Genomic DNA, 71,540 nt, shown 5'->3' with positions numbered 1-71,540 from the left:
AGTTCACTTGGGTTAACAGGAGATTATGCACTTGGGTAGAAATCCATTTGGTCATGTTGTTCATCCGTTCCATTATGCAAGATGAACCGACTTGGTTAGGAAATACATGGATTAAATAGGAGAGCGAATGAACAAACTCCTGCATCTCAACAGCAGGGGAAAACAAACCTCCATTTTGAGAGCTAATTAGTTGTTTTCCAACACTAAAAAGCTCCAAGGCTTCACCTTTACACAAGGATGTAAAGGGAACTTATATGAGTGGTCACTACCAAGATCAAAAGAAATAAGACCACACATGAAAGTGGTATGCCCTTTTGATCCAACAGAAATGACACATGTTGCTTGATCTCTTCACAAACACATAGAAATTGTTTCAAGGAAAGGTTAATGGAAGATAACACATCAGTGTAATTCCATAATGGATCATGACTAGAGACCTCGATACCGGCATGCGCCAAGCAGCAAAATCCTGGGTGCACATTCACAGGAGGCTCTCAGTTTCGCCGCGGTACCATAAGTCCTTAACCATGACACCATTACAAAACTGGCACCAATAATAAATCTCACGTGGTAAGAACAATTGTTGTGGAGATAACATATTGATATAATCTCATAATGGATTATGGCTACTAACTGTGATACAAGCGTGTACCGAGCAGCACAACCTTGTGTGTATACCCACAGGAGGCCCTCGGTTTTGGCGCAGCATCATCAATTTTAGTCATAACGCCAATACCAGGCATAACCAATAAGGAATCTCACACAACACAAATAGACTGGTCAAGGATGACAAGGTACAAAAGAGACTCCACCTGTAAGAATGGTTACAAGTAGAGAGCCAAATAGATCATGGCCCGATGAAATGAATAAGGCATGGCCATAACCTAAACTGGGTGGTGAGGGAGTACGATGGGAGACTGTAACTTCAGCCCCAAGCATATTTCTATGCCCATCATAGAGATCACAAGGTCAAGGATTAGCATCTGATTAGATACGTAGGGAAAACAAGGTAAAGTTGGTATGCCTTAGATAGGTATGGGGAATTCAAAGTCATGAAATAAAGAAGATGATCAGGCATAACTTTCTTCATGTCTGGGAGCAAGTTGATGGTGGGGTACGCCAATGGGTCCAGTATGCTTGCGCACGGCGGCATTTTTCTAAGGGGGGAAATTTTATTAGCGTAGTTCTTAGTATGATGCATGTGTAATTACAGAATCAACCTTAGTTGATTCACACCTTCTATACATTGCACTCTTCCTATCTGGTCTTTAAGATAAACTCTTCAGAAATACTTAGATAAGGAAGGAAGAAATTTTCTAGATAAGTCTGTTAGAAAATTCTTTTGAAGATGCCTCATAATATCTGCAGAGAAGGGCTTCGCTCCGATACCAGCTGTGATGGAACCTCCCAAGTCATTAGGCCCACCTACAGTTGTCCTTGTCCAATGGACCTCAGACAACCCTGTAGGTGCCCCTGAATCACTTGACAAGTTCAGTATCTGTTTTCTTACCTTTCCCAAGAGCGTTTCACCCATCACGCAGACATTACAGAACATCGAAGATATAGAAATGCGGAAGCGATTACATAAACTTACATTTATTTGAAAGTAAGATAAAGTTGGTTATTACAGACTAGCATATAAACATGAGTGCAGAGTACTTATTATTACAATACCAAGGGAGGTAAAAACTCCTCCCGATAAGTATCAAACAAAAGTTTTTATGGAGGACTAGGTCCTCCCGCAGCTTCATTCTTGCTTTTCTTCATTTGACACCACCTTGGTACAAAAGCAACAAAAGTTCGTTGCTTCCTCACCTAAAAACAACGGGGGAATAAACCCTGAGTATGGAATTACTCTGCAAGTCTTACCCGACTAAAGAAAAGACTCTCAAGGGTATGCTGGTTATAAGGGAGTCAAGGTAAGGTTTCTCAATGATCAAAGACTCTGTTTTGCATAAATGCTTACTAAAAGTGGATCCTTAAAAATCCAGTTTTATTGTCAAGTTAGTAAAATTACCTGCATCTAGAGTTCTTTCTACTCTAGTTCAAACACTTGTCCTGCACTAGCCAATTTCTCATCAACCCCTTCATCTTTACTGGAGTTCTACGTATAGGTCAGTGGCCAAGTCTCCATAACCGCGGAGGTACGGCGATCCGAATCGATTATACTCAGCTGAGGATCTCCAATCACACGACATATGTAGCACTTAACCCTTGCATATGTCAACCCGCCACCGGGGTTCTTAAGACCAGATCAGGTTCACGTGAACCGAGAGCACAGATACACCACCGTCCAGCCTCTTGCCACGGAGGGTACACGCTACTCCCGCCACCGCTCCACGCCCATTCCGTGTTATCTTATTCTGGTCTTAGTCTGCCCGAGGCAAGGCTTACCCATGACGAGGCATGTGACCAGTTAAAGGGTCCTCGGTCATCAAGCCTACATCGACACGGTCCTTAATCGACTCAGACGGAGACACTCACCCGAGACTCCTTTCTCGTGCAAGTCACCCGCCCGGTCTCAGCTGAATCATTTAAAACCCAAAGCTTGGTACCTGGCAGAGGTACATCTTTTCCAGATGTTGAACCCATCACGGCCATGATGGATCCACCATCAAGTTTTATTTTCAAAAACATCCCTCCCACTTTGCCAATCATCTTTTGTAAAACAAAACCTTTTGTTTTGCTAGAGCAATACTAAGCATAGTAAAAACCTTTTGTAAAAACAGGGTTTTAAGGAAGGTAATCAAGTTCAAGGAAGGTAATGCAGGAATTGTTTAAGCATTCAACTCCTATCACCTAATGCATCAATCAAGTGAGAAAGATTTTAAAAACATCAAGGAAGGTGGCAAATGCACCGGGGCTTGCCTTCGTTTATAGGTGAGTCAGGCTCGGACCCGCAGATATCAAAGTAGAAACAATTTCCGGCCTGAGATTCCGAAGGTGTAGGTGTCTTCTCTTCAGTTACTTCGACCTCTTCTTCGTTTTCTAAACAAAACCATATATATACATATATAAGAATGAATGCCATGTAATGCTCATGAAAGTGCAAAGATAATAAAAATTTATTATCTAAAGTCTTGAATATAACTTCCCTTCACGGGACTCCGAGAACTTAGGGTTTCCGGAGTCAGTAAAGGAATTCAAAGGGCAGGGGGTATGGTTTTGGGTTCTAGTTATCAAACAAGGTCCAAATCAAACCAAACTCTACCCAAGGCTTCTAAGTAATGTGTAGAGCTCATATAAAAAGTTTGGGCATTTTTGGACTTACCATGTATTTTCTAAAAATCCAGAACTAATGTTTTAAGCTAGTTTAAATGCCTCAAAATTCCTTATTTAATCTAAAAGTCATGAAACTATTTTTATTAAATACTATGGAAAATAAGAAGTCTAGGAAAATTGGTTTGACATTTTTAGAATTTTTCTACAATTTTCTAGAATTGTTTTAGCTCTGGAATAAAAAGAAAAAGAGAAACTTGTGAATAGTACTGGGCTACATCTGGCCCAGATCGGCCCAACAATAGCAGAAGCGCGTGCGCGCCCTCGCCCGCGGGGCAGGTTTGCGCAGAGGCCCTCGGGTTTTCGGATAACTTGAAGTGGGCTTTGTTACTGTTTTCCTAAGTCGCTGATAGGTTGCAGAAAAGTCCTCGAGGTTCTATTCCTTTACAGACTCATGTCCTCGACGGCGTCGAGCGCGGTCGAGCTCCGGCGAGCTCCTGGACCGGCTGAATGGGGCAACGACTGGGGTCTCCGAGCGGCTAACACTGAATTGGACCCTCCCCGATCCAATCCCCTAACCTAATTTCGCAAATGGGTGCTTGGTTGGCTCTGGCCACGGTGACCGTGAGCGTTGCGGCTAGACAATCGTGTTCCCGGTGACCAGAGGGTGCCTAGCTCAATTGTGTGGGTCAGCAAGCATCGTAGACACATGAGAGTACTTAAACGGGGAAGCAGAAGACATGGACTGACCTGAATCGCGCTGGCCGCGGGGAGCTTGATCTTCGCTGTGGCAGAGACCAGTTTGGGGGAAAAGGGAAATTCATGGGCTCGGGTTAATGATTAAGGGTGGGAGCGGGTGCTATGGCTTTGCAATGACCTAGCGCAGCAGTCCCGGCCTTCAATTTATAGGGAGCTTCGACGGCGGCGCGCAATTTGGTCGAACAACGCAGGCGGCCGGAGATAAGGAAGAATACCGACGCAGTGAATACGTGTTCAACGCCGTGGTAGCTATTCCGGTGATCAACGGGGAGCTAAAGTGAATCATGGCGGTGCGGTGGCGAGGCTTGGACACGCGGCGCAAGGCCGTGCGACGGCGGTTCACCGGCGAGCTTATCTGCTGAAGCCGCAAAGCAGGGGGAAGTACGGCGGTGAGTCATCGGAGTGGTGTCCAGCGCACGGGGTGATGATCTTTTACCCGAAGCGTTATCTCCAAGCCCGGTGCACGAATTAGGACGGCGGCGGCACGAATCTTCGCGCAGGGAGGTCGCCGGCGGTGAAGATACGACGATGGCAGTCTGAACAGTTTCAGTTACTGTACCATGGGCTGCACCATTCAGTCAACGTGACAGCCATAGTTTAGGACCGATTTCTTCTCAGATTTCTATGGCAACACAACCAGTGATCTGCAGCAATATTGTAGTGCAATAAACCAGCTACAAATCGACTATGGGGATTAAACTCAGTTGAGCACTGGATCAAGGTTGAATCCAAGTCCAAAGTTAGCTCTGTCACACTGCAATCCTGAATTTCAGAGTTCCATCAGCTTGACAGTCCAACTTTGGGCTTAATTATCTCCAATATCTTCTTAACAACTATGCTTACACTCTTAAGAAAAGTTCTTCTCCTTTGTTTGGTCTACAAGTTTGGTGTGGTGACCTAGGGCGAAAACCCTAGAATTTGAAAGATACAACGCTCCAAATTTGAGCCCTCAACACTGAATTTTAGACTTAGTATAGAACTCAATTGAGGTCTACTTTGCAAATAAGTCCAAAATCCAAGGTTTATCTTACAAATCCACACATTTGTGAACCAAATGACTTTATATGCTTTAACATTGTAGTTTTTACACTTTAGTCCAAATGTGCACTGTTTTTGCACATAGGCTCCTAGGGTTTGGATTTAGGGTTTTCCAGGGTTTCAATTAAGGTTTCTGGTATCTCAGGGGTGTAAATGTAATGTAGATCCATCTTTGGTAACATTTTATGACTGTTTTACTTAAACCTTAGGGTTTTCTCAATTTGGGTTATGTTTTCCCCTTTAATCCCTATTTAGGACTTAGTATCCTATTCCAGGGTCTTATTTGCAAAAAACCAAAACAATACAACTTGTTTGAAATTTTTACCTAGTGAATGCACTCTAGGTGTATCAAACATATGCAATGCCAATGCTCATAATGTTATGTTCAAGTTTTAGTTACAGTAACACCAGGGGTGTTACAGCCCCCGTCCCGAGTCAAGGATATCCAGAAGCTTACGGGATCATTAGCCGCCCTTAGCCGCTTCATTTCGAGGTTGGCTGAGAGAGCGCTGCCCTTCTTTAAGCTCCTGCAGAAGTCTGGGCCTTTCTCTAGGACCGAAGAGGCGGAACAAGCCTTCCAGGAGTTGAAGCAGCACTTGGTGTCCCTACCAATATTGGTAGCTCCGGAACCAGAGGAACCACTATATTTATACATCGCGGCGGTCGCAGAAGTGGTGAGCATGGTGCTGGTCATCGAGAGACCGGCACCAGAAAGCCAGGAACCTGAGGACTCGGGACCGGCTGCAGGAGTCCGAACCATTCAAAGGCCGGTATACTACGTCAGTGAGGTCCTTCATGAGGCAAAAACCAGGTACCTTGAGACGCACAAACTCCTCTATGTTGTGCTTGTTGCGTCCAGGAAGCTGCGCCATTATTTCCAAGCGCACAGGATTGTGGTGGTGACCTCCTTCCCGTTGAGGGCTATCCTCCACAACTCTAATGCCACAGGCAACATCGCTAAGTGGGCCGCAGAACTCACTGAGTTCCAGCTGGACTTCCTACCTCGCCACGCCATCAAAAGTCAGGTCCTGGCTGACTTCATCGTAGAGTGGATGCCCCCCTCAAGCGTCCCGAAGGGTCCGGGTCCTGATTCGGACCCCACACCTGTGGAGCCCAGAGGTCCGGTCTTCATCGAGCCCCACTAGACGCTCTACTTCGACGGATCTGCCCGCCAACAAGTTGGCGGGGCCGGGGTGATCCTCATTGATCCAAGCGAAGATCAAGTGAAGTACATGGTGCACCTTGAGTTCAAGGCCACCACCAACATGGCAGAGTACGAGGCACTGATCTTCGGCTTATCGGCAGCCCTATCCCTGGGGATCCGCCAGCTCCTAGTGAAGGGAGACTCCCAGCTGATCATCAAGCAAGTTCGCGGAGAGTGTAGCTGCAATGAGCCCAGGCTCGCAGCCTACCTTCTTCATGTGAGGAAACTGGAGAAAGACTTCACGGCTCTAGAACTACAACATGTTCCTCGGGCCGACAACTCAGCGGCAGATGACCTCTCCGTGAAGGCATCAACTTGGGCACCCGTGCCCGAGGGTGTCTTCGAAAGACGGCTACTGAGACCCATTGCCCAGCCTGCCGAACTGGGCGAAGGAGGCGAGACTAGCACCTCGAAGCTAGCAGTCCTGGTGGTATCCCAGAACCCACCAAAGACTGTGTGCGCTACAGGGGGGCCTGGCAGCCCCTTAGCGCCACAGCCAATATCTCAGAGTGGTCCCGATGCATGGATATCCGAGATCCAGGACTACCTGAAGGAAAATATCCTTCCTGAAGACCATGTGTCCACAGAGCGCATAGTGCGGTTGGCTAAGCGTTACACGGTGGTGGAAGGGGATCTCTACCGCCGCGGCGCCAACGGCATTCACATGCGATGCATTACCCAGTAGGAGGGCCGTGAGTTGCTCACGTAGATCCATGGAGGAGAGTGCGGAAGTCATTCATCATCCCGCACATTGGTCGGCAAGGCCTTCCGGTATGGCTTCTACTGGCCAACCGCTCTCCAGGATGCAGCTGAGATGGTGAAGTCCTGTAAGGCGTGTCAGTTCCATGCAAAACAAATACACACACCAGCTCAGGCCCTGCAAATGATTCCACCCTCTTGGCCATTCACAGTATGGGGGGTGGATATCCTGGGACCATTTTCGAGGGCCGTTGGTGGGTACCGGTACCTCTTCGTCGCCATTGACAAGTTCACCAAGTGGCCAGAGGCCACCCCTATGGTCAACATCACCCAAGGTGCTCATGTCGCCTTCCTCAAGTCCATCGTCTGTAGATTTGGGGTCCCAAACCGTATCATTACGGATAATGGAACCCAGTTTACAAGTCGGATCTTCCAGGAATATTGTGAGGGCATTGGCACCCAGCTCTGCTTTGCATCCGTGGCCCACCCCAGAAGCAATGGCCAAGTGGAAAGGGCAAATGCAGAGATCCTCAGGGGACTCAAGACGCGCACCTACGACTACTTGAAGAAGCATGGTGTGAATTGGGTCAGTGAACTCCCTTCCGTGCTATGGGGGAACCGGACAACACCCAGCCGAGCCACCGGGGAGACACCATTCTTCCTGGTCTACGGGGCCGAATCCTGTCTTCCCCCGGAAATCATCATGGCTCCCCTCGGGTCCAGGCCTTTGAGGAATCTATGCAGGGACAGCTGCGGCGTGAAGACATGGACTTCATCGACGAGCGTAGGTGGCAAGCAGCCATCCAAAATGCACGGTACAACCAAGCGCTCAGGCGCTACCACCAACGGTTCGTGCGTAGTAGGGAGCTCAGGGTCGGGGACCTAGTCCTAAGGCGAGTACTTAACCGAGAAGGGCTCCATAAACTCTCCCCCAGCTGGGAAGGGCCCTTCAAGGTGACGGAAGTATGCCGACCCGGGTGTGTCCGCCTCGCCACAACTGAAGGAGAATCTCTGCCCAATCCCTGGAACATAGAGCACCTCCGTAAGTTCTTCCCATAAAAGCAAAACTGGGGGATGCAGTTTTCTTCCTTTGTAACTATGTAGCACACATATGTACGCCAGCCCGGTAAGGTCCGCCCTTATAAACCCGGTCTGTTGGTTTACGCTTAGGAAGTTATGAAGAGAAAATTCACCCCACCCCAGATTTGCTTTATGGAGGTATTATCCTGCTTAATGAGAGCACCTAGAGGGGGGTGAATAGGTGATCCTGTAAAACTTAAACTTATAGCCACAAAAACTTGTTAAGTGTTAGCACAATTATTGCCAAGTGGCTAGAGAGGAGTCTCAACAAAACACAATACCACAAGAGATCAAACACAGAGAGGACACAGTGGTTTATCCCGTGGTTCGGCCAAGACCAACGCTTGCCTACTCCACGTTGTGGCGTCCCAACGGACGAGGGTTGCAATCAACCCCTCTCAAGCGGTCCAAAGACCAACTTGAATACCACGGTATTTTGCTTTGCCTTTCAATATCCCGTTTGCGAGGAATCTCCACAACTTGGAGTCTCTCGCCCTTACACTTAAGATTCACAAAGAAATACGGAGTAAGGGAGGGAATGAGCAACGCACACAAGACTTCAAAAGATCAGAGCAACACGCACACAAGCAGCAACAAGAGCTCGCAACACAACTCAAAGAGTACACAACTCCACAAGAGCTCTATATGCTATCACAATGAATCGAATGCGTGAGATCAATGTCTTGGTGCTTAGAAAGGTTGTAGGAATGCTTGGTATACTCCTCCATGCGCCTAGGGGTCCCTTTTATAGCCCCAAGGCAGCTAGGAGCCGTTGAGAACAAATCTGGAAGGCCATCTTTGCCTTCTGTCGTCGGGCGCACCGGACAGTCCGGTGCACACCGGACACTGTCCGGTGCCCGATTTATTTCCATAAATGGCGCAGTCGACCGTTGCAGACCGTTGGAGATCTGGGAGCCGATGGCGCACCGGACATGTCCGGTGCACACCGGACAGTCCGGTGCCCCCTTCCGACCGTTGGCCCGGCCACGTGTCGCGCGCAGATTCCGCGGCCGACCGTTGGCTCGGCCGACCGTTGGCTCACCGGACAGTCCGGTGCACACCGGATAGTCCGGTGAATTATAGCCGTACGCCGTCGGCAAATTCCCGAGAGCGGCGTCTTCGCCCGAGGCAGCCTGGCGCACCGGACACTGTCCGGTGCACCACCGGACAGTCCGGTGCTCCAGACCGAGCTGAGTCATGGCTGCACACAGCCAAGTCTTTCTCTTTTCTTTTTCTTTCTGTTTCTTACACTTAGACAATTATATTAGTACACAAAACCAATGTACTAAGACTTAGAAACATACCTGTTCTCTTGATTTGCACTTTGTTCATCCAGAAGCATAAATTCACATTTAAGCACTTGTGTTGGCACCCAATCACCAAAATACTTAGAAATGGCCCAAAGGCACATTTCCCTTTCAATCTCCCCCTTTTTGGTGATTTATGCCAACACAATATAAAGCAACAAGAACAAGTGCAATATCACTTCAAATAAAACAAATTTGAGTTTTATTCAACTTTGGCATATATGGATCATCCTTTGCCACCACTTGGTTTGTTTTTGCAAATCAAACTCAAATCTCTATCTCTAAGTCAAACACATATGTTGAAGCATAAAGAGAGTCATTCCAAAAGAGATTGATCAAAGATTTCAAAAACTCCCCCTTTTTCCCATAATCAATACTTCTCCCCACAAGAAGCCAACTTTCGACAAAAGAGACAATAAGAGAGTTTTGACAAAACAAAAAGCTCTATTTCACTATTTTCAAAATTTCTCAAGTTGGTAGCTGATCCATTTATTGCTTTGGCCTTTATTTTCTCCCCCTTTGGCATCAAGCACCAAAACGGGATCAATCTTGGCCCTTTAACCCCATTGCCTCACCAAAATCTCCAATTAAGAGCAAATGGCAATAAGAGTTCATGAGATGGACTTGGGATAAGTTACCCTCTCATCGGAGTGCAGTGGAAGTCTTTCATTGTCCAAGTCCACCTTTTCCCTTTCAATTCTTCTTCGAGACTAAGTCAAACAAACTCAAGCATATGGTTAGTCTCAAAGGGTCAAGTTGTAACACATCTCCCCCTAAAACTGTGCATTACTTTGCAACGGACTTGTGAGGTCCAGGGAGTGTTTGTACAACTTGAGCACCACAATAAGCAACAGAATGCAGAATGAACATGATCAAAGGCATAAACACATGTATGCTACAATTTAATCCAAGTTCCGCGAATCTAAAACATTTAGCTCACTACGCAGCCTGCAAAAGGTCTTCTCATCTAGAGGCTTGGTAAAGATATCGGCTAGCTGGTTCTCGGTGCTAACATGAAACACTTCGATATCTCCCTTTTGCTGGTGGTCTCTCAAAAAGTGATGCCGGATGTCAATGTGCTTTGTGCGGCTGTGCTCAACAGGATTTTCCGCCATGCGGATAGCACTCTCATTGTCACATAGGAGTGGGACTTTGCTCAGATTGTAGCCAAAGTCCCGGAGGGTTTGCCTCATCCAAAGTAGTTGCGCGCAACACTGTCCTGCGGCAACATACTCGGCCTCAGCGGTGGATAGGGCAACGGAGGTTTGTTTCTTAGAATTCCATGACACCAGGGACCTTCCTAAGAATTGGCACGTCCCCGATGTACTCTTCCTATCGACCTTACATCCAGCATAGTTGGAATCTGAGTATCCAACCAAGTCAAAGGTAGACCCCTTTGGATACCAGAGCCCGAAGCAAGGCGTAGCAACTAAATATCTAAGGATTCGCTTCACCGCCACTAAGTGACATTCCTTAGGATCGGATTGAAATCTAGCACACATGCATACGCTAAGCATAATATCCGGTCTACTAGCACATAGATAAAGCAAAGAACCTATCATGGACCGATATGCTTTTTGATCAACGGACTTACCTCCTTTGTTGAGGTCGGTATGTCCGTCGGTTCCCATCGGAGTCTTTGCGGGCTTGGCGTCCTTCATCCCAAACCGCTTTAGTAGGTCCTGCGTGTACTTCGTTTGGGAGATGAAGGTGCCGTCCTTGAGTTGCTTCACTTGGAACCCAAGGAAGTAGTTCAACTCGCCCATCATCGACATCTCAAATTTCTGCGTCATCACCCTGCTAAACTCTTCACAAGATTTTTTATTAGTAGAACCAAATATTATGTCATCGACATAAATTTGGCACACAAATAAATCACCATCGCATGTCTTAGTGAAAAGAGTTGGATCGGCTTTCCCAACCTTGAAAGCATTAGCAATTAAGAAATCTCTAAGGCATTCATACCATGCTCTTGGGGCTTGCTTAAGTCCATAGAGCGCCTTAGAGAGCTTACACACGTGGTCGGGGTACCGTTCATCCTCGAAGCCAGGGGGTTGCTCCACGTACACCTCCTCTTTTATTGGCCCGTTGAGGAAAGCGCTCTTCACATCCATTTGGAACAACCTGAAAGAATGGTGAGCGGCATATGCTAGCAAGATACGAATCGACTCTAGCCTAGCCACACGAGCAAATGTCTCCTCAAAGTCCAAACCTGCGACTTGGGCATAACCTTTTGCCACAAGTCGAGCCTTGTTCCTTGTCACCACCCCGTGCTCGTCCTGTTTGTTGTGGAACACCCACTTGGTTCCCACAATGTTTTGCTTGGGACGAGGCACTAGTGTCCAAACTTCATTGCGCTTGAAGTTGTTTAACTCCTCTTGCATGGCCATCACCCAGTCCGGATCTAGCAAGGCCTCTTCTACCCTGAAAGGCTCAATAGAAGAGACAAAGGAGTAATGCTCACAAAAATTAACTAATCGAGACCGAGTAGTTACTCCCTTGCTAATGTCACCCAGAATTTGGTCGACGGGATGATCCCTTTGAATCATCGCTCGAACTTGGGTTGGAGGTGCCGGTTGCGCTTCTTCCTCCATCACAAGATCATTTTGTGCTCCCCCTTGATCACACGCCTCCTATTGATGAACCTGTTCATCGTCTTGAGTTGGGGGTTGCACCACTGTTAAGGAAGAAGGTTGATCTTGCTCCAAGTGTTCCTGTGGTCGCACATCACCAATCGCCATGGTGCGCATAGTGGCCGTTGGAACATTTTCTTCATCTACATCATCAAGATCAACAACTTGCTCTCTTGGAGAGCCATTAGTCTCATCAAATACAACGTCGCTAGAGACTTCAACCAAACCCGATGATTTGTTGAAGACTCTATACGCCTTTGTATTTGAGTCATAACCTAATAAAAACCCTTCTACTGCTTTGGGAGCAAACTTAGAATTTCTACCTTTCTTCACTAGAATGTAGCACTTGCTCCCAAATACACGAAAGTAAGATACATTGGGTTTGTTACCGGTTAGCAGCTCATACGAAGTCTTCTTGAGGAGGCGGTGAAGATAGACCCTGTTGACGGCATGGCAAGCCGTGTTCACGGCTTCCGTCCAAAAGCACTCGGGGGTCTTGAATTCTCCAAGCATCGTCCTTGCCATATCGATTAGCGTCCTGTTCTTCCTCTCTACCACACCATTTTGCTGTGGTGTGTAGGGAGCGGAGAACTCGTGCTTGATCCCTTCCTCCTCAAGGAACTCTTCCACTTGAAGGTTCTTGAACTCGGACCCGTTGTCGCTCCTTATCTTCTTCACCTTTAGCTCAAACTCATTTTGAGCTCTCCTGAGGAAGCGCTTGAGGGTCCCTTGGGTTTCAGACTTATCCTGCAAAAAGAACACCCAAGTGAAGCGGGAAAAGTCATCAACAATAACTAGACCATACTTACTCCCTCCTATGCTCAGATAGGCGACGGGTCCGAAGAGGTCCATATGCAGCAGCTCCAGGGGTCTTGAAGTGGTCATCACATTCTTGCTGTGATGCGCTCCTCCCACTTGTTTACCTGCTTGACAAGCTGCACAAGGTCTATCTTTTTCGAATTGAACGTTAGTCAGACCTAACACGTGTTCTCCCTTTAGAAGCTTGTGAAGGTTCTTCATCCCCACATGTGCTAAGCGGCGATGCCACAGCCAGCCCATGCTAGTCTTAGCTATTAAGCATGCATCTAGACCGGCCTCTTCTTTTGCAAAATCAACTAAATAAAGTTTGTCGTCTAATACACCCTTAAAAGCTAGTGAACCATCACTTCTTCTAAAGACAGACACATCTACATTTGTAAATAGACAGTTATATCCCATATTGCATAACTGACTAACAGATAGTAAATTATAACCAAGAGACTCTACTAAAAACACATTTGAAATAGAATGCTCATTAGAAATTGCAATTTTACCTAACCCTTTTACCTTGCCTTGATTCCCATCACCGAATATGATTGAATCTTGGGAATCTTTATTCTTGACGTAAGAGGTGAACATTTTCTTCTCCCCCGTCATATGGTTTGTGCATCCGCTGTCGATAATCCAGCTTGAACCCCCGGATGCATAAACCTGCAAGGCAAATTTAGGCTTGGGTCTTAGGTACCCAACTCATGTTGGGTCCTACAAGGTTAGTACAAATATCCTTAGGGACCCAAATGCAAGTTTTATCACCCTTGCATTTTGCCCCTAACTTCCTAGCAATTACCTTTCTATCCTTTCTACAAATTGCAAAGGAAGCATTCAAAGCATGATATATTGTAGAAGGCTCATTAACTTTCCTAGGAATATTAACAACATTTCTCCTAGTCATATTATGAACAACGTCCCTTCTACCAACATTTCTATCATACACATATGAGGAACTAGAAGCAAACATAGCATGAGACAAATCATTGTATGCATTATAACTCCTATCATGGTACAAAAAGGCATGGTTCTTTTTAGCACTAGTAGCCATAGGGGCCTTCCCTTTCTCCTTAGCGGGAATGGGAGCCTTATGGCTTGTTAAGTTCTTGGCTTCCCTCTTGAAGCCAAGTCCATCCTTGATTGAGGGGTGTCTACCGATCGTGTAGGCATCCCTTGCAAATTTTAGTTTATCAAATTCATTCTTGCTAGTCTTAAGTTGGGCATTAAGACTAGCCAACTCCTCAGTTAATTTGGAAATTGAAACTAAATGATCACTACAAGCATCAACATCGAAGTCTTTACACCTAGTGCAAATCTCAACATGTTCTACACAAGAATTTGATTTACTAGCTACTTCTAGTTTAGCATTTAAGTCATCATTAACACTCTTTAAAGTAGCAATGGTTTCATGACAAGAAGATAGTTCACTAGAAAGCACTTCATTTCTTTTAACTTCTAAAGCATAAGATTTTTGTGCCTCTACAAATTTGTCATGCTCTTCATACAAAAGGTCCTCTTGTTTTTCTAAGAGTCTATCTTTTTCATTCAAGGCATCAATCAATTCATTAATTTTATCTACTTTAGTTCTATCCAATCCCTTGAACAAACTAGAGTAATCTATTTCATCATCACTAGACTCATCATCACTGGAAGAATCATAAGTGACATTGTTTTGATTACATACCTTCTTCTCCCTTGCCATAAGGCATGTGTGACGCTCGTTGGGGAAGAGGGATGTCTTGTTGAAGGCAGTGGCGGCGAGTCCTTCATTGTCGGAGTCGGAGGAGGAGCAATCCGAATCCCACTCCTTTCCGATATGTGCCTCGCCCTTGGCCTTCTTGTAATGCTTCTTCTTTTCCCTCTTGCTCCCGTGATCCTGGTCACTATTATTGTCGGGACAGTTAGCAATAAAATGACCAAGCTTACCGCATTTGAAGCATGATCGCTTTCCCTTGGTCTTAGTCTTGCTTGGCTGTCCCTTGCGACCCTTTAGTGTCGTCTTCAATCTTTTGATGATGAGGGCCATCTCTTCATCATTTAGACCGGCCGCCTCAATTTGCGCCACCTTGCTGGGTAGCGCCTCCTTGCTCCTTGTTGCCTTGAGAGCAATGGGTTGAGGCTCATGGATTGGGCCATTCAACGCGTCGTCCACGTACCTCGCCTCCTTAATCATCATTCGCCCGCTTACAAATTTTCCAAGAATTTCTTCGGGCGACATCTTGATGTACCTAGGATTTTCACGAATATTGTTCACCAAGTGAGGATCAAGAACGGTAAATGACCTTAGCATTAGGCGGACGACGTCGTGATCCGTCCATCGCGTGCTTCCGTAGCTCCTTATTTTGTTGATGAGGATCTTGAGCCGGTTATATGTTTGTGTCGGCTCCTCGCCCCTTATCATCGCGAATCGTCCGAGCTCGCCCTCCACCAACTCCATCTTGGTGAGTAAGGTGACATCATTTCCCTCATGAGAGATCTTGAGGGTGTCCCAAATCTGCTTGGCATTGTCCAAGCCGCTCACTTTGTGATACTCGTCCCTGCACAAAGAGGCTAGCAACACAGTAGTAGCTTGTGCATTTTTATGGATTTGTTCATTTATAAACAAAGGGCTATCCGAGCTATCAAATTTCATTCCACTTTCCACAATCTCCCAAATGCTTGGATGGAGAGAAAATAGGTGAGTACGCATTTTGTGACTCCAAAATCCGTAGTCCTCTCCATCAAAGTGAGGAGGCTTGCCAAGTGGAATGGGGAGCAAATGAGCATTTGAGCTATGCGGAATGCGCGAATAATCAAAAGAAAAGTTTGAGTTAACCGTCTTTTGTTTGTAGTCATTGTCCTCATCCTTTTGGGAAGAAGTAGACTCATCGCTGTCGTAGTAGACGATCTCCTTGATGCGTCTTGTCTTCTTCTTCTTCCCATCTTTGCGTCTGTGGCCCGAGCTTGAGTCGTTGGACTTGTCATCCCTTGGCTCGTTGACGAAGGACTCCTTCTCCTTATCGTTGATCACGATTCCCTTCCCCTTAGGATCCATCTCTTCGGGCGGTTAGTCCCTTTCTTGAAGAGAACGACTCTGATACCAATTGAGAGCACCTAGAGGGGGGGTGAATAGGTGATCCTGTAAAACTTAAACTTATAGCCACAAAAACTTGTTAAGTGTTAGCACAATTATTGCCAAGTGGCTAGAGAGGAGTCTCAACAAAACACAATACCACAAGAGATCAAACACAGAGAGGACACAGTGGTTTATCCCGTGGTTCGGCCAAGACCAACGCTTGCCTACTCCACGTTGTGGCGTCCCAACGGACGAGGGTTGCAATCAACCCCTCTCAAGCGGTCCAAAGACCAACTTGAATACCACGGTATTTTGCTTTGCCTTTCAATATCCCGTTTGCGAGGAATCTCCACAACTTGGAGTCTCTCGCCCTTACACTTAAGATTCACAAAGAAATACGGAGTAAGGGAGGGAATGAGCAATGCACACAAGACTTCAAAAGATCAGAGCAACACGCACACAAGCAGCAACAAGAGCTCGCAACACAACTCAAAGAGTACACAACTCCACAAGAGCTCTATATGCTATCACAATGAATCGAATGTGTGAGATCAATGTCTTGGTGCTTAGAAAGGTTGTAGGAATGCTTGGTATACTCCTCCATGCGCCTAGGGGTCCCTTTTATAGCCCCAAGGCAGCTAGGAGCCGTTGAGAACAAATCTGGAAGGCCATCTTTGCCTTCTGTCGTCGGGCGCACCGGACAGTCCGGTGCACACCGGACACTGTCCGGTGCACACCGGACACTGTCCGGTGCCCGATTTATTTCCATAAATGGCGCAGTCGACCGTTGCAGACCGTTGGAGATCTGGGAGCCGATGGCGCACCGGACATGTCCGGTGCACACCGGACAGTCCGGTGCCCCCTTCCGACCGTTGGCCCGGCCACGTGTCGCGCGCAGATTCCGCGGCCGACCGTTGGCTCGGCCGACCGTTGGCTCACCGGACAGTCCGGTGCACACCGGACAGTCCGGTGAATTATAGCCGTACGCCGTCGGCAAATTCCCGAGAGCGGCGTCTTCGCCCGAGGCAGCCTGGCGCACCGGACACTGTCCGGTGCACCACCGGACAGTCCGGTGCTCCAGACCGAGCTGAGTCATGGCTGCACACAGCCAAGTCTTTCTCTTTTCTTTTTCTTTCTGTTTCTTACACTTAGACAATTATATTAGTACACAAAACCAATGTACTAAGACTTAGAAACATACCTGTTCTCTTGATTTGCACTTTGTTCATCCAGAAGCATAAATTCACATTTAAGCACTTGTGTTGGCACCCAATCACCAAAATACTTAGAAATGGCCCAAAGGCACATTTCCCTTTCACTTAATCTTGCAACCATTATTTTTATCTAACCCACCCACACGGATACCCTCCATTGCTGGTATATGGCATCCGGATTGAGTAGCAAGGTCGCGTAGCCTGGGGGCCAGTCCAAGAGAACGGATAATTGCCCATGGGGAGGTCCGGAGCCGTGCGACCGCTTAGCTTGGTCCAGGAACCTAAGCCCGCACGCTCCACCACCCCGTGGCGGGTGTCCTAGTATCTGGAACTATAGTCCTGTAGGTCCGGAAACCCAAGGTCCGGCTCTAAAGAAAGGACACACGTCTCAGGGGGAGGTCCGGAGCTGCGTGACTGCTTAGCCTAGTCCCATACCGTAAGCCTACGCACTCCACCACCATGCGACAAGTACCCTAATTAGAAGCCGTGACCCAGGGGGTCCAGACACACAGGTCGACCCCCAGTCCAGATCCTACAGGTCATGTTGCGTAAGTCAAAGGATGAAGGATACCAGTTAATGGGTCTGATGGGTGCACTACTGAAACTCCCTAGCTAAGGCTGTGTGCAGGTCTGGGTCCTAGTCGAAATACCTTCCTAGGGGCCAGGTCACCAACTCCTTCTTAAGTATACTGGCATCCAACCTCGACAAGTTGAGACCACATCCCAGAGGGGCCAAGTACCAGGGAAGAAGTTGACAACAACACACATAGCAAAGGGAAAGTAGCATGTAGATAAGTTGTAATGTTGCTTGACAAGTAATACTTAAATGTATCTTACAAAACCAAAATATGATAAGCCGCTTCCAGCGGAACCCTTGCTTTCTCTCCGCAGATCTGACTACTCATCATCAGTGGGATCTTGCTGGAAGCGCTTGGCCACCACGTCTACAATGTCCTGCACGCTCCCCCGGGTAGCGTCTTCGGTATCGACCACTGGACCGGCGATCACCGGCCCCAAGGAGATGGCCAGGTCGTGGCTCCGGAAGCACGTCAGGATGTACTCTATCACCGCCCGGCAGAGTCTGCTGCCTGAAAGGGAAATAGGCTCACACCTTTTCCTAAATGATTTTGGTGGTTGAATTGCCCAACACAAACAATTGAACTAACTAGTTTGCTCTAGATTATAAGTTCTACAGGTGCCAAAGGTTCACAACAAACCAAAAAAAAGTCCAAGAAAGGGTTCAAATATAAAGAGCAAAAGACAACCGAAGGCTGCCCTGGTCTGGCGCACCGGACTGTTCGGTGCACCACCGGACAGTGTCCGGTGCACCACCGGACAGTGTCCGGTGCACCAGGAAGATCGACTCCAAACTTGCCACCTTCGGGAATTCGGGGAGCTGCTCCGCTATAATTCACCGGACTGTCCGGTGTAGCACCGGATTGTCCGGTGTGCCAGCGGAGCAACGGTCGTCTGCAAAGGAACAGTGAAATGCTACAGTGCGCGCGAGCGCGCGCAGAAGTCAGAGCAGGCGCCAGAAGGCGCACCAGACAGTGAACATGACCTGTCCGGTGCACCACCGGACTGTCCGGTGGCCCACTTGTCAGAAGCTCCAACGGTCGAACCCTAACGGTTGGGTGACGTGGCTGGCGCACCGGACAGTGTCCGGTGGTGCACCGGACTGTCCGGTGCGCCATACGACAGCAGCCATCCCCAACGGCCACTTTGGTGGTTGGGGCTATAAATACCCCCAACCACCAACACTTCAATGCATCCAAGTTTTCAGACATTCCAACCAATACAAGAGCTAGTGCATTCAATACAAGACACAAATAGAGTGAATCAAAATCTCTCCAAAGTCCCAATTCCACTCAAAGCATTAGTGACTAGAAGAGAGAGTTTTGTTGTGTTCTTTTGAGCTCTTGCGCTTGGATCGCTTTTCTTCTTCCTCCTTTCTTGTTCTCAACTCAATTGTAATCAAAGCAAGAGACACCAAGTTGTGGTGGTCCTTGTAGTGGACTAAGTGTCCCGTTTGATTGAAGAGAAAAGCTCACTCGGTCTAGGTGACCGTTTGAGAGAGGGAAAGGGTTGAAAGAGACCCGGTCTTTGTGACCACCTCAACGAGGAGTAGGTTTGCAAGAACCGAACCCCGGTAAAACAAATCACCGTGTCATCCGCTCTTATCCGTTTGTGATTTGTTTTCACCCTCTCTTTCGGACCCGATTATATTTCTAACGCTAACCCCGGCTTGTAGTTGTGCTTAAACTTTATAAATTTCAGATTTGCCTATTCACCCCCCCTCTAGGCGACTTTCAATTGGTATCAGAGCCCAGTACTTCATTAGAGCCTAACCGCTCGAAGTGATGTCGGGAGATCACGCCAAGAAGGAGATGGTGACCGGTGAGAAGCCCGCCACAAGCCACGGGAAGGCTCCATCGGGGGAGTCCGGCAACAAGAAGAGGGAGGAATCACCTCCCCGCGTCAAGTCGCACCGGAGTGGCGACAAGAAGAAGAAAATGAAGAAAGTGGTCTACTACGAGACCGATTCTTCGTCGCCCTCCACCTCCGGCTCCGACGCGCCATCCGTCACTTCTAAGCATCATGAGCGCAAGAAGTTTAGTAAGATCCCCCTATGCTATCCTCGCATTCCTAAACATACTGCTTTACTCTCCGTTCCATTAGGCAAACCACCCATTTTTTAGGGTGAATATTATTCTATGTGGAGTGCTAGAATGAAAGGTCATCTAACCTCACTCCACAAAAGTATATGGGATGTTGTTGAGTATGGAGCGTAGGTACCACAGGTGGGGGATAAAGACTATGACTCGGATGAGGCCGACCAAATCCGGCACTTTAACTCCCAAGCAACAACTATACTCCTCGCCTCTTTAAGTCGAGAGGAGTATAACAAAGTGCATGGGTTAGAGTCCGCCAAAGAGATTTGGGACGTGCTCAAGACCGCGCACGAAGGAGATGAGGTGACAAGGATCACCAAGAGGGAAACGATCGAGGGGGAGCTCGGTCGGTTCATGCTCAACCAAGGAGAAGACCCGCAAGCCATGTACAACCGGCTAAAGACCTTGGTCAACCAAGTGCGCAACCTCGGGAGCACCAAGTGGGATGACCATGAAATGGTCAAGGTTATTCTTAGATCACTTGTTTTTCTTAACCCTACTCAAGTTTAATTAATTCATGGTGATCCAAGATATAAACTAATGTCTCCCGAGGAAGTGATAGGAAAGTTTGTGAGCTTTGAGCTAATGATCAAAGGATCCAAACAAATTATCGAGCGAGGCGCCACCTCCACACCCGAGGTGCAACCCGTCGCCTTCAAAGCAACAGAGGAGAAGAAGGAAGAGTCTACATCGAGTAGGCTTCCCATCGACGCCTCCAAGCTCGACAATGAGGAAATGGCGCTCATCATCAAGAGCTTTCGCCAAATCCTCAAGCAAAGGAAGGGGAAAGATTACAAGCCCCGTTCCAAGAAGGTGTGCTACAAACATGGTAAGCCCGGTCATTTTATCGCTAAATGTCCATTGTCTAGTGATAGTGACAGGGATAACGACAAGAGGAAGAAGAAGGAGAAGAAGAGGTATTACAAGAAGAAGGGCGGCGATGCCCATGTTTGCCGTAAGTGGGACTCCAACGAGAGCTCCACCGACTCCTCTTCGGACGAGGGCGCCGCCAACATCGCCGTCAACAAGGGACTTCTCTTCCCCAACGTCGGCCACAAGTGCCTCATGGCAAAGGACGGCAAGAAGAAGCAGGTAAAATCTAGATCCTCCACTAAGTATGCAACATCTAGTGATGAGGCTAGCTCTAGTGATGATGAGGATGATTTGCTCACCCTTTTTGCCAATCTTAACATGCAACAAAAAGAAAAGTTAAATGAATTGATTAGCGCTATTCATGAGAAGGATGAACTTTTGGATACCCAAGAGGACTTCCTTATTAAAGAAAATAAGAAGCATGTTAAGGTTAAAAATGCTTATGCTCAAGAAGTAGAAAAATGTGAAAAATTAACTAGTGAGCTAAGTTCTTGCCATGATACTATTGCTAACCTTAGGAATGAAAATGCTAAATTAATTGCTAAGAGTTCGAATGTTTATGATGATTCAATTGTTAGTCTTAGAAATGATAATGCTAGTATGATAACTAAGATTGACAAATTGAATGCATCTCTCTCTAGCCTTAAAATTGAGAATGAAAAATTAATTGCTAAGGCTAAAGATTTAAATGTTTGCAATGTTTCTATTTCCAATCTTAGAGATGAGAATGCTATTTTACATGCTAAGATTGTTGAATTAAATGCTTGCAAACCCTCTACATCTACCGTTAGCCATGTCTCTATTTGCACTAGATGTAGAGATGTTAATATTGATGCTATCCATGATCACATTGCTATGATTAAACAACAAAATGATCATATAGCAAAATTAGATGCTAAAATTGTCGAGCATGAATTAGAAAATGAAAAATTTAAATTTGCTCGTAGTATGCTTTATAGTGGGAGACGCCCTGGCATTAAGAATGGCATTGGCTTCCAAAAGGGAGACAATGTCAAGCTTAATGCCCCTAAGAAATTGTCCAACTTTGTTAAGGGCAAAGCTCCCATGGTTCAGGATAACGAGGGTTACATTTTATACCCTGTCGGTTATCCCAAACACAAAATTAGGAGAATTCATTCTAGGAAGTCTCACTCTGGCTCTCATCATGCTTTCATGTATAAGAGTGAGGCATCTAGCTCTAGGCAATCAACCCATGTTAAATTGCCTAAAAAGAAATCTCCTATTGCATCAAATGAACCTAATATTTCATTTAAGACTTTTGATGCTTCATATGTGCTCACTAACAAATCAAGCAAAGTAGTTGCCAAATATGTTGGGGGCAAACACAAGGGGTCAAAGACTTGTGTTTGGGTACCCAAGGTGCTTGTTTCTAATGTCAAAGGACCCAAGACCGTTTGGGTACCTAAGAACAAGGCCTAAACTTGTTTTGTAGGTTTATGCATCCGGGGGCTCAAGTTGGATCATCGATAGCGGGTGCACAAACCACATGACAGGGGAGAAAATGATGTTCTCCTCCTATGAGAAAAACCATGATCCCCAAAGAGCTATCACATTCGGGGATGGAAATCAAGGTTTGGTCAAAGGATTGGGTAAAATTGCTATATCACCTAACCACTCTATTTCCAATGTTTTTCTTGTAGATTCTTTAGATTACAATTCGCTTTCTGTTTCTCAATTATGCAAAATGGGCTACAATTGTCTTTTTACGGATATAGGTGTTACTGTCTTTAGAAGAAGTGATGATTCAGTAGCATTTAAGGGAGTGTTAGAGGGTCAACTATACTTAGTTGATTTCAATAGAGCTGAACTCGACAATTGCTTAATTGCTAAGACTAACATGGGCTGGCTCTGGCATCGCCGACTAGCACATGTTGGAATGAAGAATCTTCACAAGCTTCTAAAGGGAGAGCACATTTTGGGACTAACAAATGTTCATTTTGAGAAAGACAGGGTTTATAGCGCATGTCAAGCAGGGAAGCAAATTGGAGCCCATCATCCACACAAGAACATCATGACGACCGACAGGCCGCTTGAGCTACTCCACATGGACCTATTCGGCTCGATAGCTTACATGAACATCGGCGGGAGTAAGTATTGTCTTGTAATTGTGGATGACTATTCTCGCTTCACTTGGGTGTTCTTTTTGCAGGAAAAATCTCAAACCCAAGAGACCTTAAAGGGATTCTTGAGATGGGCTCAAAATGAGTTCGGCTTAAAGATCAAGAAGATTAGAAGCGACAATGGGACGGAGTTCAAGAACTCACAAATTGAAGGCTTCCTTGAGGAGGAGGGCATCAAGCATGACTTCTCTTCTCCCGACACACCACAACAAAATGGTGTAGTGGAGAGGAAGAATAGAACTCTACTTGACATGGCAAGGACCATGCTTGATGAGTACAAGACTTCGGACCGGTTTTGGGCAGAAGCAATCAACACCGTTTGCTACGCCATCAACCGTCTCTACCTTCACCGAATCCTCAAGAAGACATCATATGAACTCCTAACCGGTAAAAAGCCCAATGTTTCATATTTTAGAGTCTTTGGTAGCAAATGTTTTATTCTTGTTAAAAGAGGTAGAAAATCTAAATTTGCTCCTAAGGCTGTAGAAGGCTTTTTACTTGGTTATGATTCAAACACAAGGGCACATAGTCTTTAACAAGTCCACTGGACTAGTTGAAGTTTCTTGTGACATTGTGTTTGACGAGACTAACGGCTCTCAAGTAGAGTAAGTTGATCTTGATGAGCTAGATGATGAAGAGGCCTCGTGCGTCGCGCTAAGGAACATGTCCATTGAGGATGTGTGTCCTAAGGAATCCGAGGAGCCTCCATAAGCACAAGATAAACCGTCATCTTCAAATCAAGCATATCCACCAACTCAAGATGAGGATCAAGCTCAAGAGGATGAAAATGAAGATCAAGAAGATGAGCCACCTCAAGAGGAGGACAATGATTAAGGGGGAGATGCCCATGATCAAGACAAGGAAGATGATGAGGGTTCAAGACCGCCCCACCCAAGAGTCCACCAAGCAATACAACGAGATCACCCCATGAACTCCATCCTCGGCGATATTCATAAGGGGGTAACTACTCGATCTCGTGTTGCTCATTTTTGTGAACATTACTCCTTTGTGTCTTCTATTGAGCCATACAGGGTAGAAGATGCATTAAGAGATTCGGATTGGGTGTTGGCGATGCAAGAGGAACTCAACAACTTCACAAGGAATGAAGTATGGCATTTAGTTCCACGTCCTAACCAAAATGTTGTAGGAACCAAGTGGGTCTTCCGCAACAAACAAGATGAGCATGGTGTGGTGACAAGGAACAAAGCCCGACTTGTAGCCAAGGGATATTCACAAGTCGAAGGTTTGGATTTCGGTGAAACCTATGCACCCGTAGCTAGGCTTGAGTCAATTCGTATATTACTTGCCTATGCTACTTACCATGGCTTCAAGCTTTACCAAATGGACGTGAAGAGTGTATTCCTCAATGGACCAATCAAGGAGGAGGTCTATGTTGAGCAACCTCCCGGCTTTGAAGATAGTGAGTACCCTAACCATGTCTATAAACTCTCTAAGGCGCTTTATGGGCTCAAGCAAGCCCCAAGAGCATGGTATGAATGCCTAAGAGATTTTCTTATAGCTAATGGCTTCAAAGTCGGTAAAGCCGATCCTACTCTCTTTACTAAAACAATTGCAAATGATTTGTTTGTATGTCAAATTTATGTTGATGATATCATATTTGGGTCTACTAACAAATCTACTTGTGAAGAGTTTAGTAGGATAATGGTACAAAAATTCGAGATGTCTATGATGGGAGAGTTGAAGTATTTCTTAGGATTTCAAGTCAAGCAACTCCAAGAAGGTACCTTTATTAGCCAAACGAAGTACATTCAAGACATACTCACCAAGTTTGGGATGAAGGATGCCAAGCCCATCAAGACACCCATGGGAACCAATGGGCATCTCGACCTCGACACGGGAGGTAAATCCGTAGATCAAAAGGTATACCGGTCGATGATAGGATCTTTACTCTATTTATGTGCGTCTCGACCGGATATTATGCTTTCTGTATGTATGTGTGCAAGATTCCAAGCCGATCCTAAGGAAGTTCACCTTAGGGCCGTAAAACGAATCTTGAGATATTTAGTTTATACTCCTAAGTTTGGCCTTTGGTACCCAAAGGGATCCACTTTTGATTTAATTGGATATTCAGATGCTGATTGGGCAGGGTGTAAGATCGATAGAAAGAGCACATCAGGGACTTGCCAGTTCTTGGGAAGATCTCTGGTGTCTTGGGCTTCTAAGAAACAAAATTTTGTAGCTCTTTCTACCGCCGAAGTCGAGTATATTGCTGCAGGCCATTGTTGCGCGCAATTGCTTTGGATGAGGCAAACCCTTAGGGACTATGGTTACAAATTAACCAAAGTTCCTCTCCTATGTGATAATGAGAGTGCTATCCGCATGGCGGATAATCCCGTTGAGCACAGCCGCACTAAACATGTAGCCATTCGGTATCACTTTTTGAGGGATCACCAACAAAGGGGGGATATCCAGATTGCATATGTTAGCACCAAAGAACAATTAGCCGATATCTTTACCAAGCCATTAGATGAGAAAACATTTACCAAACTTAGGCATGAGCTAAACATTCTTGATTCTAGGAACTTTGATTGATTCCTTGCATACATAGCTCATTTATACCTTTGATCATATCTCTTTCATGTGTTATGACTAATGTGTTCTTCAAGTGTATTTCTTGCTAAGTCATCGATTGAAAGGGAAATGGAGTTCTTCGGCGAAGACAAGGCTTCCACTTCACTCCAACGAATTATTCACCCTTCGCCGTCGCTCCACACCGCTCTCCAATTTGGTATAATCTTCACTCCTATATTATTTGCTAAAGGGAGAGAAAGTGAAAGGGCTTATATTTCACTCACAAGTATCCATTTTTGGCGATTCATGCCAAAGGGGGAGAAAGTATTAGCCCAAAGCAAAAGGACCGCACCACCACCAATTTCAAAAAAATTGTAGTCTTTCAATTTGTATTAAAATAAGTTTTTCAATTGATATCTTATTTTTTTATAATTTCAAAATTGGTATGACCTCTTTCAAAATTAATATCTAAAACCCTCTTGAACACTAAGAGGAGAATTTTATTGAGGGGGAGTTTTGTTTAGTCAAAGGAAAAAGCATTTGAAACAGGGCGAGAAAATTTCAATCTTGAAAATGCTTCTCAAAATCTTATTTATATACCTTTGACTATTTGCAAAAGACTTTGAAAAAGAATTTCCAAAACATTTGCAAAAACAAAACAAGTGGTGCAACCGTGGTCCAAAATGTCAAATATGAAGACAGCAATCCATGCATATCTTATGAAATGAATATTGGTTTAAATTCTAAGTAACCTTTGCACTTACCATATGCAAACTAGTTCAATTCTGCACTTATATATTTGTGTTGGTTTGTGTTGGCATCAATCACCAAAAAGGGGGAGATTGAAAGGGAAATAGGCTCACACCTTTTCCTAAATGATTTTGGTGGTTGAATTGCCCAACACAAACAATTGAACTAACTAGTTTGCTCTAGATTATAAGTTCTACAGGTGCCAAAGGTTCACAACAAACCAATAAAAAGTCCAAGAAAGGGTTCAAATATAAAGAGCAAAAGACAACCGAAGGCTGCCCTGGTCTGGCGCACCGGACTGTCCGGTGCACCACCGGACAGTGTCCGGTGCACCAGGAAGATCGACTCCAAACTTGCCACCTTCGGGAATTCGGGGAGCCGCTCCGCTATAATTCACCGGACTGTCCGGTGTGCCAGCGGAGCAACGACTATCTGTGCCAACGGTCGTCTGCAAAGGAACAGTGAAATGCTACAGTGCGCGCGTGCGCGCGCAGAAGTCAGAGCAGGCGCCAGAAGGCGCACCGGACAGTGAACAGGACCTGTCCGGTACACCACCAGACTGTCCGGTGGCCCACTTGTCAGAAGCTCCAACGGTCGAACCCTAACGGTTGGGTGACGTGGCTGGCGCACCGGATAGTGTCCGGTGGTGCACCGGACTGTCCGGTGCGCCATACGATAGCAGCCATCCCCAATGGCCACTTTGGTGGTTGGGGCTATAAATACCCCCAACCACCAACACTTCAATGCATCCAAGTTTTCAGACATTCCAACCAATACAAGAGCTAGTGCATTCAATACAAGACACAAATAGAGTGAATCAAAATCTCTCCAAAGTCCCAATTCCACTCAAAGCATTAGTGACTAGAAGAGAGAGTTTTGTTGTGTTCTTTTGAGCTCTTGCGCTTGGATCGCTTTTCTTCTTCCTCCTTTCTTGTTCTCAACTCAATTGTAATCAAAGCAAGAGACACCAAGTTGTGGTGGTCCTTGTAGTGGACTAAGTGTCCCGTTTGATTGAAGAGAAAAGCTCACTCGGTCTAGGTGACCGTTTGAGAGAGGGAAAGGGTTGAAAGAGACCCGGTCTTTGTGACCACCTCAACGAGGAGTAGGTTTGCAAGAACCGAACCCCGGTAAAACAAATCACCGTGTCATCCGCTCTTATTCGTTTGTGATTTGTTTTCACCCTCTCTTTCGGACCCGATTATATTTCTAACGCTAACCCCGGCTTGTAGTTGTGCTTAAACTTTATAAATTTCAGATTTGCCTATTCACCCCCCTCTAGGCGACTTTCACTGCCCTCAGCCTCCAAGCGGGTGCCAAGGATCTGATCCAGGCATCGGAGGTGGTCAGCAGCGGAATCCAGCACCGGGAGCGCGTCGGAAATGGACACCGACTGCTTCGACACTGGGATGGGGCTCACCCCCAGCGGCACCAGAGCCGAGCTTGCCTCATCGGCCCATGCAGCGATACGCTGGACCCCGATGCGATGCTCCGCCCGGAGATCTTCTAGTGTCTTCCTCATCGTCTCTGCCGCCTGGGAACCTGAAGCCGCATGCGCCATCTGCGCTGCCTGGAATCGGCGGACCCGCTCCTCCAGTGACCGCACGTCGCCTAGGTGCCGCTGAAGGATATTTTTAACTTAGGCGGCGGCAATAAGATGCCCCGTGCGCGGCCCGACGAAACCGCCTGGAGCGGGGGCCACGTACCTGCGAGCTGCGGGGACAGACGTGGCAGGCGGTATGACTCAAGGCGGGTTGGCAGCGGCTACGTCAGCAAGTGCCCGAAAATGGCACATCAACCAGGCTTTGGCCCCACCTACAGGCTTGTAACCTCCCCTGAGGCGGGCCCGAGGGCCACTATCGGTACCCTGGAACAGAGGTACCCCTTACTGATAGTAAGAAGGTGCGGTAAACAGCGCCCGACACCACCACGTGGGCGACTCCGGGGTCACCAGGTGACCAGAGAAGGTAACGTATACCGTGATATCATCAGTGGATCCGGACCCCCGTAAGAAAGTGCCGGACCCTAGCATACATAACCCGGGACCTCTGCGTTCCCCTGAATGGGACCCGGACCCCTCTAGGTGAGGTCCGGACCATCCAAGACAAGATCTCGGGACGAAGAATACCCTGGCCTAAGTCAAGGATGTACAGGGGTCCGGCACAGACACTTGTCAGGGTCTTGCCAGGCGTGCCTCCGCTCCCCGCTCTGGCGGGGACCCGGTGCTGCCACGTGGCCTATGACCCGTGATGTAAGCCGGCGGGCAGACTCTGACGTAAGGCCTCTGGGCCACGCGATCTCTGCATTTATTGCGGAGATCGCGTGCCGCCTGTCCACCCTGCAGACGGGCGATGTGCCGACTCGGCATTTAATGTGCCCCGTCCACTCTGATGACAGGCGGGACTAGACCACCCTACAGGCGGCGTGCCTGTCTAATTAGACAACGGGCAGTATGCCCACACCGCTGCACGCGTGCAACAGTCATCATGACTTGTACGATACCGAGGAACCTTCTGCTGCACGCCAATCCAACTCAAGCGGCGGATGTCGAGGCACAGGGAGATAGCACAAGGAGACCGACATTAGTTGCTCCGGGTATTCCATCTGTTATGTCTCTAGGCCCACATGTCGGGGTTCAAAGTCTTCTGTACACGCCCCCTCCCCTTTAGCTATAAAAGGGGAGGCATGCAACGTTACAACACAAGCTCAGGCTGAACCTTTAGACTCAACTTAGACTCTCAATTCTCAAGCTTCCACAGCAATCCAACACACAGTGGAGTAGGGTATTACGCTCCGGTGGCCCGAACCACTCTAAACTCTCGCATGTTCATGTGCTTGATGTTCGCTTAGCAGGACAGGCAAAACGCTTAAGCCCCTTCCTCATCTTAGGATTTAGGGTGGGTGCACTCCGCCACCCGGCCGGAGAATTCCCTCTCCGACAGGGATAAAGCGGCGACGGACGCGAGCGAACGCGTCAGGGCGGTGGCATGGTGAAGCCTGTGGACGCCCACAGTAGAGACATATAAAGTAGTAGAGAAAAGGCTAATCATTATACATATCAGTTATAAGATATACTACAAAGGTCGTTATAGCCAACATTTGGCTATAGGGGCGGGCACTTTTTTACCATAAACCGAGAACGAACCGAACTGTACCAAACCGAACCGAAATTTTGGTTTTTTCGGTAGTTTGGTTTCAGTTTTTGTATCTAAAAAGTTTGGTTTTCAGTATCGTAATCGGTTTTTACCGTATACCGAACTGGAATACCAAAAAAACTGAATTACCTTACTTATCAATTCTAAAATTTGATTATTCGATTATGTGAACTAAATATGCACTACCGGACACAGCTCCTTTGCCGAGTGTCTCAGACACTCGGCAAAGGCTATTTTACACTCGGCAAAGGCTTTGCCGAGTGTAACACTCGGCAAAGGCTTTGCCGAGTGTAACACTCGGCAAAGAACGCTCGGCGAACTATACATCGGCAACGGCCTCTTTGCCGAGTACTTTTTGTCGGGCACTCGGCAAAGAATTTGTCGAGTGCCATTTGGCACTCGGCAAAGAAAAGTCACCGTCACGGCGCCAAGTGATGGTGACGGATCCTTTGTCGAGTGTCTTCTCAGGCACTCGGCAAAGAGGCCAATTTTGCCGAGTGTCTGCTATCATGGCCCTCGGCAAAGACGGCTCCAGTGGGCCCCACCGCCAGTCCCTGTGCCGAGAGCTCTCGTAGGCACTCGACAAAGGAGGCTTCTTTGCCGAGTGTCTAGTGGACTGGCTCTCGTCAAAGAGTCCTCCAGTGGGCCCCTTTGCCAGCCCCTTTGCCGAGTGCCATCGTCATAGCACTCGGCAAAGAAGGCTTTACCGGTTCCTAGGTTTCCTCCTTTGCCGAGTGCCATGGTCATAGCACTCGGCAAAGAAGGCTTTACCGGTTCCCAGGTTTCCTCCTTTGCCGAGTGCCATGGTCATAGCACTCGACAAAGTGACCAGGAAGTCCCTTTTTTATTTGTTTTTGCTGTTCCATCCAAACAAACAGAAGATATATATCATTCACATCACATTATATATCATTCGCATCACAGAATCAACACATTTATCATCAACATCATATATATCACAAATATCACCACATAAATCAGGTTTCACAGCACATAAGTCTCAATAAGTATCTCACAAGACCAAGTATAACTAACATCACCACACTCATGAATATAAGTCTGGATCATCACAAAACAGGTCATCAACGAGGTGGGCATCTGGACTGGTTCGGCGAAGGGCTGGACGAAGCGTGAGGGTTGTTCGACGCCGCCGATTGACCCTGCACAGAGAAGAGATTGCACGTGTGAGAACATATGAATATATATCATGCAGTACTAAAATTTTGATACTCATAGGAGTAGTGAACTCAGCAGGGTCAGCTGCAGGGAACAACGGAGGTGGTGGAGCATGACCCTGTGCGGCGCCAAGGCTCTGCATGTACGCGAACATCTCCGCCATCCTCTTCTCGAGCTCCTCACGTTGCCTCCTCTCATCATCTAGCTGAGTCTGTAATATTTCGCCCTAATGTTACGATAATGCAAAGAGAAGATATATAATAATCAATGAACGATGAATAGATAAGGAATAACCTGGAGTTGCTAGATACGATGCTGTGAGCTGTCCTGCCGAGGTCGTATGGCTGGGCTCGCGCTCGTGCTCCTTGCTCGCACCTGAGAGAGAGTGGGAGTGGAGGACGAGTCGATTTCCCCGTCGGCAATCCAGTACCGCCCATGCCTCTTGCCTCCTCCGACCCTCATGAGGACATCTCCGTCGATGTCCTCGGTCCTCGGATCGTAATCTGGCCCATGGACCTCCTTGGCCATGGCGGTGTACTCACTGAGGCGGTTGTGGACGGCGGGGTTGGTGTACGCCTCGGGCCCGTCATCCGAGTTGTAGGTGACATCGGACGTCGCCTTCCCCTTGTGGGCCATAGCATATGCCGAGAACGTGGAGCAAGGCGCGCCACCATTTCCCGCACCCTTTGCAAGAAGGGTATCATATTCCTGTGGAGTTGGGTCCCTTGATCGACGCCAGAATTCATGAAGAAATTGCTCCATGTATGGCATCACCTCTTCAAGGTTGGTCAATACATATAGCATGATATGACGCCACTCTTCATGTCTCAGGGTCTTGGTGGTCGAACCACTCGCGCTTCCGAGTTGCCCTCGAAAAATGCTGAGGTTCGATTCATTGTCGCCATCATTGTAATGAGGGGGAGGATTATGCACGCTCGGTAGTTTGTCACCATAGTAAGTTGTTGTGAAGTTTGACACCTCCTCCAGTATGTATGCCTCTGCAATGGAAGCCTCGATTTTGCATTTATTTCTACATTTCTTTCGGATAGTCTTTAGACATCTCTCGATTGGATAGCACCAACGTCCCTGCATGGGCCCCCCCATTCGTGCCTCATACGGGAGATGAAGAATCAAATGCTGCATCGGATTGAAGAAGCTGGGTGGAAAGATCTTCTCCAGCTTACACAGTAACACGGGTGCCATCCTTTCCAAGTCTACAATCATGGTCCGAGCTAACTCTTTTGCACAAAGCTGGCGGAAGAAATAGCTCAACTCTGCAAGCGCTAGCCAGACATGCTTAGGGACATAGCCTCGAACCATCGCCGGAAGAATTCGTTCAATCCATATGTGGTAGTCATGACTCTTCATCCCTAAGAATCGCAGAGTAGATAAGTTCACCCCCCTACTAAGGTTAGCTGCATACCCATCAGGGAACATTAACATCTTGATCCACTGTAGTACTTCCTTCCTCTGGGCCCTGCTCAGGACGAAATCGGCCTTAGGCCTTCTCCATGTCTTTCCACCACTAGGCGGCTTCATCTCTTGGTTTGGTCTATCACATAACTCTGCCAGATCCACTCTTGCCTTTACGTTATCCTTTGACTTATCAGGAATCTCCATAATTGTTGCCCAAAGTGCCTCGGCGACATTCTTTTCAGTGTGCATCACGTCAATGTTGTGTGGAAGGAGCAGGTCATCATAATAGGGGAGCCGAGTCAAGCCCGACTTATGTGTCCACATATGTTGCTCACCATATCCCACAAAACCACCTTCTGGGTTGGCCACGAGACCATCTATCTGTTGGCGAACTTCGGCACCAGTCATCATTGCAGGTGGGCGGTCTGTCACCATGACACCTTTCGTAAAGTTCTTGATGTCTAGTCGGAATGCATGGTCAGGAGGGAGAAATTGTCGATGTTTATCGAATGACGAATATTTGCCACCCTTCTTCAACCAAATGAACCTAAGACCTTCCTTGCAAACTGGGCATGGGAACTTACCGTGAACACACCAGGCGCAAAATAGCCCATACGCCGGAAAGTCATGCATGGAGTACTGGTACCAAACATGCATTTTGAAGTTTGTCTTCGTAGCTCGGTCGTACGTCCATACCCCTTCCTCCCAAGCACGGACCAATTCATCAATCAAAGGCTCCATGTACACGCCCATTTTATTCCCCGGGTGTCCAGGAATTATCAACGACACGAATATGTTCTGTCTTTGAAAGCATACGCCGGGGGGGGAGATTGATGGGGATAACGAACACGGGCCAACATGTGTATGGGGCAGCGGTCATTCCATAGGGATTGAACCCATCTGTGGCCAGTGCAACACGAACATTATGAGCCTCTTTGGCTTTCTCATGGTGAATGGCATCAAAGTGGGTCCATGCTTCACCATCGGATGCGTGAACCATCTTGTCAGGATTGTATCGTTTGCCTTGTTTGTGCCATGTCATCTGTTTCGCGGATTCCTCTGTCATGTACAGACGCTGGATCCTCGGTATGAATGGAAGGTGGCGTAGGATTGTCACGGGGATGTCGAGCTGCCTCTTCTGTCCATCACCAGAGTCTACCTCCATGAACCTAGACGATTTACACTTCGGACAGTACTTTGCCTCAGTGTGTTCTTTCCTAAATAGGACACAGCCCTTCGGACAAGCATGTATCTGCTCATACGTCATCTTGAGTGCACGAAGGAGTTTCTGTGCCTCGTACATGCTCTTTGGCAGAATGTGAGCCTCCGGAAGCAGGCTGCCAATAACTGTCAACAAACCATCGAAGGCGTCTCGACTCATGCTATACTGCGACTTGAACGCCATTATACGCCCAATGGCATCCAGTTGAGAAACCTTTGTCTTGCCGTGAAGGGGTTTCTGTGCCGCGTCAAACATGTCGTAGAATGCCTTTGCGGTCGCCTCTGGCTCGTCCTCCATACGTCCTTCGGCGAACTGTGCCTCGTGATAGTCGTTCAACATGTCCGATACCCCGGCATCAGCATCGTAATCCTCGACGCGTTGTCTCACCACCTCCTCTCTCGTGCGATGCGCTTCACCATGGAAGATCCATCGAGTATAGTCCAGCGTAAATCCATTCTTCCAAATATGTTCTACCATGGTCTTCTTTGTTTTCCTTTTCCTGTTGTCACATTTGCTGCACGGACAAGGGACTAGACTAGCTCCTTTAGCAGCTTCGCCAAATGCCCGTTCCACGAAAGCATCGGTCTTCCTAATCCATTCAGGGGTGACATCATTACGTCTTACGCGGCCCGTGTACATCCACTCACGGTCCTCCATCCTCTAACATATATAACCGAGTATAGTTTAATATAGACATGTAATGCATGTACACTACGTTCCTACCTTCTAATAGGTGAGGATAGGTCCTAATCCCACCCGCGGTTGCGTAGATGGAGTTAGTTTCCATGCTCTACTCCTATCCGAGATAGAATTTCGGCAGCACCTCCCCGTTGTTCTCCGGATACATGTCCTGGCAAGGAGAGTGTACTGTCCGGAGAACAACAGGGAGGTGACGCCGAAACTCTGTCTCAGACCAGAGTAGAGCATGAAACTAACACCATCTACGCAACCGCGGGCTGTCCAAAAAACGTGGACAATTCGAAACTGATACATTTGTAGATATGCAAGGATCTGCATATCTACACCGTATCTCTTTCGAACGGGAGACGCCTAACTGGGTTACGTGATCTATGACCATGATGCAGAAATAGAGGTTATACCTAGGGTGGCGGTGGAGTCAGGCTAGCGGGGCTGTGGCGGGTCGGTGCAGTGGCGACGCGACGCGGTGCAGGCAGACCCGCAACGGCTAAGAAGACCTCTGCAAAAAACACATGCCTGTCAACAAAAAATTTCGGCAGCACCTCCCCCGCACGGGGAGGTTTCCAAAACCTGCAAATAAAACAAAACAGCACGATGGCTGACACGCACACACATTTCATGCTATAAGAGGATACAATCTACCGAAAGATCAACCTTGTGAAGACAAAATAACCCACAAGGGTACTAACTTGGACTTAAAAATAGATGGAAGAACCTTAACAAGAAAAGAGTTATCCTCTTGGTATGTAAATGAGTTTTTTTCTTTCGGTGACTTATCCATTTTTCAAGAAGGCGAATTAATATAACATTGTGAAAATTCAAATACATGAAAAACAAAGAATGAACATGGAGAAGCAAATACATGGAAACATGAAATATGGAATACATATCAAATACATGGAATATCAAATACATGAAATAAAAAGACATGAAATAAAAACACATGAAAAATAAAATACATGAAATAAAAATACATGAAAAATCAAGAGATACAATGTGACTATATCAATCTAAAATCATCTAAAATTCTTATAAAATCATCTAAAATTCATGAAAAATCAAGAGATACAATGTGACTATATCAATCTAAAATCAATCTAAAATTCTTATAGTAGCAGGGGGATCGAGGGGGAGGGAGCAACCGAGATCGAGAGGCGGAGGTGTGCTCGGGCCGGCGGCGGTGTGCTCGGGCGGGCCGGCAGGGGTGTGCTCGAGGTGGGGGGCGGCGTGGACGCGGCGGGCGTGGTGGCGGGGACGCGGCAGGCGTGGAGGCGGGCCGGCGGCGGTGATGCGGCACGGCGGGGCGGCGGGGACGCGGCGCGCGTGGTGGCGGCGACGGCGCGGCGTGCGTCGGGCCGGGCAGAGCGAGTGAGCGAGTGAGAGAGAGAGACAGAAACGGCCGCTGGTGGAGATATGTAAAACTTCTTTGCCGAGTGCCCGTGATCTGGCACTCGGCAAAGAAGTTTTTATCAACTTCGCCGAGTGTCCACCGGGTGACACTCGGCAAAGATCTTTTTATTTTTTAAAAAATTATTTGCCGAGTGTCCTTGGGACACTCGACAAAGTTACTTCTTTGCCGAGCGTCTTTCTCTGACACTCGACAAAGTTACTTATTTGTCGAGTGTCTTTCCCTGACACTCGGCAAAGTGTATTTTTATTTTTCTTTCTTTTTTCACCAAACTTTTTCTACTATGTTCCTACACTATATAGACCTACATGTTCCATTTTGGCACAATTATCAAAGAGTTTGCTATAACTATTAGATTTAGTTCGTTTAATTGAATTTCTTCGGATAATTCAGAAACCTAGCCGACCTCCATATAAGTTTTATGATTTCATGTGAGGGTCGGCTAGGTTTCTACACATAGTGCGTGATAACTTTCACGAAACAGTCTCAAATTTTTATCATAGGCTCTACATATGATATCATGACATGTCGACAAGTTTCATGATTTTTTGATTTTGTTTGTGTTTTATACAATTTTAAAACAACTGGATCGCAAGTTCACGGTCATATTTCGTGAGCATGGTGCTCGAAAATTCGGGTCAGTTCCTGAAATAGGCCGTAACTTGTGCTAAATAACATGAATATAATTTTTGCATTCACCGTTTTCCATTTTTCGAGTGACTTGCAGTTCAAATCTGAATTATCCGAAGAAATTCAATTAAACGAACTAAATCTAACAGGTATAGCAAACATTTTGATAATTGTGCCAAAATTGAATATGTAGGTCTACATACTGTAGGAACACACCACAAAAAGTTTGGTGGGAAAAAGAAAAAAAATAAAAATATACTTTGCCGAGTGTCAGAAAAGACACTCGGCAAAATATAGGTTTGCCGAGTGCTCAACAGGGAACACTCGGCAAAGAGGTAAGTTTGCCGAGTGTCGTCTCTGGACACTCGGCATAGATAACGACCGTCACCTATTGACGGCTGCTGACGGCTCTTTGTCGTGCGCCTCATTTCGCCGAGAGTTTGACACTCGGCAAAGATTTCTTTGCCGAGGGTCATTATGTGCCGAGTGTTTCGCACTCGGCAAAAGATATCTGTGTCGAGTGTCGTTTTTCGCCAAGAGTGGCACTCGGCAAAGACTATTTTGTCGAGTGCCCGATATATTACACTCGGCAAATCTCGTGGCACTCGGCAAAGAGCCTGTTTCCGGTAGTGATGTGAAACAATTAAATTGTTATTCACTTATTTATATGTGATGTATGATGTATCTCTAAATATTTGTACCTATATAATTTTTACCTTTTAAAATTATGTGTAATCTATCATATAAACTTTTTGTATGTGTTGTCTTGAGTATAAATTTGGTATTCGATTTTTACCGAAAACCGAAGTAAAAAACCGAAACCGAATTTCTCGGTTTTTCATTTTCACGAAAACCGATCGGTTTCTAATGTCTAGAAAACCGAAGTTTTTTTAAAACTGAAAAAACCAAACTGAAGTTTAAAAAAAACGAATGCCATCCCTATTTGGCTAATTATTAACCTTACTCTAACGAGCTGAAACTCTACCATAGAGGATCCATCTAACCATGGGCTTTTTTAAAAGAAAGATATACTAATTTCTAGTGCATTACAACGAGATGAAGCAAAGTCTTAAAACAAACATCTCTCGCCCTCTGTTCCATATAGAACATGCAGCCCAGCAAAATGGGATAGCCTAAAGTCAGACACACTCTAGCTGTAAGCCTTTTCTATGCATGCATACTTATATCGATGAGAATTGTAGAATAACATGGTGATTCTATTTGAGATCACAGGGCATTTAGGTTTTATAAGCTACGAGGTGGAAAGTACGACACGTCCAAAAAAGGCGTGCCACTAGACATCCATTATAACTGGCCAGTAAGTATATGCATTTATGAATACATATCATACATGTACGTACATAGGACAATGTTGCAACTAAATAACCAATCTCCCGTTATGTAGTGCCACAAGCAACCACCCGGATCGGTCCTATGTGGGTTCTACGTGTGCGAGTTCATGAGAATGAACAGACGATACATCACGAACCCTGGCAAGGTATTATTAGTAATAGTCACGTATGTATTTATGTCATTAAAGATGCAAATGTGTTATTATTGAGTATAAATAGATGATGTTTATAAACTTCCTTTACAGCAATTTCAACAAGGAAGCCCGGAGAACTTGACTGAAGGTGCATTGTATGGCATAGTTGAGGACCTATGCACATTCATATTGAAAGAGGTCATTCCCGCAGAAGGGAAATATCACGATGCTTCCGGAATATTAGCTTTGTGATAGTCGCCTAGAGGGGGGGTGAATAGGGCGAAACTGAAATTTACAAAAATAATCACAACTACAAGCCGGGTTAGCGTTAGAAATATAAACGAGTCCGCGAGAGAGGGCGCAAAACAAATCGCAAGCAAATAAGGAGAGTGACACGTGGATTTGTTTTACCGAGGTTCGGTTCTTGCAAACCTACTCCCCGTTGAGGAGGCCACAAAGGCCGGGTCTCCTTCAACCCTTCCCTCTCTCAAACGGTCCCTCGGACCGAGTGAGCTTTCCTTCTTCTCAATCAACCGGGAACAAAACTTCCCCGCAAGGGCCACCACACAATTGGTGCCTCTTGCTTCGGTTACAATTGAGTGTTGATCACAAGAGCAAAAGAGAAAGAAAGAATGCGATCCAAGCGCAAGAGCTCAAAAGAACACGGCAAATCTCTCTCGCTAGTCACTAAAGGCTTGAGTGGAATTGGAGAGGATTTGATCTCTTTGTATGTGTCTAGAATTGAATGCCTAGCTCTTGTAAGTGGTTAAGAAGTGGGAAAACTTGGATGGCAATGAATGTGGGGTGGTTGGGGTATTTATAGCCCCAACCACCAAAAGTGACCGTTGGCTGGAGGCGTCTGCTCGATGGCGCACCGGACAGTCCGGTGCACACCGGACAGTCCGGTGCCCCTGCCACGTCATCACTGCCGTTGGATTCTAGCCGTTGGAGCTTCTGACTTGTGGGCCCGCCTGGGTGTCCGGTGCACACCGGACATGTACTGTTTGATGTCCGGTGCACCGGCATGGGCGATTCTGACTTCTGCGCGCGCTGCGCGCGCATTTAATGCACCGCAGGGAGCCGTTGGCGCCGCAGGGAGCCGTTGCTCCGCTGGCACACCGGACAGTCCGGTGTACACCGGACAGTCCGGTGAATTATAGTGGAGCGGCTGCCGCGCGAACCCGAGGCTGGCGAGATCAGGAGGCCGAGCTTCCTTGGAGCACCGGACATGTCCGGTGCACACCGGACAGTCCGGTGAATTATAGCGCGCCGGCTTCCGAGAAATCCCGAGGGTGAAGAGTTTGAGTCTGAGTCCCCTGGTGCACCGGACAGGTACTGTTCACTGTCCGGTGGCACACCGGACAGTCCGGTGCGCCAGACCAGGGGTGCCCTCGGTTGCCCCTTTGCTCCTTTATTGAATCCAACACTTGATCTTTTTATTGGCTAGATGTGAACCTTTTGCACCTGTATAACTTATACACTAGAGCAAACTAGTGAGTCCAATATTTGTGTTGGGCAATTCAACCACCAAAATTATTTAGGAACTAGGTGTAAGCCTAATTCCCTTTCAATCTCCCCCTTTTTGGTGATTGATGCCAACACAAACCAAAGCAAATGTAGAAGTGCATAATTGAACTAGTTTGCATAATGTAAGTGAAAAGGTTACTTGGAATTGAGCCAATATAACTACTTACAAGATATGCAAGGAATGTTTCTTTCTTATATAACATTTTGGACCACGTTTGCACCACATGTTTTGTTTTTGCAAATTCTTTTTGTAAATCCATTTCAAAGATCTTTTGCAAATAGTCAAAGGTATATGAATAAGAGTTTGCAAAGCATTTTCAAGATTTGAAATTGTCTCCCCCTATTTCAAATGCTTTTCCTTTGACTAAACAAAACTCCCCCTAAAAGAGATCCACCTCTTAGTGTTCAAGAGGGTTTTGATATACCATTTTTGAAATACTACTTTCTCCCCCTTTTGAACACAATAGGATACCAAATGATAAAGACTTTTGGAAAGCACTAAGTTTTTGAATTTGGTGGTGGTGGTGCGGTCCTTTTGCTTTGGGCTTATTTCTCCCCCTTTTTGGCATGAATCGCCAAAAACGGAATCATTAGAGCCCTCGGAGTAATTTCTTCCCCTTTGGTCAAAAAGTAAATGAGTTAAGATTATACCAAAGATGAAGTCCGATCCTTTTGCTTTTGAGCTTTTGCTCTCTCCCCCAAGGATGAAATCCTTTTCTTTGATGCTCATTTCTCCCCAAGGAATAGAGAGTTGCTCGGAGTGATGGCGAAGCATGAGTTACGGAGTGGAAGCCTTTGTCTTCGCCGAAGACTCCAATTCCCTTTCAATATACCTATGACTTGGTTTGAAATAGACTTGAAAACACATTAGTCATAGCATATAGAAGAGATATGATCAAAGGTATTCAAATGAGCTATGTGTGCAAGTTTAGCAAAAGAAATTTCTAGAATCAAGAATATTGAGCTCATGCCTAAGTCTGGTAAAAGATTGTTCATCAAGTGGCTTGGTAAAGATATCGGCTAATTGATCTTTAGTATTAATGTAAGAAATCTCGATATCCCCCTTTTGTTGGTGATCCCTAAGAAAATGATACCGAATGGCTATGTGCTTAGTGCGGCTATGCTCGACGGGATTGTCGGCCATTTTGATTGCACTCTCATTATCACATAGCAAAGGAGCTTTGGTTAATTTGTAACCGTAGTCCCGCAGGGTTTGCCTCATCCAAAGCAATTGCGCGCAACAATGTCCTGCGGCAATGTACTCGGCTTCGGCGGTGGAAAGAGCGACCGAATTTTGCTTCTTTGAAGCCCAAGACACCAAGGATCTTCCCAAGAACTGGCAAGTCCCCGATGTGCTCTTCCTATTGATTTTGCACCCCGCCCAATCGGCATCCGAATAACCAATTAAATCAAATGTGGATCCCCTAGGGTACCAAAGCCCAAACTTAGGAGTATAAGCCAAATATCTCAAGATTCGTTTTACGGCCGTAAGGTGTGATTCCTTAGGGTCGGATTGGAATCTTGCACACATGCAAACGGAAAGCATAATGTCCGGTCGAGATGCACATAAATAAAGCAATGAACCAATCATTGACCGGTATACCTTTTGATCCACGGACTTACCTCCCGTGTCGAGGTCGAGATGCCCATTAGTTCCCATGGGTGTCTTGATGGGTTTGGCATCCTTCATCCCAAACTTAGCAAGAATGTCTTGAGTGTACTTCGTTTGGCTAATGAAGGTGCCCTCTTGGAGTTGCTTGACTTGGAATCCTAGAAAATACTTCAACTCCCCCATCATCGACATCTCGAATTTCTGTGTCATGATCCTACTAAACTCTTCACATGTAGACTCGTTAGTAGACCCAAATATAATATCATCAACATAAATTTGGCATACAAACAAGTCATTTTCAAGAGTTTTAGTAAAGAGTGTAGGATCGGCCTTGCCGACTTTGAAGCCATTTGCAATAAGGAAATCTCTAAGGCATTCATACCATGCTCTTGGGGCTTGCTTGAGCCCATAAAGCGCCTTAGAGAGTCTATAAACATGGTTAGGATACTCACTGTCTTCAAAGCCGGGAGGTTGCTCAACATAGACCTCTTCCTTGATTGGTCCGTTGAGGAAGGCACTTTTCACGTCCATTTGATAGAGCTTAAAGCCATGGTAAGTAGCATAGGCCAATAATATGCGAATTGACTCAAGCCTAGCTACGGGTGCATAGGTTTCACCAAAATCCAAACCTTCGACTTGTGAATACCCTTTGGCCACGAGTCGAGCTTTGTTCCTTGTCACCACACCATGCTCATCTTGCTTGTTGCGGAAGACCCATTTGGTTCCTACAACATTTTGGTTAGGACGTGGAACTAAATGCCAGACCTCATTCCTTGTGAAATTGTTGAGCTCCTCTTGCATCGCCACCACCCAATCCGAATCTTGGAGAGCTTCCTCTACCCTGTGTGGCTCAATAGAGGAAACAAAAGAGTAATGTTCACAAAAGTGAGCAACCCGAGATCGAGTAGTTACCCCCTTATGAATGTCGCCGAGGATGGTGTCGACGGGGTGATCTCGTTGGATTGCTTGGTGGACTCTTGGGTGTGGCGGTCTTGGTTCTTCCTCATCCTCCTTTTCTTGATCATTTGTATCTCCCCCTTGATCATTGCTATCATCTTGAGGTGGCTCGTCTTCTTGATTTTGCTCTTCATCATTTTGAGCCTCATCCTCATTTTGAGTTGGTGGAGATGCTTGCATGGAGGAGGATGGTTGATCTTGTGTACTTGGAGGCTCTTCGGATTCCTTAGGACACACATCCCCGATGGACATGTTCCTTAGCGCGATGCATGGAGCCTGTTCTTCACCTATCTCATCAAGATCAACTTGCTCTACTTGAGAGCCGTTAGTTTCATCAAACACAACGTCACATGAGACTTCAACTAGTCCAGTGGACTTGTTAAAGACCCTATATGCCCTTGTGTTTGAGTCATAACCAAGTAAAAAGCCTTCTACAGTTTTAGGAGCAAATTTAGATTTTCTACCTCTTTTAATAAGAATGAAGCATTTGCTACCAAAAACTCTAAAATATGAAATGTTGGGCTTTTTAGCGGTTAGGAGTTCATATGATGTCTTCTTGAGGATTCGGTGAAGATATAACCGGTTGATGGCGTAGCAGGCGGTGTTGACCGCTTCGGCCCAAAACCGGTCTGGTGTCTTGTACTCATCAAGCATGGTTCTTGCCATGTCCAATAGAGTTCGATTCTTCCTCTCCACTACACCATTTTGTTGAGGTGTGTAGGGAGAAGAGAACTCATGCTTGATGCCCTCCTCCTCAAGGAAGCCTTCAATTTGAGAGTTCTTGAACTCCGTCCCATTATCGCTTCTTATTTTCTTGATCCTTAAGCCGAACTCATTTTGAGCCCGTCTCAAGAATCCTTTTAAAGTCTCTTGGGTTTGAGATTTTTCCTGTAAAAAGAATACCCAAGTGAAGCGAGAATAATCATCCACAATTACAAGACAATACTTACTCCCGCCGATGCTTATGTAAGCAATCGGGCCGAATAGATCCATGTGGAGTAGCTCAAGCGGCCTGTCGGTTGTCATGACGTTCTTGTGTGGATGATGGACTCCAACTTGCTTCCCTGCCTGGCATGCGCTACAAATCCTGTCTTTCTCAAAATGAACATTTGTTAATCCTAAAATGTGTTCTCCCTTTAGAAGCTTATGAAGATTCTTCATCCCAACATGGGCTAGTCGGCGATGCCAGAGCCAACCCATGTTAGTCTTAGCAATTAAGCAAGTGTCGAGTTCAGCTCTATCAAAATCTACCAAGTATAGCTGACCCTCTAACACTCCCTTAAATGCTATTGAATCATCACTTCTTCTAAAGACAGTGACACCTACATCAGTGAATAGACAGTTGTAGCCCATTTGACATAATTGGGAAACAGAAAGCAAGTTGTAATCTAATGAATCAACAAGAAAAACATTGGAAATGGAATGGTCAGGTGAAATAGCAATTTTACCCAAACCTTTGACCAACCCTTGATTTCCATCCCCAAATGTGATAGCTCGTTGGGGATCTTTGTTTTTCTCATATGAGGAGAACATCCTTTTCTCCCCGGTCATATGGTTTGTGCACCCACTGTCGAGTATCCAACTCGAGCCCCCGGATGCATAAACCTACAAAACAAGTTTAGTTCTTTGTTTTAGGTACCCAAACGGTTTTGGGTCCTTTGGCATTAGAAATGAGAACTTTGGGTACCCAAACACAAGTCTTGGAACCCTTGTGCTTGCCCCCAACAAATTTGGCAACTACCTTGCCGGATTTGCTAGTAAGCACATAAGATGCATCAAAAGTTTTAAATGAAATGGCATGATCATTTGATGCATTAGGAGTTTTCTTTCTAGGCAACTTGGCACGAGTTGGTTGCCTAGAGCTAGATGTCTCACCCTTATACATAAAAGCATGGTTAGGGCCAGAGTGAGACTTCCTAGAGTGAATTCTCCTAATTTTGCTCTCGGGATAACCGGCAGGGTACAAAATGTAACCCTCGTTATCCTGAGGCATGGGAGCCTTGCCCTTAACAAAGTTAGACAAATTTTTAGGTGGGGCATTAAGTTTGACATTGTCTCCCCTTTGGAAGCCAATGCCATCCTTGATGCCAGGACGTCTCCCATTATAGAGCATGCTTCTAGCCAATTTAAATTTTTCATTTTCTAAGTCATGCTCTCTAATCTTAGCATTTAGTTGAGCTATGTGATCATTTTGTTTTTTAATTAAGGCTAGGTGATCATGGATAGCATCAACATTAATATCTCTACATCTAGTACAAATGGAAATATGCTCAACATTAGATGTAGAGGGTTTGCAAGATTTTAGTTCAACAACCTTAGCATGCAACATATCATTTTTAGTTCTAAGGTCGGAAATAGTAGCATTGCAAACATCAAAATCCTTAGCCTTAGCAATTAGTTTCTCATTCTCATTTCTAAGGCTAGCAATGGAAACATTTAACTCATCAATCCTAGCAAGTAAATCAACATTATCATTTCTAGGATCAATGCAAACATGAGAATCTACCTTAGCAATTAATTTAGCATTTTCACTTCTAAGGTTGGCAATAGTGTCATGGCACATGCTTAGCTCACTAGATAATTTGTTACATTTTTCTACTTCTAGAGCATAAGCATTTTTAACCTTAACATGTTTCTTATTCTCCTTGATTAGGAAGTCCTCTTGGGAGTCCAAGAGATCATCCTTTTCATGGATGGCACTAATTAGTTCATTTAATTTTTCCTTTTGTTCCATGTTAAGGTTAGCAAAAAGAATGCGCAAGTTATCCTCCTCATTTTTGTCATCATCCTCATTACTAGATGTTTCATATTTAGTGGAGGACCTTGATTTTACCTTCTTTTTGCCGTCCTTGGCCATGAGACACTTGTGGCCGACGTTGGGGAAGAGAAGGCCCTTGGTGACGGCGATGTTGGCGGCGTCCTCGTCGTCGGAGGAGTCGCTTGAGCTTTCGTCGGAGTCCCACTCCCGACAAACATGGGCATCGCCGCCCTTCTTCTTGTAGTATTTCTTCTTCTCCTTTCTTCTTCCCTTCTTGTCGTCGCCCCTGTCACTGTCACTAGACATAGGACATTTTGCAATGAAGTGACCGGGCTTACCACACTTGTAGCAAACCTTCTTGGAACGAGGTTTGTAGTCCTTCCCCTTCCGTTGCTTGAGGATTTGCCTAAAGCTTTTGATGATTAGGGCCATCTCCTCATTGTCGAGCTTGGAGGCGTCAATTGGTTGTCTACTTGGTGTAGACTCCTCCTTCTTCTCCTCCGTTGCCTTAAAGGCCACCGGTTGCGCCTCGGATGTGGAGGGCTCGTCAAGCTCGTTGATCTTCTTGGAGCCCTTAATCATGCATTCAAAACTAACAAAATTCCCGATGACTTCCTCGGGGGTCATTAGTGGATATCTAGGATTCCCACGAATTAATTGTACTTGAGTGGGGTTAAGGAAAATAAGAGCTCTTAGAATAACCTTAACCACTTCGTGGTCATCCCATTTTGTGCTCCCGAGGTTGCGCACTTGGTTCACCAAGGTCTTGAGCCGGTTGTACATGTCTTGTGGCTCCTCCCCTTGGCGAAGACGGAAGCGACCGAGCTCCCCCTCGATCGTTTCCCGCTTGGTGATCTTGGTGAGTTCATCACCCTCGTGCGCCGTCTTGAGTAGGTCCCAAATCTCCTTGGCGTTCTTCAATCCTTGTACTTTGTTGTATTCCTCCTTGCTTAGGGAGGCAAGGAGGATGGTTGCGGCTTGGGAGTTGAAGTGCTCGATTTGGGCCACTTCGTCCGTGTCATAGTCCTCATCCCCTATTGATGGTACCTGTACACCATACTCAACAACATCCCATATTCTTTTGTGGAGAGAGGTTAGATGAAATCGCATCAAATTACTCCACATAGCATAATCTTCACCATTAAAAGTTGGTGGTTTGCCTAATGGGACGGAAAGTAAAGGTGTATGTTTAGGAATGCGAGGGTAGCGTAGGGGGATCTTACTATACTTCTTGCGCTCTTGGCGCTTAGAAGTGACGGAGGGCGCATCGGAGTCGGAGGTAGAAGTTGATGAAGTGTCGGTCTCGTAGTAGACCACCTTCCTCATCCTCTTGTGCTTATCGCCTTTCCGATGCGGCTTGTGGGAAGAAGATTTTTCCTTCTTCTCTTTGTGGTGAGAAGAAGATTTCTTCTCCTTCCCTTTGTTGGAGGAGCTCTTCTTCTTCTCCCTCCTTTTGGTGCGGGACTCTTCCGATGAAGTGCTCCCGTAGCTTGTAGTGGGCTTTTCGCCGGTCTCCATCTCCTTCTTGGCGTGATCTCCCGACATCACTTCGAGCGGTTAGGCTCTAATGAAGAACCGGGCTCCGATACCAATTGATAGTCGCCTAGAGGGGGGGTGAATAGGGCGAAACTGAAATTTACAAAAATAATCACAACTACAAGCCGGGTTAGCGTTAGAAATATAAACGAGTCCGCGAGAGAGGGCGCAAAACAAATCGCAAGCAAATAAGGAGAGTGACACGTGGATTTGTTTTACCGAGGTTCGGTTCTTGCAAACCTACTCCCCGTTGAGGAGGCCACAAAGGCCGGGTCTCCTTCAACCCTTCCCTCTCTCAAACGGTCCCTCGGACCGAGTGAGCTTTCCTTCTTCTCAATCAACCGGGAACAAAACTTCCCCGCAAGGGCCACCACACAATTGGTGCCTCTTGCTTCGGTTACAATTGAGTGTTGATCACAAGAGCAAAAGAGAAAGAAAGAATGCGATCCAAGCGCAAGAGCTCAAAAGAACACGACAAATCTCTCTCGCTAGTCACTAAAGGCTTGAGTGGAATTGGAGAGGATTTGATCTCTTTGTATGTGTCTAGAATTGAATGCCTAGCTCTTGTAAGTGGTTAAGAAGTGGGAAAACTTGGATGGCAATGAATGTGGGGTGGTTGGGGTATTTATAGCCCCAACCACCAAAAGTGACCGTTGGCTGGAGGCGTCTGCTCGATGGCGCACCGGACAGTCCGGTGCACACCGGACAGTCCGGTGCCCCTGCCACGTCATCACTGCCGTTGGATTCTAGCCGTTGGAGCTTCTGACTTGTGGGCCCGCCTGGGTGTCCGGTGCACACCGGACATGTACTGTTTGATGTCCGGTGCACCGGCATGGGCGATTCTGACTTCTGCGCGCGCTGCGCGCGCATTTAATGCACCGCAGGGAGCCGTTGGCGCCGCAGGGAGCCGTTGCTCCGCTGGCACACCGGACAGTCCGGTGTACACCGGACAGTCCGGTGAATTATAGCGGAGCGGCTGCCGCGCGAACCCGAGGCTGGCGAGATCAGGAGGCCGAGCTTCCTTGGAGCACCGGACATGTCCGGTGCACACCGGACAGTCCGGTGAATTATAGCGCGCCGGCTTCCGAGAAATCCCGAGGGTGAAGAGTTTGAGTCTGAGTCCCCTGGTGCACCGGACAGGTACTGTTCACTGTCCGGTGGCACACCGGACAGTCCGGTGCGCCAGACCAGGGGTGCCCTCGGTTGCCCCTTTGCTCCTTTATTGAATCCAACACTTGATCTTTTTATTGGCTAGATGTGAACCTTTTGCACCTGTATAACTTATACACTAGAGCAAACTAGTCAGTCCAATATTTGTGTTGGGCAATTCAACCACCAAAATTATTTAGGAACTAGGTGTAAGCCTAATTCCCTTTCACTTTGCCAGAGTTTAGAATACTGACAGAAATTAGTAGACTATCTCTTAGCCGAGATAGTTATTAGAGCTTTCGTGAAAACTTTGATGTATATAATGTGTGATGCATATATGGTTGTAAACAAGACTTTGATGTATATAAATATATGATAGAATTTAATTCCATGTTGCTTTTAATATCAATACTACATGTTTATCAATATATATGTTTGTGTGTGTAAATATATATAAATTTTAGTACGAAAATTTAAAAAAAGGCGGGAAAACTTCCACTGGCGGCTAAATAAAAAAAACCGCCAGTGAAAATACAATTTCCATTGGCGGTATTCTTAATAAAACCGCCAGTGAAAATGCTATTTTCACTGGCGGTTTGCTTAAGAAAACCGCCATTGCTATTTTCACTGGCGGTTCTAGAATAACCGCCAGTGGAAATGGCGATTTCCACTGACCCCTAGCACTGGCGGCACTGAAAAACGCCAGTGCAAACAGCTCTAGAACCGCCACTATAGAGCCTCTATGTACTAGTGCAGACCGCCACCCATATGCGTGGAAAAAAAACTCTGTGATCAAATGAGTCAAGTGAAGTGGTGCCTCCATATCAAGTTGTGTGATAAAGTTGCGTGAGCTGGTGATGGAGGGTGTAGGTGTTAAATCTAGCCTACTATTGGATCATGCTAGTGAATTGTAATGTGCTTGGTTGTAGCCTTTTGACAAACTGGACAATGTATTGTATACTTGATCGATCTTAATATCACTTAAAAGCTTCCGCTTGTGGTCGATTTAGTTTGGAGGGATGTCAAGTTCACTCTTTGTTTATTTAGAACATTGGCTTCTTTCATTTCAGTATTGATTCATTTTCTATTGAAGCCTCATGGCTTACTGAATCATGCAGATAGTTTTAATGCAGCTCAACCTCAGTTACTGGGTTGAAAGATAATGAGAACCAGATAACCAGGGGAAAAGTTATTTGAGACCACAATTGATTCATATTGATTCTTTGATGTTCAGGAGCTCAATCGCTCGACTGGAGTTAGTTGAACATGTGATTTGGTCAAGCTACAGTAAGCATATGTCGTTGTCCCAATGTTCTCACCTTTACATTGCACATATACACCATTCCTATATGACAGGTTAAATACACAACTGACAAAGCAATATATTATTGTAGTTTTACATCTTATTATCCGTGTAGGTGTATAAGTCGTTTTCTTCATGCAGGTTGTTTGGGATAAGGATCTAGTTGAGGATTCCCCCTTGGCCTGCTAGTTGCGCTTGGATCCATACCAATTTTTAGTTCATTTTACTTATAGATAAATCATTTGTTAGAAATACTGCCCGATTTGTTCTGAACAATAAAAAAGGCTTTTTTTTTAATGAATGGCCATTTGAGCACTTGTTGATATTTTTTTAGGCCTAGGCATTGGAGTACATTGGTCTTGCCCCCACAATGCATTGAGAGAAGGTCTTGTAGAGGGTGAGAAGTAAGTCTGATTTTTTTTAACCAAAGCAGAATCGGCACGTACTTCTTTCTTGCTCGGAAGTCTCTTTCAGAATAAGTTCTTGGAGAATGTTTCAGGTAGCAGATAATTTTGTGAGGTTTCCAAAATCCTTATGTTTTCTAGTTCCGCGTGGCCAGCCACTCGGTTGCAGTCTTGTGGATTCATACAGAGCAACGAGGCATTTTGAACAAACCAGTGGTGGTGGGGCTGCAATCAAGAAAAATCGGTCCTTCTCTGTAGGAACATAAATACGGAAAAATGGTGATCGTTAAGCTTTTTGTTTGTTCAGTTTGTTAGTTGTGCTGTTTTGGATTGACAACCAAGTCGAATTGCTTCTCGTGCATGTTATTCGTAGTTGTTTTTTCGAGACTATGTCAATGTCCAGAAAAAACCATCTACCAAGGATAGAATGAATAAAATAATGGCATCCGGATGAACAAACAAGTTCATAAAATAAAGCATATAACAATCAATCTATCATAAGTTCATAACTGTCGGTTAGTACGCGTATAGTAATACGTTAGACAATCTTCTTCTAGATCAGATCATTGAGCCATCTTTGCTGTAGCAGAAACTGAAGCAGCAGAGTCCGTGTCTTTAGTGAACCACGGGCTTCGGAGCGCGACCGACGCCGACGGCCTCTTGTCGGCGTCGCAGGAGAGGAGCCGCTGCAGGAGGCCGAATCCATCCGCGGACAGGAGCTTCTTGGGAAAGAGCTTCGGCAGCATGCTGGGGTGGCGGACGGGCGGCAGGGGCACCATGGCGGCGAGCGGGAGGGACTTGAATGCCGGCCACGTCGTCCGCTCCGACACGCCGAGCACGCCGAATATCAAGCTGAGCACCTCCATGTCGTCCTCCCCGTCGAAGAGCGGCTTCCCGGTGAGGAGCTCCGCCATGACGCATCCGAGGGACCACATGTCCACCATCGCGTCGTAGTCGGGCTTCCCCAGGAGCATCTCCGGCGCCATGTACCGGACCGTGCCGGCCTGCCCGTACGCCGGCTTGGTGATCGAGGCGGCGAGCCCGAGGTCGCATATCTTGACGGAGACGGGCTCGCGGTCATCGGCGCCGGCGCCGGCGCTGACAAGGATGTTCCCGGGCTTTATGTCCCGGTGCATGATCCGGCGCGCGTGCATGTGCTTGGCCCCGGCCAGGAGCTGCCGCATGATGAGCCGCACTTGCTGCTCCGTGAACGGGCGGCCGGAGCGGTAGCGGCTTCCGTTGAGTACGTCGTGGAGGTTGGGACCGACGCACTCCATCACGAGCGCGATCTCGGCCGTGGCGGGGTTGATGGCGATCGCGTGCAGGCCGACCAGGGACGGGTGGCCGCGGCAGGCCGCGAGGAGCTCGGCCTCCCGCAGAGCTTTGGCCCCCGCCTCCGTCTCCGCCCCAGCACCAGCTGGCGCGCGGAGTGTCTTCACGGCGACGGCCTGGCCCGTGGCGCGGTGCCGCGCCTCGACGACGGCGCCGAAGCTGCCCTCCCCGAGCACCCGGGTCGTCTCGTAGTCCGCTGTCGTCCAGAGACGGCGCCGCTTGCACCACCCCGCCCCCGTGCCGGAGGAGGAGTCGTCGTCGCGGTCGAGCAAGAAGCTGATGGCAGCAACGCGCTTGGCGAGCATCGCAAACCGGTGACGAGGATCGCAGCAGAACGACGGGCGGACGGGTGGTGATGGATCGGAGGCGAGCGTGTGGCGGTGTAGGGGACGAGAAGACAGCGGCGGTGCTGGTGGAGTCGAAATGGATGAGACTATTAAGATCCCGGACTAATATATAGGGCAACAAACCGGCTGCCGCCAGGGCCATGCTGCGTTTGGATATTGCAATAGCCAATCGGACATATACAGCTGTAACAGATCTATCTCTGCTGTAACAGATCTATCTCTCTCTATGTTGGTTTCAATTGATAAGGTCAAGTCCAACTGCCAGTATCTGGTGTATTGAGCTGTTTGTGGCGTGTTCAATCTTACTATGATAATACTCCTTCCACTTTAGAAAGAATACTAGAAAACCACGCGCGGCGTTGCCGCACCGCTATGCAAATGGTAAGATATTCTAGTGTAGATAAAAATCAACGTTAGATATTAACTCACATATACGCCATATAATGTAAGATTAGCACCATAGCTAAGACTATTGATGCTACATGCTTATATATATATCAAAAGATGTGCTTATATTTAACAAAAGATGTAGCGCTATTGATGCTACATGCTTATATACATCAAAATATGTAGCGCTGCTGGTGCTACACGCTTAAGATTTAGCGCTATTGATACTACATGGTTATATACATCAAAAGATGTAGTGCTAGCGCTATCGTTGTTTATCGAAACAGAAAATATAGATATATTACTTTAGTCAAGATCTTTTAAAGTCTACTACTTTACTTTGTCTTCTTAGTCTATCATGCATCATTTTTTGCTTTTTCCTTGAGAGTGGGTACTCTTGATTTTCTTGAATTGTGGAAGATCATCTTTGTCATCAGTTGTTTCCTGTTAAAAAAGAGTTTTGTTATTCATAATAACATAATGAGATAATGAACGCATACAAGCCAAGTTAGCTTTTGCACACATTGGTTTTGTTGCTTCGCACTTTGTTTAGTTTTAAATCTAGTCAACTCCCTTGGAGTGAGATAAAGCAATAAAATTTACATATTTTACTTACTCCAATTTACACTAACACTTGATACATGCTTTCTGATATCCCTAAAAACATTAGCCTAATAACTTAAGTAAGCAAAAACACTAAATAATGTGCTCTTTTGGAAGCAAATTAATATAACAATGGTTTTTCTGTTGCTGCTACATTGGCCCGGTGTCGCTAGGAAGCCTGTAATTGATTTTTCTACCATGTCAAAAAATTTAATTATCATTCTTTTGTTGTAGTAATATTGAAGCTTACACATTATATACAACTTCTCATCATTCTATGTTTCAGCAATCTTAACCCACAAAAAATCACCACTGATGATTACGAAATAAAATATGGCTAAAGATCTATGATATTATTAAGAGTTTAGCTCAAAGCCATATATATTATTTACAATGCAAGAAACCTCATTTGCAAATTTCTAAAATGATTGTTCTGGCAATAAAAATCTATGTGATGGTATTAATCAGACTTTATCTAAACATGAGATATGTCCACTTTGATAAGGCTAAGGAGAATACCTGATTGTCATAGTTTGGGTCTCCAAAGCTTCTTTTGTTTGAAATCTGAGATTCTTCCCAAATGCTGAAATGAAGATAATATAGTGTGAAGGATTATTTAGAATGACAAGACGTAAGATTTTAAAATTATTATAACAACATGACATAGACCATTAATGCCTAGATTCTTTCGAAATGTTGAAATGCAGACAATATGGAGTCTACGATGTGTGCACAAAACTGCATTTCAAACGATTAGTAAAAACTATATATTTTGATATTCAAAACCTGCAGTGTTAGTCTAACATGAAGTAGTAATGGATGATCATTGTTGTTCTTGACTTTGTGCCCAAGTGGAAAAGTAAATAGATAGATTTTTAAAATTATTATAACAACATGACATAAGCTATTAATGCCTAGATTCTTTCGAAATGTTGAAATGCAGATAATATGGAGTCTAGGATGTGTGCACAAAACTGCATTTGAAACGGTTAGTAAAAACTATATATTTTGATATTCAAAATCTGCAGTGTTAGTCCAACATGAAGTAGTAATGGATGATCATTGTTGTTCTTGACTTTGTGCCCACATGGAAAAGTAAATAGATAGAATGGCAAACAATGCATAATGAACTGCCATGACACTTTAAATGAAGATTTAAGTGTTCAGATTTTCTGAAAATTGTGCTACATAGCTCATGGTCTCTAAACTATGGTTTCACAGGGAATTTATGACATAAGGTATTGAAATTGTTTATAAAAACGGTGAACTAATATGCAGTATTTGAATGGACTAGATATATTTTTTAATTGCAGATCAAACAAATAAGTATAATCTTTTCTTGTATGTACACACATATATATAGTTCATCATGGAAACTAAATATGAAATGGTATTATTGGAAAGATATTAAGATTTAATATAGAAGGTAAGAACGAAGCTTATCTTAATCATACCCAGATGGTTCAATGTCCATATCTTGAGTTTCTTCGGTGTGTTCTGGTTGTGAAGTGGATCGCTCCTGACATATTTTATAAAAAACGATGTAATTACTTAAGGAGATCTTTATTTTTAATTAATTCTACATTGAATATTGTAACTGAACAATAAAAAGTCTATGTACCTTTTTTCTATGTCTTTGGAGGTAATTGGCATTAGCAATGGTAATTCCTTGTATTCTGCCATTGTAGAGGAAGATGATTCTGCTGGTACAACTCCACTTGAGCTGATAAATGATATAATAGGTTCCTTTTGGTATTTTTCTTTTATCATAAGCACTTCAAAGGATGGATCAATAGTCTTGACACTTTTCTTTGATAGGACTCTAACAACAAAAGTGAATTTATAACCTATCCAAGATGTTATATCCGGTGGTATCTCCTTTGGTTCATATTGTTTTCGAAGAGTCGATGCACTCTTTCCTATAAGCTCCATTCCCTTTTTTTCAAAGAACATAAACTCTAGATTATAGGTGTGGTCACTTGCAATGAATGGTATCTTGTACCTGAATTAGAGTATGAAAATGGAAAGTTAGTTAAGTAAAAAGAATATTATATTTGATCTATTTTTTCTCAAAGAACATAAACTCTAGATTATAGGTGTGATCACTTGCAATGAATGGTATCTTGTATCTGAATTAGAGTATAAAACTGAAAGTTAGTTAAATAAAAAGAGTATTATATTTGTTCTGATCAATAAGCATATGTTTACATATAGATGTAAGAGTATATTGTAGTGAAGGCTCATTTCAATTGGATCTATTTAATATACAATCATTTATAGAACTGGTACGTCTGTTCTAAAGATTATAGTATTAATATTACTAACAGTGCGCATTATGGTAATTATTATTCAAAGCAGTATACACTTACTTCCATTCAAATTGTGTAGATGGACATCCTTCCTTTGTGCATTTATAACCATTTTCCTTTTGAATGATTGCTGAATTACAGATCTTGCATGCTTTGTAACACCATGTTTGGTTTTCTGTGATACCAATTATAGTAGTTGTGCACTGATATCTTTGTCCTTGCACCAAAGGAAAACTTTTTTACTCATGCAACATTTTACATAGCATGATTGTTTTTGTAAAGTAAAACTTTACCATGTCAAGGAAAGGGTCTACATGCTTGAGCTGTTCTAGACTTTTCTCCTCAAATTTGTGTGTTGCATCATCATTTTGGAGATAGGTCTTTTTGATAGGTACAGGTTCACTTGGCAAACTATTAACATTTTATAAATTTTAGTACTATTTATGGTAAAATAAAAGGGATTATAGTTTTTTGTTTGTATGTCACCTTTTCTGGAAAGCCTTGATTTCAGCAATGTCATTTTCGTTGATGTACCACCGACATGCTGATGTTCCACTCAAGAATGTATATTCACCTTTGTAAAGTTTGACTAAGGTTCCTACAAATATTGCAATAACATGATGTTGCTGACCCACATCTAAAATTTGATCTCCGTCAAATTCCAAAACTCTTTTTCTTGATAGTGATAGCTCAATCATGTTTCCCCTGCAAAACTCGAAAACATATATTATTATTGGCAGAGCGTTTTTATATAGTACTCTAAACATATAGTATAGAGTGCGTACTTAAGGTCTTCTAATAATACAACTCTCCTCATTTGCTGATCTCCTGAGGTTGTAGGAACCTTTGCTACATTTGATACTCCACTGATCTTAGCAATGACATCTATATGATTTATGAAAGATAGATATTACTAAATATAAAAGTATTGCAATTTTAGGATTAATGAAAATTTATAAAGCTAGAATGTATATACCTATAAAACGATCGGTCTTGTTTTTGTATTGGTCCAACTTATCTAAGGGTGTTAGTGAGAATGTATATTTAGGAAAACCTTGAATTTCATCCTTATCTTCAAGCACAATGGTTCTCTTGTTGAGCTTTACCATATAAGGATTGTCAACAACTCTGAATCCCAGTTTAGCTCGTTCAATTGTTATTTTGGATATGTATACAATCTTTTTTTCTTGTAGATGTGGCTTTAAGACATCAATTGCATCTGGTGGAATCTCTGCATATATTGAATTTCCCTGTATAAAGAAATAATTATGGATTATTTAATGATTTGTATGTAAAGTAAATATGTATAAGAAATATTTGCATTGTGTCAACCAGGACTGATTATAAAAACCTTTTGATCGATGAGAACAAGGTCAAGGTGTTTGATGTCATTCTGTTCATTTGTGCCTCTAAACTCCCACATTCTAGATATTCGCACATGTAAAGCATAATTTAACTTTCCTGGACGTAGTTGTGATATTGGAGTAATTTCCATCTGCAATAGTACAATGAAGGTTCATAAGAATATAGAAAATAGATTTAGGTTCATAAGAAGTTAATTTTAGTAATAAAGTTATTATACATTCATTCCAATTTGCATGGATATTAAATGCATACGTGCAATGAAGTCATGATATATAATAAAGGGCACCAAAAGTTTTTTCTACGAGTGTGTTTTCTTTATTTTAATATAGAGGAAAATTTGATCAAAATATAGAAAAAGAATATAACGGTAGGATTTATAAAAATAGAATAGTGAAAAAGATTGAAGCGTATTAAGGATATGTAATTTCTTATAGTTTGATCATTTCAAGTACTTCTTTGTAAACAATATTTTTTAGTTTTAGTTCCACATGATCCATCCGGATTTTCTATCAATATTTTTAATCCCTTTCTATCTTTGACTCTTGATATTGCAACATATAATTGTCCATGTGTGAATACTGGTTTCTTTAAATAAACACCAACATTGGATAAACTTTGTCCTTGGCTTTTATTTATAGTCATTGAATAACATACCTTTATTGGAAATTGTCGTCTACATAATGTGAAAGGCCAATGAGAACCGTGTGTTGTTAAATTAATTCTAGGTATATATGTTTTCTCTCCAGTATGTGTTCCTGTAATTATAATAGCCTCAATAACATTTTGTCCTAGTTTTGTTACTATTAGTCTTGTGCCATTACATAAACCAAGGCTTTGGTTCAGATTTCTTAAAAGCATTATCGGTACACCCTCTTTGAGTTTTAGGTTATGAGTTGGAAAGTTATTTGCATTTAAGCTATTGAGATATTCTATTGGATAAAGTACATCAACATCATTACATGTATCTGTGTAATTCGATATGCTATCAGCACTAAAATATTCGATTTGCAAACTCGGTATTAAGCTAATTATATAATCATTTATTTGATCAACTATTTCATTTGTTGTTGCAAGAATAGCTCTGTCTTTAAGATATTCTGGATTGTTGTATTTGTCTTCGAAACATGGGTATGTTGACTGAACTAATGATTTTATTTTATTGTCTGTTGTAGTAATCAACAAATTAGATGGTATTTCAACTATAGTGCAATCTTCGTCGTCATCATCTATATCGGTTTCTGATATGCTAGAGCTCCCATTTCCAACATTTAATATCCAATTATTAAAATCAATTGATTCATTATTTTCTGAATCAGTACATTGTAGTTTTTTTAAGCGCATATTCTCATGTAAAGATAATATTTTTATATGATTCTAGAGATATGACCTTAATATTGAGGCATTTATGATTTGTGATTTAGAAGCATTTTCTATAACTGGTAATATTTGTTTTGGGTCACCTCCAAGAACAACAACTTTTCCACCAAAAGGGATATCTAATAGTTTAGATTGTTTTTCAGATAATATATCTTTTAGTGTTCTATCTAGTGCTTCAAAGCATTGTCTATTAGTCATCAATGCTTCGTCCCATATAATAAGATCAGTATGTGTTAGTAGTTGTGCTAATTTTGTGCCTCGTTTTATTTCACAAACTGATAGTTCATCAATATCTATTGGAATCTTAAATCTAGAATGTGTTGTACGTCCATTTGGAAGTAATAGTGAAGCTACTCCTGATGATGCAACTGTCAAAACTATTTTTCTTCGTGCTCTTAGAAACGATATAATACAGTTCCATAGAAATGTTTTGCCAGTTCCTCCATGACCGGATACAAAGAAAAAATTTGATTTTCCATTTACAACACTATTTATGATCTCATGGAAAGCATTTTTTTGATCAATATTCAATTGGGAATATAATTTGGTTGCTTCGATTTCTAAAGATTGTTGATCATAGTTTAATTCTTCTTGAATAAGTTGATTATTGTCATTTGGTGTATAGTTTGATGAGATTTCTGGAAGATTGTAAGTACATATACTAACTCCATTTTTTGCGAAAATATTTTGCAGTTCCTCTAATAGTTTTTCTTGCAATTCTGATTCCGTGGGCATGTAAATAATTGGTTCGTATTTACTAATTAATTTGTGATGAATGTCGTCAACCATTTTTTTCCAATATATTTCATAGAATTTTCTTTCATCTTGCAAGTCAGTGAATAGTAATATAGTTGTAAAGAGGTATCGTAATTGTAAAGCTGTAGCCCAATGTGTAGCTTCATCAAAAGTTTTATACCATTCATTGTCCTCTTTTAGTAAACCACGTGCTGCACATGTTTCTTTAAAAGTATGATATATTATCCCATTGAATGTTTTTATATCCTCATAACTCGTTGCGCCTTTTATTATCATTAGTAGCATTCTAAGATAAAAACGCTCACCTTCTATAGGATTGACATAATACAGACGTCCAATTTTTAACCCTTGTTCTCTTTTGACCCATTTTTTCTTTGTTGTATTCCATGTCCAAAATTTTGGAAAGTCACAATATGTCACATTTCTAGCATTTTCATATAGATTGTTTGCCTCAAACCATTGAGTTAATTTTGTTGATTTATATTTAGGATCTTCTATTATGTTTTTTAATCTTGTATTCTTATGTAATTTTACTATATTCTGTAGAGGTAAATGTACTGGTAGTCTCTTGACTGGTGGCCAATGGTAGTGTATCTCAAAACCTAGCAATCTCCATATTGCGTCTAGTTCGCATATATATCTGCAGTCTAAATATTCCTTGATTTCATCAATATCTTTTTTCTCTTTATCAGTATTTTCATTGTCTCCCTTTTTTATATGTTCAAAGATAATGGTTGCTTTATCTGGTCCTTTGTTAACATATTTGCATAAGTATTTGAGCAATTTACTCTTATTTACATATTCTACATTTATATGTGCTTGATACTTCTTTATGAGATATAAATTATGTGGCACAACCCATCTATTATCTAAGTTATGATTGTCTCTACGTATGTATATATTAGTATCTCGTCTACGATATTGAGTGAAGCCATTATTGGTAAAATTGCTTTCATTCTGGAATTCTTTTGGATAATACTTTGAACATTTTCCTTTTCTCATGCACGGGCTACTTTCATTTTTTTCTCCACATGGTCCATGTATCATATGTTCAGTTATAAGCGTATATCCTAATGGATCTTCATATGGATTAGGTATTTCAGCTGATATCCATGTATCTATTATATCCGGTGTTATTTCATATTGTTTTTTATCTAGCCAAAGTAAAATGTGTACATGTGGTAATCCTCTTTTTTGAAATTCAATAGAATATAAAATTGCAAGTGTTTCACCGAATATTTTTTTTTGATTGTATATCTTTTAATAGCTCTTCTAGTTTCATGTGGAATACACGCACTATAGTATCAGCTCTATCACTAGCTTGTTCACCATGTAGAATAGACAATAATATTTCAGGCCATTTAGAATTACATGTGAATGTTATAAATAAATCAGGTGGTCCATATTCTCTACAAATTATTGCTATACCATCATGATAATTTTGTATAATGTATCTTCGTGATCCTACATGACTTGACGGTAATAAAATTCTCTTCCCAATTTGTTTTCCTTCACTAAGTCCTTTTCTACTGCATCAAATATACCTTGAAGATATTCAGCTCTTAACTTGTCTTGATTTCTAGATATATACATAAGTCTATCTTCATCTTCAATTGCACGAGCATCAACTATTGCTTGCTTTGATAATCTACCATAGCATAGATAAGGATTTGGCTGATTTGGTCTAAAATGCATATGATATTTATAGTATTCATGCGATGTTATTGTACATCTTTTTCTTTTGGCTATAAAACTGTTATTTGTTTCTTGATACTTTATTCCTAGTTGAAATCCTCTTTCTCCATATGGGAATAGTAAAGGATATTGTAGTGCCATATATGCTGGGTGAAATATACTTATATGTTGTAGTTCTTTATTTTTTGTACTAACAATTATGTCTCTTCTATATTTTTCTAGATTTAAGTCGCCAACTATAAGCATTGCTAATTCTTCTGTATGTGGTATTTCATATTGTATAGGATCGCCCTTGTTTGCTCCAACAATGCGGATGCTAATATCTATATTTTTGTGTTCTTCGAGTAGGTCACGTGCATGTCTAAATACTTTAACTAATGGATTATATTCATCGAGCATTTTTTAAGCTCTTCAACTATATAGGGATTTATATTATTACTTGTTTCACCCTCTTGTTTATTTAATGCTTGAATTCTATTTTCGATCTCATTTTTTGTATCAAAAATATATAGTTCTGCAAATTTAGGATCATTATTTTTTTGAGGAAGCAGGGAACCAATACGGTGGTGTATTTGTCCATTTATACAGAAAACATATGGTCCTTGACCATCGTTTATATTTTTATTAATCTTTGCACCCATAGATGTAAAAGAGAAAAGGCAATTATATTGTCGAATTTTTTGTAGAAATGTCTTGATAATGTGCTTTCTTTATTATTAATCAACATAGATAGAAACGGTGGTGGTTCTTTGTATGGTGGTATTTTTATTTTTCCATATTTACAACATTTAGAGTATAATATTTCTTTGTTTACTTTTGTATCTTTAAGATTGCGTTCATTAAACCAAAATATAGCATTACAATATTTACAAGTATATTCTGGCTTTCCTAGATACGACCTATCATTATATGTTGCTTTTAGATATTGTATATAATCAGATGGGAATGAGACCATTCCGTGAGTTGAATGTAAGTAAGGATGTACAACTATATCATCTAGGCAACATTTTTTTATTTGGTTTTCATTATTATTGGAATTTTGTTTTTCTCTTTTCCTTTTCCTTTTTTGAATTATTTCCAATCTTCTTAGTTTTTTTGTTTCTGGATCAGATTGGATATTTTTTGTATCTAGAATTGCATATTTACGCTTTCCCCGACCCATATTTATATATATATATATAATGTTTTGTATCTACATAGAGAAAAAAAGTATTTTAGTTGTGATTAAAAATAGAAGATTTTTTTATTTACTATGTAATTGTGTGTTAATGAAACATACCTTTGTGAAGTTCCTCCGATTGTCTATTTGCTTGAAGGTATCTAAGATTATCCTGCAATAAATTATTAGTCATGGAGGTAAGACTATGTATAGAATATTCAAAAGCAAGTAACATTTAAAATTAAAGAACACATTTCACTTCGTTTTAGCAGATTCAATTGTATTATAATTTTAAGGTTGCTGTAGAATGATAAGATACTAGAGGATTTAATTCATATATTTATGTATACTTATAAATACCTTATTTCAAAAGGCGCGTACTACATATTGGACAATCAAAATTCACATTAACATTTTAATATCAGAGTTGGTTTGAATACGTATAGAGTCCAAGTAAGGCCCTGTTTGGAAGCACACACATTTTAAGAAATTGGTTTATAGAAATTGAGATTGTTCCAAACATATCAGTTTACGACTCGGTTTATAGAAATTAGATTATCAATTTCTTAAAAAACTAAGAAGAATAATAGAGGATTTAATTCAAATATTTATGTATACTCATAAATACCTTATTTCAAAGGCGTATACTACACATTGGACAATCAAAATTCACATTAACATTTTAATATCAGAGTTGGTTTGAATACGTATGGAGTCCAAGCAAGGCCATATTTAGAAGCACCCATATTTTAAGAAATTGGTTTATAGACATCGAGATTGTTCCAATTATATCAGTTTACGACTCGGTTTATAGAAATTAGATTATCAATTTCTTAAAAACTAATAAGCTTGGCTCTCTTAACTAAAAGATAAAAACTGGTTTATTAAAACTGGGTTGACTACGACTGTAAGCTGTTGTCCATGTTATTTGTGTGTGCTTGGTTCATATAAATAAAAGATGACGACGAGGTGAAAAAATAGGAAAAGTCCTGTTTTTTATTTTATCATGAATAAAGAGCATCTGAAAAAGCAGTCTTCTAATATTACAAGTTTTGAACCACCTTAAATATATTTGTTCAAATTTATAATTTGTAAGTAGGAAATGGGACCAATGAACTTTTTACATCTTTGTTTCAAGTCTTTGTAGTATGGGACATTGTGTCCTTAATCAGACGAGTTGTTATATATGCATTGAATCCAAAAAAATGCATAAGTGCATCAAGCAGTTTGTAGAAATAGCAGCGCCTTGCATGGTCTATCTACAGGAGTTGCTCTTCTTTGTTTTATAATTCATTTACTTTCTAATCTGTTGATATTGATGTGAATATTTATTTGAGCATTTATCAGATGAGTTGTTATATATGCATTGAATCCAAAAAAATGCATAAGTGCATCAAGCAGCTTGTAGAAATAGCAGCGCCTTGCATGGTCCATCTACAGGAGTTGCTCTTCTTTGTTTTATAATTCATTTACTTTCTAATATGTTGATATTGATGTGAATATTTATTTGAGCATTTTATCGTAAGAACAGAATAAATCGTTGCAAGTAGAAAATAGAGAAGTTGGGAGAATTTTTTTATGTGGCAAGTTAGAAAGGCAGCAGCAATAGAGAGAGGCGAGGAGTATAGTTGTGGCTTGGGAGTTGAAGTGCTCGATTTGGGCCACCTCGTCCTCATCATAATCCTCATCCCCTACGGATGGTACATGTGCTCCAAACTCAACAACATTCCATATACTTTTGTGGAGTGAGGTTAGATGAAATTTCATTAAATCACTCCACCTAGCATAATCTTCACCGTCAAAGGTTGGCGGTTTGCCTAATGGAACGGAAAGTAATGGAGTATGTCTAGAAGTGCGAGGGTAGTGTAAGAGGATCTTACTAAACTTCTTGCGCTCATGGCGCTTAGAAGTAATGGATGGCGCGTCGGAGCCGGAGGTGGAAGGTGATGAAGTGTCGGTCTCGTAGTAGACCACCTTCCTCATCTTCTTTTTCTTGTCGCCACTCCGATGCGACTTGTGGTAAGAGGTTTTCTTCTCCTTCCCCTTCCCTTTGTTGCGGGACTCTTCCGATGTAGCCTTCCCGTGGCTTGTAGTGGGCTTGTCGCCGGTCTCCATCTCCTTCTTGGCGTGATCTCCCGACATCACTTCGAGCGGTTAGGCTCTAATGAAGCACCGGGCTTTGATACCAATTGAAAGTCGCCTAGAGGGGGGGTGAATAGGGCGAAACTGAAATTTACAAAGTTAATCACAACAAGCCGGGTTAGCGTTAGAAATATAATCGAGTCCGCGAGAGAGGGTGGAAAACAAATCGCAAGCAAATAAGAAGTGTGACACGCGGATTTGTTTTACCGAGGTTCGGTTCTCGCAAACCTACTCCCCGTTGAGGAGGCCACAAAGGCCGGGTCTTTTTCAACCCCTTCCCTCTCTCAAACGGTCCCTCGGACCGAGTGAGCTTTCTCTTCTCAAATCAACCGGGAACAAAACTTCCCCGCAAGGACCACCACATAATTGGTGTCTCTTGCCTCGGTTATAAGTGAGTATTGATCTCAAGAAAGAATGAGAAAGAAGAAAGCAATCCAAGCGCAAGAGCTCAAAAGAACACAACAAATCTCTCTCACTTAACACTAAAGCTTTTGTGGGATTGGAAGAGGATTTGATCACTTGGGTGTGTCTTGTATTGAATGCCTAGCTCTTGTAAGTAGTTGGAAGGTGGAAAACTTGGATGACTTGAATGTGGGGTGGTTGGGGGTATTTATAACCCCAACCACCAAACTAGCCGTTTGGTGGAGGCTGTCTGTCGCATGGTGCACCAGACAGTCCGGTGCACACCGGACAGTGTCCGATGCGCCAGCCACGTCACCAGGCCGTTGGGTTCCGACCGTTGGAGCTCTGACTGCTGGGCCCGCCTGGATGTCCGGTGGCACACCGGACATGTACTGTAGAGTGTCCGGTGTGCCACTTCGCGCGTGCCTGACTTCTGCGCGCTCTGGCGCGCATTAATTGCTTCTGCAGGTGACCGTTGGCGCGAAGTAGCCGTTGCTCCGCTGGCTCACCGGACAGTCCGGTGTGCACCGGACATGTCCGGTGAATTATAGCGGAGCGGATTCCCGAAGTTTGCGAGTTCAGAGTCGCTCTTCCTTGGAGCACCGGACAGTCCGGTGAATTATAGCGGAGCGCTTCTGAGTTTTCCTGAAGGTGAAGAGTTTGGCTTGGAGTTCCCTGGTGCACCGGACACTGTTCGGTGGCACACCGGACAGTCCGGTGCTCCAGACCAAGGCAGCCTTTGGTTATCCCTTGCTCTCTATGTTGAACCTTTTTCTTGGTCTTTTTATTGGCTAAGTGTGAACCTTTGACACCTGTATAACTTATAGACTAGAGCAAACTAGTCAGTCCAATTATTTGTGTTAGTCAATTCAACCACCAAAATTAATTAGGAAAATAGGTGTAAGCCTAATTCCCTTTCAAATTGCACAGAGGGAAATAGGTGTATAACTTTTTGTATGTGTTGTCTTGAGTATAAATTTGGTATTCGGTTTTTACCGAAAACCGAAGTAAAAAACCGAAACCGAATTTCTCGGTTTTTCATTTTCACGAAAACCGATCGGTTTCTAATGTCTAGAAAACCGAAGTTTTTTTAAAACTGAAAAACCCAAACTGAAGTTTAAAAAAACGAATGCCATCCCTATTTGGCTAATTATTAACCTTCCTCTAACGAGCTGAAACTCTACCACAGAGGATCCATCTAACCATGGGATTTTTTAAAAGAAAGATATACTAATTTCTAGTGCATTACAACGAGATGAAGCAAAGTCTTAAAACAAACATCTCTCGCCCTCTGTTCCATATAGAACATGCAGCCCAGCAAAATGAGATAGCCTAAAGCCAGGCACACTCTAGTGAATATCGATCCTTGAACCAGACCGCCACCCATATGCGTGGAAAAAACACTGTGATCAAATAAGTCAAGTGAAGTGGTGCCTCCATATCAAGTTGTGTGATAAAGTTGCGTGAGCTGGTGATGGAGGGTGTAGGTGTTAAATCTAGCCTACTATTGGATCATGCTAGTGAATTGTAATGTGCTTGGTTGTAGCCTTTTGACAAACTGGACAATGTATTGTATACTTGATCGATCTTAATATCACTTAAAAGCTTCCGCTTGTGGTCGATTTAGTTTGGAGGGATGTCAAGTTCACTCTTTGTTTATTTAGAACATTGGCTTCTTTCATTTCAGTATTGATTCATTTTCTATTGAAGCCTCATGGCTTACTGAATCATGCAGATAGTTTTAATGCAGCTCAACCTCAGTTACTGGGTTGAAAGATAATGAGAACCAGATAACCAGGGGAAAAGTTATTTGAGACCACAATTGATTCATATTGATTCTTTGATGTTCAGGAGCTCAATCGCTCGACTGGAGTTAGTTGAACATGTGATTTGGTCAAGCTACAGTAAGCATATGTCGTTGTCCCAATGTTCTCACCTTTACATTGCACATATACACCATTCCTATATGACAGGTTAAATACACAACTGACAAAGCAATATATTATTGTAGTTTTACATCTTATTATCCGTGTAGGTGTATAAGTCGTTTTCTTCATGCAGGTTGTTTGGGATAAGGATCTAGTTGAGGATTCCCCCTTGGCCTGCTAGTTGCGCTTGGATCCATGCCAATTTTTAGTTCATTTTACTTATAGATAAATCATTTGTTAGAAATACTGCCCGATTTGTTCTGAACAATAAAAAAGGCTTTTTTTTTAATGAATGGCCATTTGAGCACTTGTTGATATTTTTTTAGGCCTAGGCATTGGAGTACATTGGTCTTGCCCCCACAATGCATTGAGAGAAGGTCTTGTAGAGGGTGAGAAGTAAGTCTGATTTTTTTTAACCAAAGCAGAATCGGCACGTACTTCTTTCTTGCTCGGAAGTCTCTTTCAGAATAAGTTCTTGGAGAATGTTTCAGGTAGCAGATAATTTTGTGAGGTTTCCAAAATCCTTATGTTTTCTAGTTCCGCGTGGCCAGCCACTCGGTTGCAGTCTTGTGGATTCATACAGAGCAACGAGGCATTTTGAACAAACCAGTGGTGGTGGGGCTGCAATCAAGAAAAATCGGTCCTTCTCTGTAGGAACATAAATACGGAAAAATGGTGATCGTTAAGCTTTTTGTTTGTTCAGTTTGTTAGTTGTGCTGTTTTGGATTGACAACCAAGTCGAATTGCTTCTCGTGCATGTTATTCGTAGTTGTTTTTTCGAGACTATGTCAATGTCCAGAAAAAACCATCTACCAAGGATAGAATGAATAAAATAATGGCATCCGGATGAACAAACAAGTTCATAAAATAAAGCATATAACAATCAATCTATCATAAGTTCATAACTGTCGGTTAGTACGCGTATAGTAATACGTTAGACAATCTTCTTCTAGATCAGATCATTGAGCCATCTTTGCTGTAGCAGAAACTGAAGCAGCAGAGTCCGTGTCTTTAGTGAACCACGGGCTTCGGAGCGCGACCGACGCCGACGGCCTCTTGTCGGCGTCGCAGGAGAGGAGCCGCTGCAGGAGGCCGAATCCATCCGCGGACAGGAGCTTCTTGGGAAAGAGCTTCGGCAGCATGCTGGGGTGGCGGACGGGCGGCAGGGGCACCATGGCGGCGAGCGGGAGGGACTTGAATGCCGGCCACGTCGTCCGCTCCGACACGCCGAGCACGCCGAATATCAAGCTGAGCACCTCCATGTCGTCCTCCCCGTCGAAGAGCGGCTTCCCGGTGAGGAGCTCCGCCATGACGCAGCCGAGGGACCACATGTCCACCATCGCGTCGTAGTCGGGCTTCCCCAGGAGCATCTCCGGCGCCATGTACCGGACCGTGCCGGCCTGCCCGTACGCCGGCTTGGTGATCGAGGCGGCGAGCCCGAGGTCGCATATCTTGACGGAGACGGGCTCGCGGTCATCGGCGCCGGCGCCGGAGCCGGAGCCGACAAGGATGTTCCCGGGCTTTATGTCCCGGTGCATGATCCGGCGCGCGTGCATGTGCTTGGCCCCGGCCAGGAGCTGCCGCATGATGAGCCGCACTTGCTGCTCCGTGAACGGGCGGCCGGCGCGGTAGCGGCTTCCGTTGAGTACGTCGTGGAGGTTGGGACCGACGCACTCCATCACGAGCGCGATCTCGGCCGTAGCGGGGCTGATGGCGATCGCGTGCAGGCCGACCAGGGACGGGTGGCCGCGGCAGGCCGCGAGGAGCTCGGCCTCCTGCAGCGTCTTGGAGGCGACGGCGTTCGCGCTAGCTTTGGCCCCCGCCTCCGCCTCCGCCCCAGCACCAGCTGGCGCGCGGAGTGTCTTCACGGCGACGGCCTGACCCGTGGCGCGGTGCCGCGCCTCGACGACGGCGCCGAAGCTGCCCTCCCCGAGCACCCGGGTCGTCTCGTAGTCCGCTGTCGTCCAGAGACGGCGCCGCTTGCACCACCCCGCCCCCGCGCCGGAGGAGTCGTCGTCGTCGCGGTCGAGCAAGAAGCTGATGGCAGCAACGCGCTTGGCGAGCATCGCAAACCGGTGGCGAGGATCGCAGCAGAATGACGGGCGGGCGGGTGGTGATGGATCGGAGGCAAGCGTGGCGGCGTAGGGGACGAGAAGTCAGATAGCTAGCGGTGCTGGAGGCGAAATGGATGAGGTTTGGATCCAGGACAGGACGAATATATAGAGCAACAACCGTGGGCCGTGGCTGTGTTTGGACTTTGGAGACGCGGAAAGCGGAAAGCGTCCGGAGCGGATTGCATGCATAACAACTTCTACAGACATGTACAACGCTCTCTCTCTTTCACGCGTGGGGAGGGAGAGGGAGGGTAGTATTTTGGATATTCACCTTGAAAAAATCAATATGTTTCATCCATATCCACCGCCGGCGAAACCCCGTCACATTTTCTGTTCCTTGCCTCGCCGCTGCTGTGAGCGCACCACCACCGGCCGTCAACTCACCCCATCAGATTGCCATCGCAATGGACCGCGGCCGTTCCTGCTATGGTAAGGTTATTACACACCCTATGATTTATTTTGGTTTTTTTCCTAAAATCTAAGAGATGATAATGCTCCTTCCACTCTAGAAAGAATATTTTTCTAACGCCAAATGTTTGTCTTCTTACTTTTTTTGTTCTCTTAATAATAATAATAATAATAATAATAATAATAATAATAATAATAATAATAATAATAATAATAATAATAATAATAATAATAATAATAATAATAATAATAATAATAATAATAATAACAACAACAACAAGAACAACAACAACTAGTCTACTTTCACGTGGATGTCCGTATATTACTTGAAATGATACAAAATAACACCACATTAATTCTCTTATGGAGAGGATATTTTCAACCAAATAAATCGTTCACGATCGGACTAAGATATTTAATAATAGATATTGTTACCTTCATTTATATAGGCCGTTTTTTAGTTACAATAATGTAACATTGAGATAAATCATTTTTATAGATTTGATTAAATTCTAGAACACTTTGTTTAGATGGAACTAGAATTTTATCTCTCTTTTTTGGACGGGGGCAAGTCCTACGACAGGTTTCCGGAGCTAGAAGAGCCGGCTGTTTCCGTCCGACCGACCAATCGTGTCAGTCATCCCTATTCTCTAACTACCTGAAACTCTACCGTAAAGGATCCATCTGACCAATGCATTGGGCAGTTTTCGACCCACCGCGCGGGCTTGGAAACTTACGAGCAATGGAGCTCTTTTTGCTGAACTGATTCTGAGATAAGGTACTAACCAGCATCATCTGCGCTGTGTTTCTGACACGGATATCTAGGGCTACAACTGCATATTTACAATCAGTTTTGAATCAAGAAACTGACGACGTCGCTATAGAAAATATACGAATCGCCTGCCTCAAAATAAACGGCCGCTCTAGCACCCCCGCCACCCTAGCGCTCCTCCGAAGTGAATTTGTTCCAAGCATCCTGCAAAACAGGTGGCAGCAGGTGAGCAGAGATCCAACTTCCAAATAACCAGAGCATTCAATGTGGACAGAGCACATACCTTAAGAAGATCAAAAACCTTCTCACATATGTATTTCTGTCTGATCGTAGCGCCCCTCTGCTGTAGTTTATCTGGATGGACACATAGGGTTGCCTTCCTGTAAGCTTTCTTCACAGCAACCGCTGTAATGAGATCTGTTAGTGGCACCGGTTGCCAGCCACTATCGGCACCAAGAATCTGCCAGGGGAAACAGAGCGACACGTGATAACCTTTTCCATGTTCTATGTTACGGGTTTAAGGATGCATGAAATTTAGCTGCTTACATATTGCAATGTGGATAGCAGGGCCCTCAGATTTCCTTCCTTTCCATTTGACCATCTCTTGATCTCAGGATCCAGGAATTCAGACAGCCTCTGAAATACATAAACACCAATGCTATGAATAAATGCAGGTACAGAGAGAATGTTCTTTGTGTGTAAATGTCTTACATGTTTCTCTGCTTGCTCTCTTTGAGCCAGCAGGTCCCGCGTGTTCTTCTCGGCAAGAGCTTTTGTCTGAAAATAGGGAATGTGCGTGTCACCAAACTATCGACAAACATAAGGAAAGAAAAATGAAATAAACCCCACAGAGGAGTATCAGCTATACCACACGCTCAGCTGTGCGTTGATGCCTCTCTAATCTTGCTTTATGTCTTAAAGCGGACTCAACCTCAACCATTGCTGCCAACAAATATCAAAGAGTAGAAAATTAGATTAGTAACAACCAAATACTTTTTTTTTACAAAATGCATGCAAGGTTTCCTCAGAAAACATGAATTACAATAAAGTCTTCTGAATATATTAAGTACCTCTGTTGCTGGAATCTGGGTTTCGGATGAAATTACTAGAAGTTGCCCTATGAAACTGTGACTCCTGTCGAATATCCTGCATCCAGAAACCAAATTTATATCTAGTCAGCATTTTCTCTGAAAAGGGAAGAGAAAAAGGAAAGAAGGTTGCATAGTAGAGTCTGAATTTCAAACTGCATCACTCAATGTACCATACCAATGAAACAAACCTACCTGATTGGTGGACTTAAAACTCTCCTTGAAAGAGGATTTGTATCGTTCCCTCCGCTCTCTTGCCTCTGCAAGAGCCTTCTCAGCCTTTGCCTTTTCTATTGCCCGCTCCCGAGCTTCAGCAGTTGCTCGCTCGACTGCCGCACGTTCTGCTTTTATCCTAGCTTCTCTAGTAGCCCTTTCAGCAGCTGGTTCGACACTTGCTCTATCTTCTTTCTCTCGGGCCTCTGCAGATGCCCGCTGCCGTGCAGCATTAATTCTTTCCAAAGCCATTTTTTCTGCCTTTTCACGAGCTTCGGCAAATGCTCTCTCATGTGCTTCTCTTGTCGCTCTTTCAACAGCAAGTCTATCCTTTTTACGCTCCCTCTCCCTTTCCGCCTCTTCTAATCTTCTTCTTTCCTTCTCTTCAGCAAGTTCTCTCTCTTTCTTCAATTTATGTCTTTCCTTCTCTTCAGCAAGTTCTTTTTCTTTCTCCAATTTACTTCTTTCCTTCTCTTCGGCATGTTCTTTTTCTTTCTCCATTTTTCTTCTTTCCTTCTCTTCGGCAAGTTCTCTTTCTTTCTCAAATTTCCTTCTTTCCTTCTCTTCGGCAAGTTCTCTTTCTTTCTCCAATTTCCTTCTTTCCTTCTCTTCAACTTCTCTTTCTTTCTCCAATCTCCTTTCACTTTCGTTTTCCTCCTGTACTCTTTGAGAAGACCCTTTGTCCTTTTCACATGCACTATCTGCTGTTGTCATGTTCTCCCTCTCTTTGGTCCTCTGAACTCCATGTACCTCTTTTTTCCGTGTCACAGTAGGAACTGTTGTGGGAGCTTCAGCAGATTTAGTTACACCACACATCGTCTCCAAGGGAGATGATGCATGCTCTGCCTTTGATATCCTTGTTGTAGTGTCTTTTTCTTCCATTATGATTGCGTTGCCATGATCTTCACATGTAGACCTTTCTGTTGATAATTCTCTTCCTCCTCTGTTGGAAACATCCCCGATTTCTTCAAGACCAGGAACACCCCCAGATGTCTGAAAAGCAGCAGTACCATCTTTTTGCATTGAGTGCTGCATGCGGGTATACATTTCTGAAGACAAAACCTGCTCATCTTTCAAATTAACAAATGTTCTGGCAGTGCTATCAATTGTAGTTTTGATAACAACTTCATCGCCTGAAAATGATTCAGACCTAACCTCGTCACAAGATGTATAACACATGTTATCTACATCACTTTTTCCTCTGTTGGTGCTGTCAGATGAATTCTGGTCTTCCTGGTTACAATGAGCACATCCTTCTTCAGTATCTGTACACACACTATTTTCTAACAAGGTTTCATCTACTTCTTTGCCATTAATATCACAAAGATGTACATCTGTTCCTTCTTCCATATTCTCCTCTTCACCATGTCCTAATGACCCATGCATTTCTTGATCCAGATCTCTTTTAATCAACTTGCTAGCTACCTCAAATACATTAGGCATGTTTGATTCTTCTGGGTCTGCAAAGTCATCATTTTGTAGAATAACATCATTCAAATCTTTAGGACAATCACCATCCAGATCCACAATTGTTACTTCGGGGTGTGTACACGGACCAAGTTTCTCCTCATTTTTGACTTTCTGTACTTCCTCAGAGATTACATTCATCTTAGCACCTTTGTTATGGAAGTGTGGTCGCAGCAAGAGTGATCCATCAATAAAGCTGAATTTTTCTCTTCCATAATTTTCAGCTTCCTGCCCTTTTCCATTAGGTCCCCTCATGAAAGCATCACATACATCAGATTCTTTAAGTTCTTCTAAAATGAATGATTTAATGTTACTTCCCTGGGAAATAGCAACATCAGATACATCTGAGGATTCCTGTAGCTTTTCATTACTACGAGAAGTGTGTTGCATCCCACCATCGCAAGATACTTCTGATACCAGTTTACTGGTTGTGTCCTCTTGTGATGTTCCTGCTAATGGACTTAAGTTTGGACTAATATTACCATGGTCTCCAAGATCGCTGGCATTTACTGATGAGCGAGCCTCCGGAAATGAACCTGACACATCCTTGAAGACATCCAGCTTTGTGGAGGCTCCACTCATAGAAGGAAGCTCAAAGCACTTATCAGTACCATGGCTTTCCTTAGCATTTTTCAGTGTTACAAGTCCCTCACCAATTGAGTTGTGAGTCTTTTGGTGTGCCTTATTTTCTGTAGAAGATTCTAAAATCACAGACACACTATCTTTGTCCACGGGAGCTGTCTTGTTCTCTCTCAGATTTACAGGTTTCACCCCCACACTCCTGCCATCATTAACCTCCCATAGTTTTTCATACCTGTCCAAGTCAGAGCCTGCTGCATTGAATTCAATTTCATTGTGATCATTGATGACACTAGTAATAGGATTCATTTGCTCACATTTATCACCTCCCTCTGTGGCTTCATCATTTTTGCATTTCTGATCATCTCGGGTTAGCTCAAAAAAGTCATTACCTGACTTCCAGTTGCCTAGTTTTTGTAGTTTACTGGAAGTTTGACAGGATTCAGTGCAGTGTTGCACCATATGCTCAGGCTTCTCCAATGGAAGTACCTTTTTTCCATTGTCATCAAAATGATCTAATCTGACTGCAGTCAGCTTTTTGTGCTTGTCAGACAAAGAATCGTCAGGGTTCTTTTCTTCTTCCGATGACTTTTTCACCCATAGTTTTTGTTCAGAAGTATCGGCCTCTACAGAAATAGGAGACTTGATTTCTGTAGACCTTGTGCTTTTAAGATGACTT

The 71,540-nt window shown here is 44.0% G+C and overlaps 4 protein-coding genes across 6 annotated transcripts in view; all 4 read right to left on the bottom strand.

The window, feature by feature from the left end:
* Positions 1–48,872: 48,872 nt before the first annotated feature.
* On the bottom strand, positions 48,873–50,055 carry LOC103631646 (putative cyclin-dependent kinase F-2). Its single transcript, XM_008652509.3, has one exon. It carries the CDS (start codon positions 50,053–50,055, stop codon positions 48,982–48,984), a length of 1,074 nt encoding a protein of 357 aa, XP_008650731.1. The 3' UTR covers positions 48,873–48,981.
* Positions 50,056–50,590: 535 nt separating this feature from the next.
* Positions 50,591–59,924, bottom strand: LOC103630777 (uncharacterized). Of its 2 annotated transcripts, XM_020539669.2 has the most exons (9): positions 54,373–54,720; positions 54,182–54,281; positions 53,883–54,101; positions 53,685–53,807; positions 53,457–53,630; positions 52,710–53,089; positions 52,542–52,608; positions 51,607–51,670; positions 50,591–50,928 (listed from the first exon to the last, which is right to left on the bottom strand). In XM_020539669.2, the coding sequence occupies exons 1-9, from the start codon at positions 54,503–54,505 to the stop codon at positions 50,848–50,850; spliced, it is 1,341 nt and encodes a 446-aa protein (XP_020395258.1). In that variant the 5' UTR covers positions 54,506–54,720; the 3' UTR covers positions 50,591–50,847. The 2 variants fall into 2 exon arrangements, 1 of the variants encoding a protein (XP_020395258.1); XR_004850421.1 differs by lacking the exons at positions 50,591–50,928; positions 51,607–51,670; positions 52,542–52,608; positions 52,710–53,089; positions 53,457–53,630 and adding an exon at positions 59,869–59,924 and having other exon boundaries at positions 53,690–53,807; positions 54,373–54,891.
* A 5,146-nt stretch (positions 59,925–65,070) lies between these two features.
* Positions 65,071–66,819, bottom strand: LOC103630776 (putative cyclin-dependent kinase F-2). Its single transcript, XM_008651839.3, has one exon. The coding sequence runs from the start codon at positions 66,284–66,286 to the stop codon at positions 65,180–65,182; it is 1,107 nt and encodes a 368-aa protein (XP_008650061.1). The 5' UTR covers positions 66,287–66,819; the 3' UTR covers positions 65,071–65,179.
* A 627-nt stretch (positions 66,820–67,446) lies between these two features.
* Positions 67,447–71,540, bottom strand: part of LOC103630775 (auxin-like 1 protein) — a 7,638-nt gene continuing 3,544 nt past the window's right edge. Inside the window, exons 2-8 of one of the 2 annotated variants that reach the window (XM_008651838.3) lie at positions 68,798–71,540; positions 68,585–68,660; positions 68,383–68,456; positions 68,226–68,291; positions 68,061–68,150; positions 67,798–67,974; positions 67,447–67,718 (exon numbers count right to left, since the gene is read on the bottom strand). The exon at positions 68,798–71,540 is cut by the window's right edge and continues 822 nt beyond it. In XM_008651838.3, the coding sequence (XP_008650060.1) occupies positions 67,683–67,718; positions 67,798–67,974; positions 68,061–68,150; positions 68,226–68,291; positions 68,383–68,456; positions 68,585–68,660; positions 68,798–71,540 (3,262 nt within the window). In that variant the 3' untranslated portion in view covers positions 67,447–67,682. The remainder of the gene's footprint in view (positions 67,719–67,797; positions 67,975–68,060; positions 68,151–68,225; positions 68,292–68,382; positions 68,457–68,584; positions 68,661–68,797) is intronic. The other variant, XM_035960254.1, reaches the window with a different exon arrangement.

This window comes from Zea mays, chromosome 6 (genome assembly GCF_902167145.1).
Source record: "Zea mays cultivar B73 chromosome 6, Zm-B73-REFERENCE-NAM-5.0, whole genome shotgun sequence".
NCBI lineage: Eukaryota > Viridiplantae > Streptophyta > Magnoliopsida > Poales > Poaceae > Zea > Zea mays.
Note: the sequence above shows the minus strand (reverse complement) of the source record. Positions and strands in the feature narration are given on the sequence as shown.

What these genes read in the sequence shown, in the direction of transcription:
- LOC103631646 (XM_008652509.3), bottom strand. Translation starts at nt 50,055, where the DNA reads ATGCTCGCCAAGCGCGTTGCTGCCATCAGCTTCTTGCTCGACCGCGAC.
- LOC103630777 (XM_020539669.2), bottom strand. Translation starts at nt 54,505, where the DNA reads ATGGTAAAGCTCAACAAGAGAACCATTGTGCTTGAAGATAAGGATGAA. An exon ending in ATCAAGGCTTTCCAGAAAAG is followed by an intron (nt 53,808 to 53,882) that starts GTGACATACAAA and finishes AAATGTTAATAG; the next exon opens with TTTGCCAAGTGAACCTGTAC. An exon ending in TCTACACAATTTGAATGGAA is followed by an intron (nt 53,090 to 53,456) that starts GTAAGTGTATAC and finishes ACTCTAATTCAG; the next exon opens with GTACAAGATACCATTCATTG.
- LOC103630776 (XM_008651839.3), bottom strand. Translation starts at nt 66,286, where the DNA reads ATGCTCGCCAAGCGCGTTGCTGCCATCAGCTTCTTGCTCGACCGCGAC.